This window comes from Pteropus medius, unplaced genomic scaffold (genome assembly GCF_902729225.1).
Source record: "Pteropus medius unplaced genomic scaffold, Ma_sr-lr_union100, whole genome shotgun sequence".
Lineage (NCBI taxonomy): Eukaryota > Metazoa > Chordata > Mammalia > Chiroptera > Pteropodidae > Pteropus > Pteropus medius.
In genome coordinates this window covers 3,118,610-3,175,890 of record NW_024354911.1, presented here as the reverse complement: position 1 = coordinate 3,175,890, position 57,281 = coordinate 3,118,610, and the positions used below count along the sequence as shown (strand labels likewise).

General features: G+C 45.9%; 2 protein-coding genes and 1 long non-coding RNA gene across 5 annotated transcripts; 1 reads left to right on the top strand and 2 right to left on the bottom strand.

The window, feature by feature from the left end:
* Nucleotides 1–10,760: 10,760 nt before the first annotated feature.
* On the bottom strand, nucleotides 10,761–14,053 carry LOC120597909 (uncharacterized). The gene is made up of 3 exons (XR_005651469.1): nucleotides 13,762–14,053; nucleotides 12,084–12,231; nucleotides 10,761–10,799 (listed from the first exon to the last, which is right to left on the bottom strand). It is a non-coding gene; the product is annotated as an uncharacterized LOC120597909 (long non-coding RNA).
* Nucleotides 14,054–18,237: 4,184 nt separating this feature from the next.
* Nucleotides 18,238–25,816, top strand: CCDC33 (coiled-coil domain containing 33). Its single transcript, XM_039856671.1, is given in 10 exon segments — nucleotides 18,238–18,310; nucleotides 21,883–22,048; nucleotides 22,320–22,408; nucleotides 22,620–22,751; nucleotides 22,846–22,936; nucleotides 23,865–24,031; nucleotides 24,415–24,513; nucleotides 25,155–25,241; nucleotides 25,623–25,788; nucleotides 25,791–25,816. Coding segments are annotated over 10 exon segments (1,053 nt in total). The 5' UTR covers nucleotides 18,238–18,280.
* Nucleotides 25,817–28,631: 2,815 nt separating this feature from the next.
* Nucleotides 28,632–40,568, bottom strand: CYP11A1 (cytochrome P450 family 11 subfamily A member 1). 3 transcript variants are annotated; one of them, XM_039856667.1, is made up of 9 exons: nucleotides 40,213–40,566; nucleotides 37,223–37,378; nucleotides 35,528–35,727; nucleotides 34,371–34,574; nucleotides 33,456–33,616; nucleotides 30,479–30,645; nucleotides 30,140–30,218; nucleotides 29,462–29,659; nucleotides 28,632–28,955 (listed from the first exon to the last, which is right to left on the bottom strand). In XM_039856667.1, the coding sequence occupies exons 1-9, from the start codon at nucleotides 40,479–40,481 to the stop codon at nucleotides 28,824–28,826; spliced, it is 1,566 nt and encodes a 521-aa protein (XP_039712601.1). In that variant the 5' UTR covers nucleotides 40,482–40,566; the 3' UTR covers nucleotides 28,632–28,823. The 3 variants fall into 3 exon arrangements, with proteins under 3 accessions (XP_039712601.1, XP_039712603.1, XP_039712602.1); XM_039856669.1 differs by lacking the exon at nucleotides 34,371–34,574 and having other exon boundaries at nucleotides 40,213–40,568; XM_039856668.1 differs by lacking the exon at nucleotides 29,462–29,659.
* Nucleotides 40,569–57,281: the final 16,713 nt, after the last annotated feature.

Genomic DNA, 57,281 nt, shown 5'->3' with positions numbered 1-57,281 from the left:
GAGAAAGAATGAATGAGGAAAAGAAAACCCCGTGGTTCTCATGACCACAGAGTTCTATTGTCACACTGTCCCAGGCAGGTGGGAAGGGAGCTGGGCTGGGTGGGTGGGCAGTAGCCTAGGGCAGAGGGGCCACAGATGCAGAGGTGTCAGCCTGGGTGTACCTGGGAGCAAGAGGCTTCTTAGCCATCATGAGCCCTGCCCCAGGAAGTAACATTCTCTTTAAGCAGATCTTCAGCACAACCTCTGTCCTCTCCCACACTTCCCTGAGACAGCTCTCCACCACACGGAATTGAGCTTTTGCTCAGAGCTCCGATCTCAGGAATTAAGGGAAGCCGGCACCAATTTGCACAAATTGAATGTTTTCATTTTAAAGAAATGTGGTTAATTCCTGCTAACGGTATTAGATCTAACTTATAGCCAAGAGGGGCCTCTTGGACATCCTGAAGGACCTGCAGGAACTGAGCCAAATGATGGCAAATCTGGCAGGAGCAGGGTTCTTGGTCACCAATCCTAGGGGTTCTGCTTGGCCCGACTTCCCCAACTCAGGACAACAACCAGAGGTTGCAGAGAGGAGAGGAGGCCCCTCCTTGCTGTCAGGATCTCTTGGGAGCTAGAGGGAAAGCTTGTAGGTGGTCCTCGGTGGGATAGGGAGTGCCAGGCTAGAGTGGCAGAGGTATAAGACAGAAGGCTGGCCCATGAGCGGAGTGACCAGAGCTAATTTCTGAAAGGGAGTTTAGCACTGGGACAGACCACCTTGAAATTCAGTTGAAACTTTATCATGAGGGCATGTAGGAGGGGCACTGAAGAGCTCTGAGAAGCCAGGGAGAATGCTCTAGTTATCTACTGCAACATGACAAATCGCCCTAAAACTTTTGACTCAGGGCAATCATTTTGTCATTTATTATTCCAGCTTATAATTCTGTGGGTCAGGAGCTCAGCTGAGGCACAGCAGGGAGATCTGGTCTCCATCTGCAACTGATGGACATCTGGGTCCTCAGCTTAGCTGACCCACCAGACAGGGGCTGGACCACCTGAGGCTTGGTGGACACGGTTATCTCCCACACCACTACTTTGGGCTTCCTCACAGCATGGCAGTCTCAGGGTAGCGGAGCTTCTTCCCAGGGGAATAGCAAGTGTTCCAGGAAGAAAGGCAGCAGCTTCAAGGTTTCTGATGACCTAGCCTCAGAAGTCCTAGAACATCATAGCACTGCATTCTGCAAGCCTTTAAGGCAGGTCAAATCACAAGGGGAGGGGAATTAGATCCCATTTCTCAGCAAGAGGAATAGCACAGCATTTTCAGCCATCTTTCATCTACCAGAGAAGAAAGTTGTGTTTTAAGGCAGCTCAAAGAAAGTCTAACCATAAGGGAGGCAGAGAACTAGGGGGCCTGCTTGAAGGAGGAGGCTATAGAGATCAGATCAGTTAGTCAGGAGCAGTGCAATGGGTCCACCCACCCTGGTGCCTGGGCACTTCCTGCAACCAGATGTCCCTGTGCAGAGGAGATACCAGGGGGAAGGTGGATACATTACATTATTAGTTGGTTTCTCAGGGGCAGAGGGGTGTCCTGAGTAGAATTGGCCCCTCTTAGCCTTAGGTAGAGATCAGGGGGCACCAGGAAACAGGCCTGGCCAGGCCCTGGGGGAATAGGAATCTTTCTATCTCTGACTCAGAAAGGCAGCCTCTTTGGGTCCCAAAAGCACCTCGCAGCTGGAAGGGTATTGGGTGGGCCTGGTTGATGTGTGCATCTCCTTTCCCCTAGCAGACACCTTGCCTAGGAGAAATAGTCCCAGTCCCTTGTGCATGGAGAAGGTCAAGGGCAGGTGGCAGCTTACTCTGTCCCCTTGGAGACCGTAGGTCCATGCCCCCACCCAAGGCTTGCCTGTGTTGGTTCTGTAGTAGCACACGCTCTCACCAATACTCTGAGAGACCCAAGTAGAACAGCTCTGCCCCTGGCAGTGGGGCAGCCTTCAACAAATCGCCAAGCCCTTCTGGCTCTGGGCCTTAGCTTCCTCCTCAGGAAACTGGGAATAAAAAGGCCCCCTTGCAGACTCATTGCTGGGATTAGGGACAAAGTATACAAAGGACCTGGCCAGTGGCAGGCATTCAACAAAGAAAGCTGCTGTCATTAGGCCCCGGGGGACCCCTACAGGTCCCACCTGGTTTGAGTGTCCATACCGTGTCTTTCAAAGTGGGTCAAAGAATCTTGTCTGACGTTCAAAGATTTAGACTTTGGTTGATGTGTGTGTCTGTGTGTGTGTGCGCGTTATACTTTCTAAATTACACCCCCCTCGTTATACTTTCTAAATTAAGTCCCTCTCAACTGTCCTGTGCACAAAGGTGAGCCTCAGATGTCTGCTCCTGTGCAGGTATTACTTCAGATAAGGTCACTTTGGTGCTTTGAGATAGATCTTGTCCTAAGCCCCTCCCCTCACCACTCAGCCCCATCATTTGCCCTGGCGCTGGCTCATGACAGAGGCCCCAGCTGAGGTTCAGAATTTGCTATGTGACCTCAGGCAAGTTACTGCACCTCTCTGGACTCCATAGGTGGTTCTCCTCAAAGGGCACCCATCAGAACCTCAGAGCTGGGAGTTTGGGGGAAGAAGGTATAAGGAGGCAGGTTGGACTGCCTGGAGGGGAGACATGTTCGCCTGGGGCTGGACAACAAGACAGTCCCCTATCCATGCCCCGCCACCCCCAGTCGTGATCTGTGTAGCTCCTAAGGCCAGCCTCATTCCCACTAAAGGCTGATGCTGGGGCATCTATGGGAGGCGACTGCCCTCTGCCGGCTGTGAAGGCAAACAACATGGCAGGTAGCCTGGGCCTGCCAGTAATTGACTGATCCTTGAGCCTGGGGACCCGCAGGTTAGATGGCTGCCCAGAAAAGGGCAAAGAAGGGAAGAGCGTGCACCTGGCCCGGTAAACCCATTGCCCTGGCTCAGCCTCCCCTCCCACCCACTCCACACCTGGAAAAGCCCTGACACCTATTCTGTCTGTGATCCAGATACCTGTTTGTACCTGCCCAGGGCCCCCAGCCTCCTTCCTTACCCTAGGAGAGGGATGCTTCTCCCCAACCCTCCCCACTGCTTCAGCCCTGCCCTCCCTATATACCCGTCCCTGCCAGTCTCCTCATTCTCCAGAAAATCCTCTCTCTCCCTCTCCTCCACCCTGTGTCCCCAGCTACCTCTGTCCCTTCACAACCTTACTGTTCCCCTCAGTCCTCACTTCCCTGCACTCTGGCATTCAGAGCACTGGCCAATCACTACAGGTCACATCCTTGAGGTCACACCCAGAGGTTCTTTCCAAAAATGTGAAAGCTATTAAAACTTTTCTCCCTTTTTCTTTTCTTTTTTCCTTAATTTTTTTTCAATTACAGTTGACATCCAATATTATACTTTGTTGTAAAAGTGCACAACATGGTGATTAGATATTTATATAACTTATAAAGCAATCACCCCAATAAGTCGAGTACTCATCTGATATCATACACAGTTATTGCAATATTATTGACTATATTCCTTATACTGTACTTTATATCCCCATGACTATTTTTATAATTGGCAGTTTGTACTACTTATTCCCTTCACCTTTTCACCCCTGCCCCCAAGCCCCGCCCATCTGGCAACCATCAATGAATGTACCTATGAATTTATTTCTGTTTTGTTCATTTATTTTTATTTTTAGATTTCACATATAAGTGAAGTCATATGGTATTTGTCTTTCTCTGTCTGACTTATTTCATTTAGCATAATACCCTCTAGACCCATCCATGTTGTCACAAATGGCAAAATTTCATTCTTCTTTATGACTGAGTAATATTCCATTGAGTATATGTACGACTTCTTCTTTATCCAGTCATCTATAGATGGACACTTAGGTTGCTTCCATATCTTGGCTATTGTAAATAATGTCACAATGAATATAGGGGTACAGATATCTTTTCAAATTAGTGTTTCAGATTTCTTCAGGTAAATACCCAGCAGTGGAGTTATTGGATCATATAGTACTTCTATTTTTGAATTTTTGAGGAAATTCCATGCTGTTTTCCACAGTGGCTGCACCAATTTGCAATCCCGCCAACAGTGCACAAGGGTTTCCTTTTCTCCACATCCTCAGCAACACTTGTTTGTTGATTTATTGATGACAGCCATTCTGACAGATGTGAGGTGATATCTCATTGTGGTTTTAATTTCTCTGATGATTAGTGATGTCGAGCATCTTTTCACGTGTCTATTGGTCATCTGTATGTCTTCTTTGGAGAAATGTCTTCAGATCCTCTGCCCATTTTTTAATCATATTGTTTGTTTGTTTGTTTGCTTTTTAGTGTTAAGTTGCATGAGTTCTTTATATATTTTGGATATTAACCCCTTGTCAAATGTATGCTTGGTGAATATTTTCTCCCATTCAATATGTTGTCTTCTCATTTTATTGATGGTGTCCTTTTCTGTGCAAAAGGATTTTAGTTTGATGTAGTCCAATTCATTTATTTTTTCTTTTGTTTCCTTTGCCCAAGGAGATATATCAGAAAAAAATATTACTAAGAGCAATGGCAAAGAGTTGACTGCTTTTGTTTTCTTATAGGAGTTTTATGGTTTTTAATTTATTTTGAGTTTATTATTGTATATGGTGTAAAGAAGTGATCCATTTTCACTCTTTTGTGTACTTCTGTCCAGTTTTCCCAACACCATTTATTGAAGAGACTGTCTTTACCCCATTGTATATTCTTGCCTCCTTTGTCATAGATTAATTGCCCATCTAGAGGTGGGTTTATTTCTGGGCTCTCTATTCTGTTTTATTAATCTATGTGTTTGTTTTTATGCCAGTACTATATTGTTTTGATTACTATACCCTTGTAGTATAGTTTGAAATTAGGTAGCGTGATAACTCCACCTTTGTTCTTTCTCAAGATCTCTTTCGCTATTCGGGGTCTGTGATTCTATATAAATTTTAAAGTTATTTGTCCTAGTTCTGTGAAAAATGCCATTGGTATATGATAAGGCTTGCACTGAATCTGTAGATTGCTTTGGGTAGTATGGACATTTTAATGATGTTAATTCTTCCTATCCATGAGCATGGTATAAGCTTCCATTTATTTGTATCTTCTTCAATTTCTGTCTTCAATGTATTATAGTTTTCTGAGTATAAGTCTTTTACCTTCTTGGTTAAATTTATTCCTAGGTATTTTATTATTTTTGATGCAATTGTAAATGGAATTGTTTTCTTAATTTCTTTTTCTGATGTTTTGTTATTGGTGTGCAAAAATGCAACCAATTTCTGAATATTATTTGGTATCCTGCTACTTTACTGAATTCATTTATTGGTTCAATACTTTTTTTGGTGAAATATTTAAGGTTCTCTATTATAGTATTATGCCATCTGCAAATAATAACAATTTTATTTCTTCCTTCTCAATTCAAATGTCTTTTATTTCTTTTTCTTGTCTCATTGCTATAGCTAGGACTTCTAATAAAAGTGGTAAAAGTCGACATCCTTGTCTTGCTCCTGATCTTAAAGAAAAAACTATCTTTCAGTTTTTCACCATTGAGTATAATGTTAACTGTGGGTTTGCCATAGATGGTCTTTATTATGTTGAGGTATGTTCCCTCTATCCCCACTTTGCTGAGAGTTTTTATCATAAGTGGATGCTGGATTTTGTCAAATGCTTTTTCTGCATCAATTAATATAATCATATGATTTTTATCCTTCATTTTGTTTATGTGGTGTATCACATTAATTGATTTGCTGATATTAAACCAAACTTGCATCCCAGGAATAAATCCCATTTGATCATGGTGTATGATCTTTTTAATGTATTGCTGAATTTGGTTTGCTAATATTTTGTTGAGGATTTTTGAGTCTATGTTCATTAGGAATATTGGCCTATAATTTTCTTTTTTGGTACTGTCTTCACCTGGTTTTGGTATCAGAGTAATGCTGGCCTTGTAAAATGAATTTGAGAGCTTTTCTTCCTCTTCAATCTTTTGGAATAGTTTTTAAGAAGGGTAGGTATTAATTTTTCTCTGAATATTTGGTAAAGTTCATCTGTGAATCCATCTGGTCCAGGGCTTTTGTTTGTTGGGAGTTTTTTGATTACTGATTCTTGTTAACAGTTATCTCTCTGTTCAGATTTTCTGTTTCTTCTTGATTCAGCCTTGGAAGATTGCATGTTTCTAGGAATTTATCCATTTCTCCCAGGTTGTCCAATTTATTGGCATATACTTGTTCATAGTATGCCCTTATAATCCTTTGTATTTCTGTGATGCTGATCGTCACTTCTCCACTTTCGTTTCTGATTTTCTTTATTTTCTTTTTTTCTTGATAAATCTGGCTAGAGGTTTATCAATTTGGTTTATATTTTCAAAGAACCAACTCTTGCTTTCATTGATCTTTTCTATTGTTTTTTAGACTCTATTAATTATTTTCTTCCTTCTCACTTTGGGCTGTTCTTATTCTAGTTCCTTTAGGTGTAAGTTTTAGATTGTTTGAGATTTTTCTGTTTCTTGAACTAAGCCTGTATTTCTTTCAATTTCCCTGTTAGAGTTGCTTTGACGGTGTTACATAGATTTAGGGTCATTGTGTTTTCATTTTCACTTGTCTCAAGGTAGCTTTTGATTTCTTTCTTGATGGTGTTGTTAATCCATTCATTGTTTATAGTAACATGTTACTGCTATACATGTTACTCCATATGTTTGTGTGTTTTTCGATTTTCTTCTTGTAATTGATCTCTCATTTCATACCATTGTGATCAAAGAAGATGCATGATATGATCTCAATCTTAAATTTATTGGGACTTGGTTTGTGGCCTAACATGTTGTCTATCCTGGAAAATGTTCCATGTGCACTTGAAAGAAATGCATATTCTGCTCCCTTGGGGTGAAATGTTCTAAAAGTATTTATTAAATTCATCTGATTTAGTGTGTCATTTAAGGCCTCAAGATTTTCTATCTGGATGATCTATTCATTGATGTTAATAGGATGTTAAAGTTCCCTACCATTACTGTATTACTGTGATCTCTCTCTCTCTCCTTATGTCTGTCAATATTTGCTTTATATATTGAGGTTCTCCTATGTTGGATGCATAGATGTTTACCAGAGTTATATCCTCTTGTTGGATTGAACCCTTTATCATTATGAAATGCCCTTCTTTGTCCCTTGTTATAGCTGAGTTTTAAAGTCTATTTTGTCTGATATAAGTATTGACACCCTGGCTTTTTTAAATTTCCATTTGCATGAAATATTGTTTTCCATCCCTTCGCTTTCAGTCTGAGTGTGATTTTCAATCTGAAGTGGGTCTCTTGTAGGCAGCATATGTACAGGTCCTGTTTTTGTTTGTTTGTTTGTTTGTCTGTCTGTCTTTTAATTCATTCAGCCACCCTATCTCTTTGAATTGGGCCATTTAATCCTTTTACATTTAAAGTAATTATTGATAGGTATATAGTTATTGCCATATAGTTTTCTGATTACTTTTGTAGTTCTCTGTTCCTTTCTTTTTCTCTTGCTCTCTTCTCTTGTATGTTGATTGTTTTCTATAGTGTTGTGTTTGGGTTTCTTTCTTTTTCTTTCTTTTCTATCTGTAGATTTTTGGTTTGTGGTTACCATGCACTTCATATACCAAGCTATATTTATACCAGTCTATTTTAAGTTGATGGTCACTTAAGTTTCAACACCTTCTAAAATCACTACAATTTTTACTCATTCCTCCAGATTTATGTTTTTGTCATTATCTTTTACTTGTGTGTGTGTGTGTGTGTGTATGTATCTCTTGTTTTGTTGTTGTACTTACACATTATCTTCCTACTTTTGCCTTTTAATCTTTGTACTAGCTTTATAGTTGGTCGATTCTCTAAGAGATTGCCTCTGTCAGTGAGAATTTTTTTCTTTCCTATATTTCCTCATTCATATTTTCAGACTCTTCTTTCCTACTTAAAGTAGTCCTATTAACATTTCTAGTAATACTTGTTTAGTAGTAATGAACTCCTTTAGCTCTTTCTTGTCTAGAAACTCTTTATGTCTGATTCTAAATGAGCCTTGCTGAGTAGAGTATATTTGTTGTAGGTCTCTGCTTTGCATCACTTTGAATATTTTATGCCAATCCCTTCTAGCCTGCAAAGTTTCTGTTGAGAAACAGCTCTCATGAGATCTCCGTTGTACATAACTGTATTTCTCTTGCTGCTTTAAGATTTTCTCTTTATTTTAACCTTTGGCATTTTAATTATGATGTATCTAGGCTGTCTGGGTTCATCTTGTTTGGGACCCTCTGCACTTTCTGGACTTGTATGTCTATTTCTTTCACCATGTTAGGAAAGTTTTCTGTCATTATTTCTTCAAATAGGTTTTCAATCCCTTGCTCTCTCTCTTCTCCTTCTGGTACCTATATGATGTGAATGCTGGTATGTTTCATGTCCCAGAGGTCCCTTAAACTATCCTTATTTTTTAGAATTTTCTCTTTCTGTTGTTCTGATTGGGTGTTTTCTACTACCTTTTCTTCTAGATCTCTGATTCAGTCCTCTGCTTCATCTACTCTGCTGTTGATTCCATCTAATGTACTTCATTTCAACTATTGTATTCTTCATTTCTTACTGTTTCTTTTTTATGGTGTCTGTCTCTTTGTGTAAGTTCTCAATGAGTTCATCTATTCTTTCCCTAAGTTCATTGAGCATTCTTATAACTACTGTATTGAACTCTATATCTGGTAGATCGCTCACCTCCATTTTGCTTAGTTCTCTTTCTGGAGTTTTGTCCTGTTCCTTCATTTGGGACATGGGGTTTTTGTTTGTTTGTTTGTTTTGTTTGTTTGTTTGTTGTTATTGTATTTTTTTAAATCTCCTCATTTTGGCTGCCTCCCTGTCTGTTTTTTTTTCTATGTATAGTTAGATCTGCCACATCTCCTGGTCTTGGCAGAGAGGCCTTATGTAGTAGGTGTCCTGTGGAATCCAGTGGTTCAGTCTCCTTGTTCAGCCAGGACAGGTGTTCCAGGGATGTCCCTTGTATGGGTTGTGTGTGCTCTCCTGTTGTAGTTGAGCCCTGATTTCTGTTGACGTTTCAGTGGGTGATATTGACCCTCTGGTTGACTAGCTATGAGGACTGGTCATGACTACAGCAGATGAGCTGTTGTGTGGGGGCTCATGCCACAGAGAAAGTCTCTCTAGTGGGGCCCTGGTGCCTGTTGAGTCCACGCTTTGGGTGTGTTGTTTATGGAGCTGGTTGGATGGTATTCTGCTGTGGTCTGAAGCCAGCTATCAGGTACGTTTGTTCTGGAGGGTCTTGGCTTCAGTGCAGGCCAAAGTCAGCCATCATTTGTTCCTGGCTTTGGGCCATGTGGTGGGAGTTACAAAGTGATCTGCAGTTTATTGCCACTTGTGCAGGGCTTGGAGGTGCTTGAAAGAAGCTATACTGTGAACTGAGGCTGGCTGCCACTAGTGTTGAGCTTGGGACCCTTTGGTGGGCACCACAATATGAGCTGAGGCTAGCCACCACTTGTGCTGTTGTAGCCACTAGCCCCCAATAGACACACGGACCACCAGAAACCAGTGAGTTATAGGAAACACACTCTTTATTCAGCCAGCTAGGTCTGCCCGGGGTACGCAGACCCCAAATTAAGCAGCCCGAAATGTAGAGGTACAGAGTTTTTAAGCCCTAAATCCCATTCCTCATTCTGTCTGAACATAAAAGTCTATTTTTCTTCTATTTACTATCAACCCACAGGTCAGTTGTGCAAGCGGGGGTACAGAAGCAGAAAGCTTAATGTTAGAATGTTATGTTCCCCTGGTTGATAACCTATGTTCCCATGGGCAATAGCCAAGCAGTAATTTTCCAGCCAGCACATTCCCCACTCGCCTTAGCAAAAAATCAAATCCTTGATTCTTCATGTGGAATTTGTTTATAGCCTCTATTTTGTAATACTAAAAGTTTAATACAATTAATTCTCTTCCTTATATATGCAAACAAGAAATTAAGGAAACATGGGCCAAAAATTAACAAGAGGAGGAGGATGATTAAAGGTCCAACTACAGCAGATAGGAGAGTTGTTAGCAATGGTGATCAATTGAATATCCTATGAAACCAGTTATTTGATTCTAATCTCTGTTTTTCCCTGGCATCTAAATTTCTCTGTACTAGTCGTAAGCTTTCTCTAATTATTCCAGAGTTATTGGCATAGAAGCAACAGGTTTCACCTAGAGCCATACATAATCAATCCATCTTGTTCCAAGAAAAATAAATCTAAACCTTTTCTATTTTGGAGGACTACTTCTACTAGTGAATCGACTTGAAGTTCTAGCCTGCTGAGCTCAGTTAAATTTAGGGGAGTTCCTACCCTGACATAGTAAGGGGGTTTTGGGTTTAGGCACAACCAGCAATCTTGTCCTATGTCTGGGGTGGTCTTATTTAAGACCTTGTTTATTGTCGTTAGCAAAGTTATTAATGCTCCTTCTGATTTTGGTTGTGGCTGGTCGAATGCCTGGACTAAAGAAATAAAAAGGAAGAAACAAAGGGTTATACTTATGTATGCTTGAGTCTTAGTCTTAAAGGCCCGTCTTCCTGAGCTGTCCACTCTCGTGCTGCCTTCACGTGGGAGTGATGAATCCATGATGGGATGCCGTCTACTTTAACTGCAGTGGGTGTCGTCAGGTAGACAGTGAAGGGTCCTTTCTATTTGGGTTTTAGTCCTTTGGAAGTGAACTTCCGGATTCACACAGAGTCCCCAGGCTGAAACTGATGGGAAGTCCGTCCCCAAGGGCTGAGTGGGCAGCACAAACCCGGGACTAAATCTCCTTCTGTACACTTTGAAGGGCCTGTAAAGACTTAAGTAAGACAAGGTTACATAGTTCTGCCTTTTTCTCATCTTCTATTCTAGGTACTGAAGGTGGGAGTTTTCCAAAGAAAATTTCAAATGGGGTGAATCCATTAATATACAGAGTACACCTGGCTCGGAGAATAGTGCAGGGGAGAAGTTCTACCCAGGTCCCATGAGTTTCTAATCCTAACTTGCCTAATGTCTCTTTTAGGGTCTGATTCATTTGCTCTACTTGGCCCGAACTTTGGGGCCGGTAGGCGCAGTGGAGATTCCATTGCAAATTTAGGTAGCTAGTCAATTGTTGTGATACCTTTGCTATGAAGGCTGTCCTGTCATCTGACCCTAAAGTTCTGGGGAGATCAAATCAAGGGAGAATTTCTTGTAGTAGTTTCTTAGTAACTACTAAGGCAGTCTCTTTTCTGGTAGGGAAGGCCTCTACCCATCCTGAAAAGGTGTCTATAAAAACAAGTAAATATTTGTAGCCCCCCACAGTCGGGGTTATCTCAGTGAAATCTACTTCCCAGTGGTCCCCCAGATAAGTTCCTCTTTCCCTATGCCTAGGTTCTTCTATCTACCCCTTCTTTGGAGTAACTTGAGCACAAGCCAAGCATTATAGGTCAATCTCCTCTGCAGTTATTCTCCCTTCTAACAAGTGAAAGTAGAAGTCTAAAGCTTGGAGCATCTTAGTTCACCCTAGGTGTGTGGTCTGGTGTAGTTGGTAGAGGAGAGTCCTTCCAAGGGCCGTGAGAGCCCGATTTTTCCATCTGGGGTCATCTGCCACCTCTGTTGGTTCCTAGTGGCTCCCTTATCTTGAAAATATATGTTCTCTTCCGCCATATAGGTCGGAGACGGAGGCAGTTCTGGGTAAGAGACAACAGTCAGTAGATGTAGTGGGGGCCCCACTGGCCTTGTGGCCGCTGTTCTTGTCTCTGCATTGGCTCCTCGGTTTCCCTCAGCCTCAGGACTATTCCCTTTTTGATGCCCTTTACAAAGAACAATAGCAAGAGCCTTAGGCATCTATATGGCTTCGAGTAAGGCTAAGATCTCCCCCTTGTTCTTGATGTCCTTCCCAGCTGAAGTCAGAAGCCCTCTTTCCTTGTAGATGGCTCTGTGTACATGTGCAATGACAAAGGCGTATCGGCTGTCAGTGTATATTGTGACTGCCTTATCCTTTCCCCATCTTAGTGCCTCAGTGAGGGCAATGAGTTCAGCCTTTTGAGCAGAAGTCCTATGGGGAAGAGCCTGTGACCAGATGGTGCCAGTTAGAGTTACGACCACTGCCCCAGCATACCTCCTTCCTTCCTGCATGAAGCTGCTCCCGTCGGTGAACAGAACTTCATCGGCCTCAGGCAGAGGGAAGTCTTTGAGGTCTGGCCGCGAGGAACATACAGCATCAGTAAAATCTGTGCAGTCATGAACGGGGGTCTCGGGGTCTGGGGCTGGGAACAGATTGGCTGGGTTGATGACAGTAGCTTTGGATTTTAGCCATACGTTTGGAGTCATCCGGTGCCTCCTTGTTGTTGAACACCTTCTGGGCTATCTCAGCAAGTTGGGACAGGTTCATCCCTGCAAAACCTTCTAATTTTTTGTAATTTACACTGGATATCAGGGGCTGCCTGAGTAGCAAAGGCTATATTAATTACTCGCTGGTTCTCAGGGCCCTCAGGATCAATGGGGGTGCATACCCGGTATGCCTCATTCAAGAAACGCTCTAGGAGATTCCTGAGGTCCCTCTCTGTATAACTTCAGTTACCTTAGAAAGGTTAGTTGGCTGACGAGCAGCCATCCTAATTCCCCCAATTAGAATCTGGTGGTACCGATCTAATGCCATTCTCCCTGCCTGAGAATTGTGTCCCCAGTCTGGGCGGGTGGAAGGAAATTCCTCCTCAATCTGTTCCCCTACTTCCTCAGCTCTCCTCCCTCCCGCAGCTATCTTTTGTATTTCAGTCCGAATGTGTCCCCATTCTTCGGAGGTCAAGGGCATAATTAAAAGCTGTTGGCAATCGTCCCAGATGGGGCAGTGAGTCTGAAAGACATTTTCTAAGAGTCCTATTAATGCCTGGCGTTTCTCAGAGAAAGGCAGATTCTGTGCCTTCCAGTTGTACAGGTCCCTAGTAGAGAAAGGCACATAAACCATAAAGAGCCTGTCTGTGTGATGTCCCTGGGGTGGTGCTTCTTGCAAGGGGAGGATGGCCAGGGTGGTGGTATTGGCTGGTGCCTCACCCGGAGCCAGAGCAGGAGGCCCATAGGGGTTACCTGCCCGCATCTGAGGAGGTGAGGCGGTGCTATTTGGCCTCTGTTGTCCTGGATTATAGGGTGGGGGAAGGTCACTGTCCCCTGGTGGAGATTGGAGGACTGAGGGACTGGGCCGTCTAGGAGATTCAGTTGCTGTATGTTTCGGGGTGCCCACAAGTAAGACTCATGCCCCTAGAGAAAGAGCACACCGGCAAAGCCAAGGAGCGGGGTTCTGAACAAGGTTTAACCATTGATCAATGTAGGGAAACTGATTGAGATGTCCTGGGTCTCCTGTGACAATCTTCCAAACATTCCTCACTAAACCCCTTTCAAAAGAACCCTCTGGAGACCAGTTTACATCAAAAGACAGCCACTCAACTTTATGCAATGTTCTTAGTCTGCCTGGGGAAAACTTTATGCCATATTCAGCTCCCTCTACAAATTCTTCTTTGAAATGTCACAGGAGACACCCCAAGGGTGTCTTCTGTGAACTCGGGCCTCCCCGCATCACTTGTGCAGAAAACACAAAACAGACACTCAGACGAGAACAATTACTGGGGTGTAGGTGGACCCAGAGAAGTCCGCCACCTACAACCTAGACAAGACAATAGACAGAACCTGATAACAGAGCACAGGAAGTGGCGTCCCGCGGCCTGGCCACAGTCCAGGAGATATGACTGTGTCCAGTTTCTCCACAAACCCCCAATGACCGGTAAACAGAAACAGAAAGGTACCTTTTATCCAGACGTCGAGGCCTCAGAGATTCCCGTCAGGACCAGGAACAAAGAGTGTGTCCTAAAGGTTGCGTCCTTGACGATTGCATTGACCCCATCACAGCATTCAAGGGCCCTGGAACATCTCAGGTTGGCCACCCCTTTGAATCCGTAACAAGGATAGCAACCGCTTTGAAGGCGGTCCGGTCTTAGATCCCAGGGCCACTCCCTGAGATCTCACTGGGGCCTCCAAATGTTGTAGCCGGCAGCCCCCGATAGACACACGGACCACCATAAACCAGTGAGTTATAGGAAACACACTCTTTATTCAGCCAGCTAGGTCTGCCAGGAGTACGCAGACCCCAAATTAAGCAGCTCCGAAATGTAGAGGTACAGTGTTTTTAAGCCCTAAACCCTATTCCTCATTCTTTCTGAACACAAAAGTCTATTTTTCTTCTATTTACTAACTGTCAACCCCCAGGTCCATTGGGCAAGCAGGGGTACAGAAACAGAAAACTTATTGTTAGAATGTTATGTTCTCATGGTTGATAACCTATGTTCCCATGGGCGATAGCCAAGCAGTAATTTTCAAGCCAGCACAGTGGTGACTTAGTTGTAGCTACCTTCCAAGCCAGAACTGGCTGCAACTCATGCCAGGCTTGGGGCCACCTGATAGGAGTTATAATGCAAGTTGAGCCTGGTTGCTGCTTGTTCCAGGGTTGGGACCACTTAGCGAGAAGTACAGGGCATGCTGAGGCAAGCCATTTCTTATTTCAGGTTTTGTGGACCTTGAGAGATTTTAGGAAAGTCTGCAGTGCAAGCCAAGTCCAGCCACTTGTGTGAAAAAGCCACTGCAAGTGGCTTGGGCTGGGCACACAAGTGGATTGGGACAAGGTATCGGGGAATCACCAGAGTGGGATGAACAGTGTTAGGTTAATGGAGACCTCAGATTTGGCGCCTGCCTGTGCCTGCCAGCTGAATGGGGAAGAGTTCAAAAAAGGAGCAATGGCACCTGCTAGTACTTCCATCCCTGGAAGGAGAAGCCCTGAACCCTGCCCCTCAAGCACTCACCCCAAAATAGTCAGTTCAGTTCCTCACTGTATGTCCCTAGTGCTTTTCAAGCTGTTTTCTCTGCAAACTTAGAGCAAGTGAGTTTGTGAGCCAGCAAGTCCATTTATGGGCTCTTCAAGAGGAACACCTGGGACCCCAGTAGTCCTTCATCTCACCCACCCCAAATCCCCACTGGTTTTCACAGCCAGAAGTTGTGGAGACTCCTTTTCCGGACACTGGTGCTCCATGGGGCACGGGCCTGGGACCACTCACTCCTCAGGGGAAACCTCCAAAACCAAGATATCCCTCCTGATTATTAATTACTACACTGTGGGTAGAGTGTGGGGCCAGCCCATTCAACATCTCCATCCCTCCTACCAGTCTCGATGTGACTTCTTCTTTATATTCTTAGTTATAGGAATTCTGTTCAGGAGGTTCTCAATGATGGTTCTATAATTTAGTTGTAATCAGGGGAAGATGTGAGCACAGCATTTACCTACTCTGCCATCTTGATTGGAAGTGAATCCTCTCCTTTTTTCAATAGCCTTTTTAATTGTGCAATGTAACCCACATAGAGAATATTGCATTGAACATAAAAATAAGACATAATCAAGTTATTACAAAACAAATGCCCAGAAAACCACTATTCACATCAAGAAACAGACCATCACCAGCACCCAGAAGCCCCTCATGCCCCTCTTCTCCTAGACATGACCACTTTGCCAGCCTATTGTCTTGCTTTGTTCTTTATACTGTCATCACCTAAGCGTGCCTCTGTAATCACTATGGCCTAATAGTTTCTGTTTTTAACTTGAAAGGACGTCACAGTATGTATGTTGTTTTGCATATGGCTCTTTTGCTCACGTTTTATGTGTGAGATTCATCTGTACAGTTGCTTGATGCTGTGGTTCTTCTTTTTAATTACTGTGTAGTATTCCACCACGTGGTCCCCACCTGTCCCTTATCTCTGTCCAATGATTTATTACTGTCTTGCCATCTCTTTAATACTTTTTAAAGGTAGTTTTTACTTTGTAACCAGGTTTTTAGGTTATCTCTGGGGTTGGGGTGGGGAGTAGGGGGAGCGGTCTACATTATCCAATGTGTCATTACATAAAGTGAAAGGCCATTGCCTCTCCATTCTGAAGTTCTGCTTTCCCAGCTTGCTCCAGCCCCTTTTCCTCCCACCTCTCTGGCAATTGCCCTGATCTTGAGGGCTCCTCTCCAACTACCACCCTCTTCCTTTGTCCTTGAAACCCAACCCCCCACTCTACTCTACACTTTCCCCAATCATGGAAAATCTTCCTTCCAAGGCTTCACTCACATCTCTGAGGGCTGTCCTCCCACTCCTCTATCTCCAGCTAGCTTGACCACCATCATTGTCTGTGGCCACCTCCACCTAGAGGCTGCACAGGCACCTCACGCATAATACGTCCCACCCCTCCCCAAGCCAGCACCTCCTCCCCCTCACTCCCTGCCTGCACCTCCTCCTGCACCAAAACACCAGATATTCCTCCTCATTCTCCCCACCTCCTCCTCACTTTTCTTCCTCCTGCCCTCATCTCCATGCTATCTACCTGGCACAGGTCTCATCATGTGTCACCTGACTCACTGCTCTTGCTTCCATTCTCCCAATTCATTCTCTGTGTTTAGCAACCAGAGAGGTCTTGTCACATGCACCCCTGTGCCCCAGCTTAGGCTCTCAGTGGCCTGCAGGACAGAGTCCAAGCTCCTGAGACAGGCCTTCAAGGCCCTTTTCTGTCTGCCCTACCTTCTCGCTAGCCATACCCCTACTTTCTCCTCCCTGTACCCTGTTCTCCAGAAACTTGCCTCCTTTGTTCCTCATCACACATTCCCTCACACCCCTGCCTGGAGAGACCTCCTTTCATCTCCAGGTAACACATGCTCATCTTCAAAGAGTCAGCTCAGATTATCACCTCCTCCAGGAAACCTTCCTGAACACCAGGCTGGTCAAAGGCACTTCCTGTCATCTCTTCAGTGTAGAGGGGAAACCACTGCAAGTAGGGTCAATCTGATCTCTTCTGTGCTCCGTGGCCCCAGAATGGCATAGACCTGGCACACATTGGTGCCCAGAAAGTGTGTTGACTGGGTGTTTACTGGCCTGCTTACTGGCCTGCCTAGGCTTTACAACTAGTTTCTGTGACCTTGAACATACTGCTGCTCCTCCTGGCCTTAGTTTCCCCATTTGTAAAATGAGAGTATAAGGTCCCTCTGGTCAACACAGTCGGTAGTGACCACAGGTGTATTTGAACTTCCCCACTTAGGTGAAATGCCTCATAATCCACCATAAGAATTTCTTGTTGGGGGCAGGGAGAGGGCTAACAATTGCCTTCTTCAGGGTTTTGTGAAAGATAACTACTGCCCCTCCTCCTTAATTAATGAGAGAGAGGGCGGGCAAGGAGGGCACTAGGCCTCAGTTTCTGTAAAATACAAATAGTCACAAAATCATACTTTCCATGCCCAGTACCTAGGGCTATTGCAAGAATAATTAATTTTTTTAAAAAGCACTCAAAAGTTGGCACAAGGACAGGCATTCATCTCCGGGTACCCTGTGTGCCAGGGCTCAGCATGCTCTCCTCACACCCTCTCACCCCACAGCTACCCCTTGAGGAGGGGCTATTTTCCATCCACAGATGAGGACACCGAGGCTCAGAGCACAGCTGCCACCCTTCTAGAGCCAGAGAGGAAGTATTGATGCGGCAAAAGCCACCAGCACTCAGTGACAGGGGGTTGATTCGAACCCAGGGCCACCTGATGCTTCTCGCCTTAGCAGACTAAAAGCTGGGGCCCTTGTGGGATGTCAAGGGGTTAGAGGGTACAGTGGGCACTCAGGATCAGACTCAGGTGGAATCAGTGCCCTTAGAGGATGTGCTAGCCCAAATAAGCTAGGAACTGGGGGAAGAAGCGGCAGGACCATAACAAGAATCTGGGACATGGTGTCCTGTGTGTTCTCAAGGCTGGGCTGTGACGCAGAGCATGGCCCTGAGTGGGGAGCTCAGCCCAGGCTTCAGGGATAAGTCAGACTGCAGACTCCCAGCCCAGCTATGCTGCCCAAGGTTGCTCAGCTGTAGGAGTAGGCAAAACTGAGAAAGGAGGGCAGGCCTACCAGACTGCCACCTCTCTGGGTCCCATGGACAGGGGGCACTGGCCAGAGTAGACACTGACGGGGACAAGCCAAGGCCAGAGTCCCCCTCCATCCGCCTGGGGAAACCTCACACTCAGAGACAGGCCAGGCTGGGGGTGGTGTAGGGGCCTGGGGAAGGTCTACAGGGCTAATCTCTAAGAAGTGGAGTCAGGAAGAAGCCATGACTCTTTCTCCAACAGGGGCCATCTGGCTGAGACAAGGACACCCACTTCATCCGGGCTTCAGCTTTCTTTGTCTGTCAAGGGGGGATGTTAAGAACAGAGCTTTGTTTACCCCTGGGACTGCTGAGATGAAGAACAATGGGATCCTAGAAAGAAAGAGCCCTGAATGAGACGAGGAAGTGATCAGACCCATGGGGTAGGCTGAGGGGCTGGCAGCCCCTTCCCCTGGGACTTTCTCCATGAATGTGCGCACACATGCACACACACACACACAGTCTTCATGGAGTGGACCATAAAAGGACAGATGAGGTCATGGGAATGGGGGAGGAGGGTTCTCTGCAGATAGTTCAACATGAGTGGAGGTATGTAGGGAGGAATAAGAGTGTGTGCTGGAAGGGAATGGTTGGGTCAGTGTGCATGAGGGAGTAGCTTGTAAGAGGCTTTACATGCCAGGCCTCAGACTTTGCATCTGGTCCAAACCTCAATACCTCACTCTGAATCACAGCCGTGATGATCTCAGCCCTCTGCCCACATACATATAGGCTAAGATGCCCAAACTCCAGCATCCAGCAGGGTCCTTCCTTGCCTGGGGCCCCTGCAGGAGAAGCTAGTGAGCTAGCAATGTGATCAGGCTGCCTCATTCAAATCTTCTGTATTCATACTGTGCTGAGCTAGGTGCAGATGAAGCTACACACCTACCTTTCCTGACTAAGGGAGGCCTGGGCATGTCCGGCTCCTTGGGAAGAGAGGGAAACCCCTTCTTCTACTTCCACCCCAAGGCAGCCTTGGTCTTAGGGGCAAAAGGCAGAATGGGGCCTCAGGATATCAAATGGACATTGGTACCTGTGCTGGCCACCTCCCCCATCAGTGCCCTTTAATTTCTATAGACAGATTCAGCTCAAAATCAAGTTATTCTTCCCTCTGGGTGAGGCCCCCAGCCTTCTTCAATCAAGTAAGCACAAAGAGCACAGGTTTTAGAGCAGAGTCTGGGTTCCAGTGCTATCTCTACATTTGTTGGCAGTGTGACCTTACGTCACTGAACCAGTCTGAGTCTCATTGTCAGAAGGCCCTGCAAGGAGGCATAGCTGAATCCGTCTGACTCTCCAGGATGGGAATAGAGAAGACCTCACAGGATACAGAGGCTGCAGTGAGGGCCTATGAGCAGGACCCACAGGAGCATCCACAGCTCACGGCTGGGAAGAACCCACTGTTGCTAAGAGCTGGGCGGGTCCTCAGAGAAGGGTAGCAGTGTGGAGGTTTTGTGTACTTAACCAAACCTGAGCCAAGATGTCATTTATTTTTTAATTCATTAAATTTTTTAATTTGTTTACATGAAGTACAGCACACATTCAGACAAATGCATAAAACATAAGTATATTCACTGTGATAGATTATTACAAAGTACATAGTAAAGGCTCAATGAAGGTCAAGAGGCACAGCATTGCCAACACCACTGGAGCTCCCTGGTGCCTCCCAATCACCCCTCACCTCCCTAAATAGACTTCATACCCTGACTTCTAACTTATCGCTTGAGTTTGTCTGTTTTTGAACCAGATCTATATGGCATCACAGAGTAGGTATTTGTGTTCGACTTCTTTTATGCATTTTGCTTGAGATTTCTTCGTGGCACTGGCTCATTTTTATTGCTATATAGTATTCCACTGTATGACTATCTCAACATTCTACTATGGTGGGCATTTGTGTTGTTTTCATTTTGGGATTATTAAAATAAGGCTGGTAGCAATGTTCTTATCCCTGCTTCTTGATGCATTCACATGTGCATATTTATTGGGTATATACTCAGGAGTACAATGGTTAGATAGATCATAGGCTCTGCATACATTCAACTTTAATAGTATCCAGTATCCAAGCAGTTCTCTGAAGTGATGAGTGATGGCAGCCAGGAGGAAGAGGGAAGCATCTGACCTCCTGATAAAGCAGCCACTGAACAGACAAGGAGTAGGATGAGAATGGCTTCCTCTAGGTCATACCCACCCTGGCAGGGCCTGTGCCAGCTGCCGCATATACACTGACTCTGAGCCCTGCGGCAACCTGTGCTTATCTCACGTAAGGAATTTGAGGCTCTGAACAGGGAAGGAGCCTGTCTGAGCTCGCTCAGCGAGTCAGTGGCCAAGCTGGGTTCTGACCAGGGTCTGACTACAAACCTTTGTGTGTGTGTGGTCTCTGGGCTGGCTCCTAGTTAATGGAGTTGTCTGAGGACACCAGATGGCAGATCTGAAGGAGCCAAGACCTGGAACTCTGCTGGGGCAGGTGCTAGGGAGATGAACCCAGCACTGGCACTGATTAGACAGAGTCCAGCAAGAAGGCTAGACAGCAGCAGGTGATAGGTGGTGTCTGTTTGGGAGCCCCTCCTCAAGAAGCCTGTGGCCCACCCTGCAGCAGGTTGTTGGCAGAGGCTGGGCATCAGGCTATATCCCCAGTCAGCATGGGGCCTAGGTAGGAGTTGGGGGCAGAGCTCTGCTTCCTGGAACTTGGGAGCCTGGCTGTTTTAGGATCCCCTGCCCCATGTGCAAGACCTCCACAGCCTCAGGAAGGCAAAGCACAGGGGCTTAGCAAACTCCCATTGGCCTCACTTCCCTCCTCCCACTCCTCCTGCACCTCCTCCCCTTCTATGGACCTTTCTAGTTTCACATTTTTAGTCCCTCTTTTATATCTTGCGCTGTTTAGATTTAAGAAACTCCCTTTACAAAACTTTTTCTAAATAACAGGAGGGAATTTCTGATTATGAAACAAATGCATGAAAATATAGCCTATTAATTCTCCTATGCATACATCAGGGCAGACATGAATTCCCTGGCCCCCCTCCCCCAAGACTGAGATCCCATTGATAATTATTTTTAGTGACCTGTTTTATCATTTCTCAACATATTGTGATGTTTCCAAGTAAAGGGGCATTGTGGCAGAATTGCACAGTACCTGGGGACACAGACTCAACCAGCAGGACGGATTTCAGACTCTGTCTCTGCCATTCAGTTTTGTGACTGAGCAAGTTACTCGCCTCTCTGGGCCATGGTTTCCTGGTTGGTAAGATGAGGGTGATCATAGCACTGACCCTCACAGGCTTGTGAGAACTGAGTGAGGGCAGTCCTCCTGCTCTGGAACATAGTAAATGCTCAGGGAACACCAAGTTTTAGGATGCCTGTTACTCTTAACCTAACGACAGAGCCCGACGTTCTGGCCTTACCTCACACCCCACATCTTGTAGCTGGATCCCAACCCTGAGTCTTTATTTGGGTCTCCTGGGTCTACTTAGTGTCCTTTCCTGACCCCTGGACCAGTTGGAAGCACTGGTGCCTGAGGTCATCTCCCAAGTGGCATTCAGTGAGATTTCTGAGAGGTTCTTCCCTGGGTTTTCAGTGATATGAGGAAGAAGAAGGATTAGAAAAGAGAAAAAGGAGCAAAGAGAAGACAGAGAAGTGGCTCTGGAAACCTGGATTCAGGTCCTTTTGAGTCTCCATCACTCGTGGGCTTATGCGTGATGGAGCCTCATGGTGTCTGAGTCCTGGGTCCCCACAGTTGGTATCTCAGGAAGAGACATGGCCCCCTGGGGAGAACCTTAGCTCAACTTCTTTCATAGGGTCAGGAAGTGTGCCAACCAAGTCATAACCACCCATCTGAGGTGTTGTTAAGACTTGAGGGCACAATTGTGGTTCACTCTGTTCGTTGGCCTTGGGGGTGACCCACTGACTTCCAAGTGTGGATGCAGATGTGGGCTGGAGGCTCAACTCTGAGTGCTGGAATCCACAGGAGATAAACAATTACCGCCGGGCCATGCAGAAGATGGCAGAGGATATCCTGTTGCTGCGGAAACAGGCCAGTGTCCTGGAAGCGGAGAACCGCATGCTGAGGAGCTACCTGAGCCAGGAGGAGATGGGAGAGGAGCAGGACAATGTGGACAAAACCCAGAAGCTGGGTGAGAGCGTGCAGACCACCAAGGGCGTTCTGGAGTCTGCCTGAGCCCTGGCTCTGGATTTCGGGACAGGGTGACAGGGAACTTTTCCCAAGTGGGCATGCTACTGGACATAGGCTGGTAGGAGCTGGCTAAGCCCTCTCCAGGATGGTAAACAGAGAATCCAATCCTGTCTCAAGCCCCAGGGCTGAAAGACATCTGCCCGCCCCCCAACTATTCTGATTTGAGCTGGGAGATGCCTCCTGCCTGAGCCAGCCACCTCCCCCACCCCCAGTGTTCATGAAGCAGAAACTGCTGTTGAGTGAACTGGACATGAAGAAACTGAGGGACAAGGTGCAGCATCTGCAGAATGAGCTGATTCGAGTGAGCTGGGGCTTGGGGGGCAGAGGGCATGAGGAGCCAAGTGGACGGGATCTAGGGTAGGAGTGTGTCTGGGAGCAGAAGGGAAAAGGGCCTAGAAGGGGGACAGCACAGTGGAGAACTCAGCAGAGGGGCGTGGGATGGACCCTTTAGGCCAAGAGTAACACTTAGGTACCCCTTCTTTCCCCCTTCCCCCTCTTTCCCCCACCTTCAGAAGAATGATCGAGAGAAGGAGCTGCTTCTCCTGTACCAGGCTCAGCAGCCACAAGCTGCACTGCTGAAGCGGTACCAGGACAAGCTGCAGAAGATGAAGGCACTGGAGGAGACTGTGAGGCACCAGGAGAAGGCAGGGACCGGAGGGGCCAGACTGCCAGGGGCCAGCCACAGAGGGATGATGTAGAGCCCCCAGACCAGACCAGCCTCTGCACTCTGCCCCGCAGGTGATCGAGAAGATGGAGCGGGTGCTAGAGGACAAGCTTCGGGAGAGGAACGAGCCCCTGCTGAACAGGCTGCAGGGAAAGCCCAGTGTGGGTGAGGCTGCTCCTTGGCTTTCATCCCATCCCTTGAGATCCTGCCTTCCCGGACTTCTCGGTTTCAGGAGCACCTTCCAACTGGGTCACAGGGGGGTACTCCCCTATTCATTCAAGCTCTGAGCACTTCCAGAGGTCCTCTGAGCTCCCTTCTCTTCCCAGGGAGCCCCACAGGACACATAGGGACACAGTGTATAAGCCAGGCTAGAAAGAGGTAGTGGGGCTACCTGGGAAGTTCCCAACTTAACTCCAGGACCCTTCAAATTATTTCCTCATTTCCCATATCTTCAAAGAGTCTGCTTCTACAAAACAAACAAAAAATATTTTGGTTTAATCAATGGTTTGTTTTCTCCATTGATGTTAACCAAAGCCATCTAGAACTGCCCTTCGGAGGTGACTCTGATGAGCAAGAGAGAACCAGGTCACACCATTTCAGGCCAGCCCCGGCAGAAGATTTCTCTGAGCCTGTTTGTGTAGCCTCACCAGGGACCCCTGCATGCCCAGCCTGTGTTCAGCTTTCACTGCATAGAGTTTGGACTGGGGGTGTTTCTGAAGACCTTTAGGAAAAGAAAGAAAGTAGGGCCCACATTTCAGGAGCCCTGAGGTTATCCAGGAGTGGGATGAGAGACAAGAAGGCAACCTCGGGAGGGGAATCAGCCAGGGCAAAGGCCTAGGGAATGACCGTGCCAGAAGCAGAAAAGGGAAGAAAGATAGACGAAGTGTTGCAATAAACCCAGGATAAATGGTAGGGCAGCGGTTAAGGAGAACATTGTGGTCAAAAGCCAAGATGGCCTGAAAGGTGTGGACCTGATTCCACTGGCAGTGGGGAGCCAGAGGAGAGGCAGAATGGAGCAAATGCTGGGGCAGATCAGGCTAGGGACATGGAGGCAGGAAAGCCAATCTCATAAACATTTGTGGCCATTTCACAGCCTTCCCCATGCTCTCAGCTTCTGGCCTTCCCCAGGGTCCTACAGGAGAGAACCAGCCTATTGACCTTTACTCAGCGCTGCTGGCAGAAAACTCGAGGCTGCGCGCAGAGCTGGAAAAGAGCCGCCAACAGTCGGCCCCCATCATTCTGCAGCAGCAGGCCCTGCCGGTAAGAGCTGCTGGCACAGATTTGGCCTGGGCCTGCCTGCACAGGTCACCAGGTGTCCAGCCACTGCTCGGCACAATCCAAGTTGAAGACCAAGACCAGGAGCTAGGCTTCCCAGAGTCTCCGACGTGCCTGGCATCTCCTGGAGTGCCAGTTCTCAGGCCTTGCTCGCTCTTTCTCCTGGGGAACACATGAGTCTGAAAGCTTCACCTCGACCCTTATCTAGCATTCTGGGGGGAAGCAAGCCCCTAACTTGCTCTTGACCCCTGACCCTTTTGGCCACCTGGCTGCCTTGCACTTAGACTCCACACAGGTGTCTCAAAACTCTGGTCTAGAGCACTTCCTGGGTTGGTACAGCCTTGGAGAGCCCTTTTCCCCCATCCCAGGTGGACCCCAGGGAGTTGGGAGCAGGAGACCTGGCAGAGAGGCTGCAAGAGACAGATGGCCCAGGCCATTCCAAGTGCACAGAAACCTTGCCCGCACAGGTGGGTGCTCCAAGCCCCAGACATGCCTTGCCCTTGCTCTACTTCTGAGGCTGCTACAGGTGCACCTGCTTTAAGCAAACCAAAGACAGGACATTTGGAATTACAGAAGAGGGGTGGTCCAAAGCACAGGAGAGTTTTTCTCTTTATCTCAGAACTCACAGAAGGTGAGTTCTTTTTGAAAGCACCCGTAATGTATGGGCATCCAGCTGTAGCCACCACCCAGCTCCTCAGTGCCTAAGATTGTCCCGTGAGCACGCCCTCAGCGGGCAACTACAATGCTGCAACTTAAAGTGCTGGCAGTGGGGGAGCCTTCGCTTCACAGATTCTTCACTTTGCAAAAAGACTCCTAGTTCAAGATTCCTATCTGTGTGCTCTTTCGTGCATTTTACATTTAAAAATTGATGTGCAAAAACTTTATATACCCAAAATCTGTGAGGAGAGCGGCTGTCATAAAAAGTGTGTGCTGTGTCAGGTCTGAACTTCAGCAGAGGGTTCAGCCCTGGGTCTGAGACTCTGCATTGGGGAGCTGAGGTTGGAACTTGGACCTGGCTGGTTCCTCCCTCATCATCTCCTGGCTACCTGAGCTCACTCAGCCACAGCCCCCAGCTGGGGCCATGTGAGAGTTTCTGCTTTGCCCACAGGATCTCCTTGCCACTACTTCAGACAAGTTTAACCTCCTGGCCAAGCTGGAACGAGCTCAGAGCCGGATCCTGTCCCTGGAAAGCCAGGTAGGTGAGGCACAGGAGTTGATCAGGCTAGAAAGGTTCACACTCGGCCTGTGATGAGGATCGGGTCTCTGTGTGTCTGTCTACAGGGTCAGGGCTCGGTCTATGACCAGAGTCAAGAATCAGTATGCACTCAGGGTCAGGGTTCAATATGTTGTTGGAACTCAAAGAAGGTCCACCTGTGTCTTAACAGACCAGGCTATCACTTGGTCCCTCCCTACCCAACCCTGCCACTCCTGAGGTTTCTTGGGAAGATAACAAGGTCACATTGCCCAGGGCTTTGCTTTCTGCCCAGAGAGTAGGCTGAAGCGCTGGTTGTCGCAGATCTCAGGGAGGGGCTCTGCTACCTAGCAGTTCTCCATCTGTCCCTCTCTATGTCGGCAGTTAGAAGACTCAGCTCGACGCTGGGGACGAGAGAAGCAGGACTTGGCCACAAGGCTGCAGGAGCAAGAATACGGCTTGGGGCACCCCTCAAACGCCATCATCACAGACCTGCCGGTGAGTGATCCCTCTGGAGGAGCTCCCTGGTGTTTGGGCAATGGAGCTGGCAACACCCACCCCGAGTCACTGGGCCTTGAGAAAACCTGTCCAGGTGGGCCATCTTCCCTGTTGGAAGTCAGAGGACCTAGGCTCAGCTTCTACCCTTTTACCAACTGAAGCCCTTGCCTTGTCTTAATTCCCCACTTGTCTGAGGGGAATAGAAAACCCTGCAAAAGCTACCCCCTCCCTGGCAGTGGTGGTAAGAATCAAAGAGGAGATGGCTGTGGATGAACTGTTGCCCACATGGGCACTTCTCAAAAGCTTTGACACTAGCTGTACTTTAGGACTGGATTTGTTCGTGGTCAGAGTAGCTGTGGCTGCCATTCATCTCCATAGTGCCTAAGATTGTTCCATGAGCACACCTTTCTTGGGCAACTGCAATGCTGCAGACCTGCCAGGGAAGGGAGCATGTTACCTGAAACATTGCCAACTTCCCAAGATCAGATAGACTTACTCACAATCTGCCCCTCAAGCTCAGCCTGGACCACCCAGCCCCCAAAGTACTGAGCTATCAGTACTCAGCTCACTTCCAGGTTCCCAGCAAGGCCTGAAAAAATGGGGGACTGGCAGAGAACACAGGGCTACTTTTGAAACTTACCTGCTGAACCTTGTGGACTTGAAGAAATTGGATATGACCTGCTGTGGCTAAATTTGTTTGGAAATCTTTGAGAAATCATGGCCCTCTGAGACATGACTTGCTAGGCGAAATGCACTTAATGGGTAACCCCCACCCAGGGAGACAAGGACAGACTCACCTTACCTTGCTTTGCACAACGCAGAACCCCTCAACCCACTCCAAGGACCACAGGAGACCCTCGAAGCTGGACCCCTTGATGCCCAGTTCGGAGACTAAGCTCAACAAGTCCTCAAACTCGCAGCAGACCTAAGTCCCAGTGGACCTGGATACTGAAGCAGCCTCCCTCTCTGTGTGCTAGGGTGTCTCATCCCCATCCCCTAGAAATGACTTCATTAAATGCTGTGAATCACTGAGCATTTGCATCTTTTCTGGAGCAGGGCAGCCTAGGGGCCCCAGCTTCCTCCTCCCTGACCCCATTCTGGGCCTGGGCCCTCTGCTACAGCACTATAACGTTCTGTTTGTTCTAGAAGCAACCATTGTTGGAGAACCAAAGGCCATAGTGGACCTAGGAGGGTGGGGAGAAAAGTCCTTCCAAAGCAGGAGCCAGGGAGACAAACTCCTTCCAGACCTCTGGAAGAAGTGAGACCACCAGAGGCCAACTCTATTGTGAGATGTAAGAGAGGCTGAAACTTTCCACCTGCCCCCAAACATCTATTGTACTTGAAATGTCTTCTTTCAAGTTTGTTTTTCTGTTTCTAGGGAAGAAAAAGACTTGAAGCCTGCCTGTGGGGATCAGTTACATGTTAGTGTGACATACCCTTATCATCCAGAGCTAGGCTTGTTAAGGGTGTGGTTCTGGGCAAAGATATGCTAACAGCCAACTTCAGCTTCTGTAATCTGCTTGCTCGTTTGATGTTAACTAGGGTGTGGTTAATCTGTTTGTTTGATGTTAAACCAGGGTGTGGTTCTAGGCTTTATGAGCTGCCTCTTTTGGGAGCTCAGGACTGATCTCCTCTAACCCTGTATGGTAGAGAGTTAGTCGGGGGGCCGGCTAATAAAGGCTCATAATTAATCTCAATTGGCTCCGTGGGTCTTAGAATCGTTCGCGCCATAACAGGCTGAGCCTGCCATGTTGTATTCAATGTAGCCGGGGACAGGAAAGCCGATGGGACTAGGGGAAGGAGTCTTTCACAGAGAGTCAGAAGCCCTGGGTCCTAGCTACAAGCATTCTGTATGACCTTGGATGACTCGAGCAACCTCTCTAAGCTTCAGTTTCCTCATATATTCCATGTAGAGCTTGACCTCTTTGATGCTAAGTCCCTTTTCAGTTCTAACATGTCTGAGTCAAATATGACTCAGGCCAGGAGATGAGAAAGGAGAGAGAAAGCAGGAAAGAGAGAGAAAGACAGCAAGGAAGAAGACTGTGATGGGGAAGAGCAGAAAGTCTCCAAGAGTGGACTCAGGACCTGCAGATCCTGATAGAAGACTTCAAGCTATCTGGACTGCTGTCCGGAACAGGACTAGCTCCCCTGTATGCCTGCAGGACTCAGACTCAGGTAATCGAGGGCCAGGAAGGATCAGGTGCCTGGTCAGTTCAGAAGTTATAGAACTCATAGGGAGTGAAGGGGACCAAAATTGGGACCAGACTCAGGCAGTTCAAATAATGGACCAAAGAATCTTCTGCAGTCTCCTTGCCTACTGCCCAGAGCTTAGACAAATGAGCATGTCCCCCTCGAGCAGGAAGCCGAGGCCTGGGGAAACCCAGAGAAGGGTCAGGTCGGGTAGAGGAAGCATACTGGCCTTTTTCCCCCAGGGTTGGCCACCTCACACCAGCCCCTCACACACAAACCTCAGCTCTGGCTGTGCCCGAGACTCTAGCTGGACCTTGGCATTCCCACTCAGGGTTCAGCCAAGCAGACCCCCGCACGAGCCTCACCCTTGATAGGTGGGCCTGCTCCAGAAGCCATGATTGGCCCACACCTCTCAGATCTCCCTGTTCTCTCAGCAGAGCTCCACCAGGTCCTCTGTCCCAACACCGCTGGCTCCAGCAAAGTAGCAAGAGCCTTCCATCCCCTCTGCCTTGCCCGCAGCCCCAGGAAGCATGGGGCTTGATCCCGCTGGCTCCTGAGCTGCCATTGGTGGGTGGAACCCAGCAGAAATGGCTTCGCGTGTGGCTACCTCGGGTCTCCCACTCATGCTCAGATCCAACTGTGGACCCAGGTCAGAAAGCATCTTCACAGGAGTGATGGATACCATAGGGGCAAGAGGGACATTAAAACACTACACATAGTTCAGCTCTTTATTGCCTTCATGGGTGGGTGAAGAGAGGCAAGAGGTGGGTGAAAGAGTAGTGCCTCAGCTGAGCTGGGTCAGAAGGGAGCAGGGGTAGGGGGTTACTGAGGAATAAGGATGCAGACACTTACATGGGCCCCACCCCTCGGGCCTCCCTCCCACACCACCTTCTCTGATCATGCTGGGGGTGGGTCCTGGGTAAAAGGTCGGAAGGTGAAGAAAATGGGCTGGTCAGGCATCAGGATGAGGTTGAACATTGTGCCCACGTCATTGAGATGCTGGATTTCAACTCTGAAATTCTCCAGAATCTGAGAAAGAGGGGTGGTGGACTTAGGGGAAAAGTGGGGAGGGCCTGTCTCCCCTGAGCCAGGCTCATTCACCTGTTGAGCAGTGCCTGTTGAGTGTGATTTGAGGAGCTCTAAGAGGTCAGTTCAGAAGTTATAGAACTCATAGGGAGTGAAGGGGACCAAAATTGGGACCAGACTCAGGCAGTTCAAATAATGGACCAAAGAATCTAAGAGGTCCATGCCAGCTCCTACTTAACCCTGCAGAGCGCCTGAAAACACACCACTAGTACTGTTCCCTTGATTCAGGCTTTCACTTCACTTTCTACAAAACTTTATCCCACTCTACCCTCATCACATCACCCCTGTAGAGGAACAGATGGCTGGAGACACCAATAGGTGATAAGTGGATTAGCCTAAAAAAGGAGGCAGCAGGGAATATTGGGGGAGGGCTCTGGACAGTGATGGCCCATGCCTTGATCAAGGCCGGGGCCACCCAGGGTTCTCGGATGCTCCCAGGCTAGACTCACATGGATGAGGAAGAGGGTCATCTCAACCTCTGCGATCCTCCGGCCCAGGCACTGCCGAATTCCCCAGCCGAAGCCCAGGTGGCGGAAGTGGGTGAGGTCTTTGTTTTTACCCAGCCATCGAGTGGGGTCAAATTTGCTGGGATTGAGGAAGAAGTTGGGGTCTCGGCCCAAGGTATAAGTAGACACCTGTACCAATGTCTGGGGACAAGGTCAGCAGAGGTCTGAGTAGACCTCATTTCTTCAAGTCTAGAGCATAACCCAGCTTCCCCACTCCCGCTCCCCAGCTTGGCTGCTCAGCTCTCCAGCACAGACACTGCCCACTGTGTGACCTTGAACAAGACCCCACCCCTCCCTGAGCCTCACTCAACAAGCATTACTGAAGCCATTAGGGCAGGGATGGCCTAAGGGATTGTCCTGCCCTTTCCTCAGCACCAAAGGGTCCTGAGACCCAGGTAGCCTGTAGGGTCTCCCTAGGAACCCTGGGATCCAGCAACAGTCCAGAGGTCATCACCCACTGTGACTACTACCTTTGCCCTTCATTCAAACTTTGCTGCTGCCAAGGACTCACCAGCCAGCTCCAGGAAGAGAGGCGGTACAGAAGCTCCATCGCCACCATCTGCAGTCTGCCCCCAACCTCTGTTTGACTGACGGAGCCTGCAGCCCTCCTGCCACACTTACCTTGGCGGGAATCATATAATCTTGTAGAACCAAGTCATTTACTAGGTATCTCTGCAGGGTCACGGAGATGGGGTGGAGTCTGTCAGAGGAAGGCATTCAGAAGTTAATGCCCAGAGGCCAGGACAAAGCGCCCCAACCCCCACATCATCTCAGCCCCAGCTGCAGCAAGGGCAGAGCGGATCTGGAGGCAGGACCCTGACTCTATCCCTCCTCCCCATTCTGAGCTGTCTTTCCAGGATTCTCACTTCCTGCTACCAATCTCCTCCTTGTAACCCTGTCCCCAGGCACCACGCTGGCCCTGCCCAGGATTTGGGCAGGCATAGGTGGGTGCAGGCTTGCCTCAATGTCTCCTTGATGCTAGCTTTTAGGAGTGGGACCAACTGCAGCATCCTGTTCATGTCTTCCCCGGCCTGGCGCCGGGCAGCCAGAACCTCCTCCCGCAGCATCTCCTGCACCGTCAGGCTGCGTGCCATCTCGTACAAGTGCCACTGCAATGTCATGGATGTCTGGCAGAGAGTATCGGGGTGCAAAAGACCAGAAGGGCCTGTCACTCCTGAGGCACTTAGACCCATGCTAAATTTTCATTTCCAAGAACCTCTCCCCACTCTTGTCCTAGTATCATCAGCAAAAGCAACTGTCCAAGAAGCCTTTCTCCCACCCAGGTGGGAATGTTTGGGACAGCACATGTCCCAGCCCTCATCCCTCATATCACCAGAGTCCACCATCTCCCCAGCCAGTAGAGGGCACCCATACAGCCAATGCCTTCTTCTAAAGGACTGCAGAGGCCTTCGTAGATCAAAGCCCACTTCTGTAAATTGTCCTCTGACTGAGTGACATTCCTTTTGTTTTTGTTTTCGTTTTGTTTTGTTTTTTAAAAATACAGCACCTGGTATTCCTAGGTGGTACTAACCAGGCCTGACTCTGCTTAGCTTCTGAGATCAGACAGACATTCCTTTAGAAATGCCAGTTGAACAAGCAACCCTGTCCCTAACAGAACGTTCCCAAGCCATAACATTTTATCTATAACAGCAAAGCAAAAAGGAAGGCTCACAGGTACAAAATGAGAACAATCAGACCTGGTTCCTGTCCATGTTGTAGTTAGCATGTGGTATATACTGATTAACCAGCTAATCTCAATATTAGCAGGGTGTTGTGACTGTTAGCCCTTCATCAAGCCTCACTGTCCCAGATTCCTCCATGGCAGGACCCCAGGCTGGCACAGCCCTCCTTCCTAGGGCTAGTACACAGGTTGTCGCATATTATCTTACCAAGGATCACATTTTTGTCCAAGAGGTTAAGACATTCTCCTTGTTCCTTCCAGAAGGAGCAATTATGAAAAAGTGCTACTCAGTCACTTCCCAGTTTGAAATCCTTGCCTGGCTTCGCATATCCTCCAGATCAAATCCAGAGGCTCTGGCCTGACCTATGGAAACCCCCAACACCTGCCTGCTACTCCCAGCTCCATCACCACCTGTCTCCAACATGCACCTAATGCTCTAGCTGCAGTGAGCCACATGCAGCTTCTGAAGCCCAGAAATTCTTCCTCACGGTTTCCTCTTCCCAGAATTCCCTTCCCAGCCTAGGAAGCCAATCAAGACTCAGATCAAACGTATGTATTTGTTTCACTACCTACAAGCCCAACAGAGTGGCTACTCAGGAAATACTTATTTATTAAAGTAGTCAAATAAGTTACCAGCTGTGTGATCTTAACTAAGTTATTTAACCTCCTGTTCCCCAGTTTTCTCATCTGAAAAAGGAGGATAATAGTAACATACCTCATAGTTTTGTTTGTGAATACTAAATGCATTAATACATGTGAAAAGCTTAGAACTTTGCCTGCCATATAGTATGTGCTCAATAAATGTTACCTAACAATAAGAGCTGCTTTGGTGCAGGTGAACATTTTTTGGAGATTTACGCAGAACTGGCAATGAACTATGTTTGAAATACGCTCAACGCCTCCATCTGCAGCCTGTCACAGGGACTGAAAGTCCTTCGTCAGAGCACAACATAAATGAGATACCTAGGAAATAGAGTTATTCACCCAGGAGACTTTGACATAAGCTTCTCCCTAGTCCTGAAATGCTATTCCTCTTCTCTCCTCCTGGCGACAGTATTCAAGACACAGGTTGAATTTTCGCTCCTCTATAGAGCACTCTTCCTGTCCTGCAAGGTCATATTAGTCTCTTCCAGTATTGTCAGTGCCCGGTGCAGACCTGCTTACCCTGCCCCATAGCACGGTGTGGCGGTCATCGGTGCACATGCTGCCTGCGTGTTATGGGCTGAATTGTTTCCCCAAAATTCATGTTGAATTCCTAACCCCCAGTACCTCACCATGTGCCTATATTTGGAGATAAGGTGTTTAAAGAGGTAATAAGGTAAAATGAGGTCACTAGGGTGGGCCCTAATCTAATAGGACAGATATCCTTATAGGAAGAGGAGATTAGGACACAGACACACACAGAGGGAAGACCCTGTAAAGACTTAGGAAGAAGACGGCATCTACACACCAAGGAGAGGGGCCTCAGAAGGAACCAGCCCTGTTGACACCTTCATCTTGGACTTCCAGCTCCATAATTGTTGAGAAAATTAAATGTCTATCTATTGTTTAAGCTACCCCATGTGTGGTACTTTGTTATGGCAGCCCTAGCAAACTAATATACTACTCTTCTCTGAGCCATTTGAAATATTTGGGGTCTACTGTGTGCATCTTTATTGTCTCAGTTCCTGAAATCATAACCAATAATCAATAAACACTAAATAAATAACCCTCCCTATCACATTAGCATGAGAAAGAGAAAGGGATGGTACACAGAAAGATAGGTTTTGACGTTCAAGAGAACTTTCTGTGGTATTGTGCTGCCTGCGGACAGGGCCTGAGGCTCCGGAGACACCACAGAAGATGCCCATCTGCTCTGCTCTCAGGAGCACCATGGGGGAGGATGAAAGACATAAAAAGATCCTAGAAGAGAGAATGCAGGGTAAATTCCACTGACTCCCAGCTTTTCTGAGTTCCTGCCAGCCTTCCTAAATCCAGTGAGCTGTGTCCCCTACCGGTGACTGAAAGGCTTCTCCTTTAAAGACTCCACACAGAACCAGGGCCCACGACACCCATGCCTAGTCACCCTCTTCTCAAAGGCAAGGAAAAAATGGTGGACCAGCCACAAGGCATGCTCCACGGGCAACTGACTTGACCTTACCCTCCCAGGAGATGAATATTTAGGAAATGAAGTCCACAGAGGGAGATCTACCCCATGTGGGCAAGGTTTCCGATGAGGCAAGCTGGCGGGGGAAGGGGCACAAGAGCACACCTCACCGTGTCCACACCCCCAGCCAACAACTCCGTAATATTGGCCTTGATGTCCTCGAAGAGCAGCTTGTTGTTTTCCAGGAGGCGGTAGAGGATGCCCGGGTAAATGTCGTTGAAGTCTTTTTTCTGTCTGAGGTCCAAAGAGAAGTTCTGGATATATTTTTCAGCTGTGTGGCAGGAAAGAGGAAAGAAAACAATAGTCTCTCTAGGTGGGAAGGAAGGAACAGGCTCTTAGCGAGAGATAGACTTGGGGATTCTGGATCCCTGTGCTTTCTAGGCTGCCATTTTATTGAACACATACTGTCTGCTAAGCCTTTCTTATCTGATTCTTCATTTAATTCTTGACCACAGCTCTATGGGGTAAGTGATATCCCCATTTTACAGGTAAGGAAACAGAAGTCCACAGAGTAGTGACTTGCCCAAGGTCAGGTGGGTGTTGGGCAGAGGTGGGATTTGACTCCAGGTCTGGCATCCCCAATCAGCTTTCTCTATGCTACTTTACTAATCTCTCTTGCCCAAGTCCCAATCTGTCACCAAGCACAGCCAGGTCTGAAAGGCTAGTCCTTAACTCATGTTGGGGATCATGGGTACCTTGAAAGAATATGATGGACACCTTTGATCTTATTCTTCATAAAAATTTAATCACCAACAGCTGGCCTTCAACTCACCATCTCGGAGCTTCCGGGCCCTTCCTGATGCCCATCCCTGCCCATCAGAGGGTGGGTTTCCTACATGGCAACTCAGTTGTCCATGGACATAACTTGGAACAAAGAGGCAGGCTTCTTTTTTGTTTCCAGCTGTGTCTTTCTTGCTCTCTCTCTCTCTGCCCACCCAAGCCTGGGTTTCCTACCCACTAAGGTAGACAGGGCTCTCCGGGCCCCCAGACTGAGCTGCCTAGGATACAGCCAGAGAAATCCTCACCTCTACTGAAAATCACGTCCCATGCGGCCGCATGATCCCGCCACGTCTTGGTCTTGAACAGACGGAACAGGTCTGCGGGGAGCATGAGCATGGGGACGCTGGTGTGGAACATCTGGTAAACGGCGTCAATGAACTGCTGGGACTCAGGGTCCACTATCTCCTCCAGCATCCCTAAACGCTCTCCAAATATGACATTGGTGATAGCTGCAGGGATAGGCACAGGCTGAAGAGTCCTTTATAATCTGAACATCCGAGAACCTAAGCTCCCAGGAACTCCACATCCACCTCCACCAACACATAGGATCTCATGCACCTGACTTCAGTCTCCTTCAGTAAAAAAACTGAGGCCTGAGGTCCATGGCGCTGAAACTGCAACCATTCAGGTCCTTCAGAGTGCCAAGTGGAAGATCCTCAAAAGGGATCATTTGGGTTGGGAATCGGTCTCCAGCAGAGCTGGAAGCGGGTCCAGGCGGAGATGAAACTGTTCTACCCACCCTTCCACCAGCACCCCAAGCATCCAGGCTTTTCTCCTGGGAAGAGAGATTTCTCATCTATAATTGACCTAATTGGCTAAATACTTCCTGAAACAGGCCAAATGGGAGACTTGGAGACATAAAGCCCTGGTAATTGGCCATCCAGGACCCACTCTGCCTGGACCTAAGAAGTCACAACAACCCCAACTTTTTCCCACCTGTGGGGTTGGGAATTTGAATGCTGATTTCATACCAAACTCTCATACCAGATCTCCTGCAGTGATCACATGATCTCCATCAAGCCATAGATCTTTTGCATGTGCTGTTTCCTCTGCCTCTACTGCCTGACCTCTTTGCCCTACCTGAATAACTCCTACCCATCCTTGAACATCCAATTCAAATTAGCCACCCAGCCTGCAAAGATCTATGACCCAGGAGAGATTTGCAGAGTGGAGGACTGAACCACACTCTGGGTTTTGGATAGTGGCAATGGAGACCTACATTTTGGAGACTCTTGCCTCCATAGCATGAATGCCAGATGAGAGTGTGCAGCTCCCCCGGGTAGCTGATGGCACAGGGTGTGTTCAACAGCTCATCCCAAAAGCCAGTCCCAACTCTTCTTCAGATGGGACTCTGGGTTCTCCCACCCCCAAGACCATTGCCAGGTAGGTACAAGCCTCTTACACTCAAAGGCAAAGCGAAACAAGTCATTACTGAAGTCCCCTGAGAACTTTCCAGAGCCCTGCTGCTCGATGCGCCTGTGCAGGATGCTGACGAAGTCCCGGGACACTGGGTCCAGCAGGGAGACGAAGTTCTTCACGGCTTCTGGAGCCATCACCTCCGGGTTTAGGGCCAGCCGGTCTTTTTTCCAGGCTCCTGACTTCCTGAGGAAACACAGGCCCTCGGGCCCTCATGGTCAAAAATTCCAGCCTCCGCAAACACAGAGGGAGCTGACTGGGCTCTCCCAGGAGGTTGAGCCAGGTTCAGAGTCCAGCACTCACATCTACCTGCCCTCACCTCCTCCCAACACTCTCTTTCTCACACCAGCTCCCTGCTGCTGTGGGGCCTGAGGGAGGAGACAGGAAGAAAGCGATGAAGGAAAACAAAACCTGACCACCCACCCCTGCTGCCGCAAGCCAAGAACTCGGTCTTAGAAACTTTAAGTCTCTTTCAAGGCCCCTAGTCTTTGCCTGAGTTGCAAGTATTCCTTCCTCTCACTTCCCCTTCCTCCTGGCCAATGCTTACCTCCTGCCATTTGAAGACCCCATATGTTACCTTCTCTGATCCCTGCACAGACACAACTGACCAACCTCTCCACTGCACCCCTGGTGTATCCCATTATTCATGTTGGTGGAGAATCTCAGGTACCCAGAATTGGATTAATGATAAACCTCAGTTCTTACTATGCCCACCTGGTACTCCCTGGCTAAGGGGACTGTCAACCCAATTCCTTTGTTTGCTTTTGTATATATTTTTATCTGATTGACATATATTTCTAAAACATACTTCTTAAAATGTATGCTTATTTTCAGCTTCTTAAAAGAAGCTGTCATGCCTTGGGGGATTTGCTTTTTTCACTCAATTTTATCTAAATATGATCTGTATTGTGAGTCACTCAGTTTGTTCATTTGGAGTGGTATATGCCACCACTCACCCATTCATGCTCCTGTTGAGCATTAAGTTGTTTCTGGGTTTTTGCGCTTTTGAATGGCACTGTTGCCAACATTCCAGTACCTTCCTCCTCAGGCGGGCTGTTTTATGGAGTATATCCCTGAAAAACAGAACTACTGCATCATAGGTATGTGAGTATTCAACTAGGAGGTAGTGTTCAACCATTTTCTAACGTGATAGCACCAGTTTTCACTCCCACTCACAATCTATGAGAGTTCTAGTTGATCCATATCCTCACCAACACTTGATAGGCTCACATTTTAAAGTTGTGATGAGCAATTTAGTGGAAACCAGTATCCCCTACATCTAAATATGCCAATTTATCTTATGTTTTACTGTCCCTTTAGACTGTGAGGAACTCGCGGTGGCAGGGCCCTGCCCTACTTGTCATTAGTCCTTGTACTTAGTACAAGGCCTGGCACATAGTAGGTGCTCAATAAGATGGGACTTAATGAATGAACCAATGAGAACTTTGCAAAGTCTTTACTCATTCAGATCTTCAGCCTAACCATGTCCCTGATGGTTGGCACAGCTGTTTACGATCATCATCATCTGTTTTAGGGAGGCAGAAAGATGGTAGGGATTTTCCTAAAGGCCCCAGATAGAAAAGGCAGGGTAAATGTGGCTCCAGCTCCTCACCCCAGCCTTTGTCTTCACCACAGCTGCCTATCATCTCTCTCTGCCCCTGAGAAATGACCCAGTACTCACTTGAATAAGACTCCGATGGGTCTCTGGTAATGCTGGTGATAGGCAACCCAGGGCGGGATGGAATATCGTTCTGGTGTGGAACCCTCATACTTAAAAAGAATGGCTACGTCCTCAGGGTCAACGATAAAAACCGACTCCATGGTGCCAAGCTTCTCCCTGGAGGGAAGAAGAAGAGGGCCTATGATGTAAGGGTTCAAGGAGAGCCGTGCAGACCCTGTGCAATCAGGACAGGAGTCTCGACTCGTTTGTAACCACCTCATGGCTGAGAGCGCAGAGCAGATGGGCCTAGAAGTGGATCTTGTTTCTACAGCCTTCTCACTGGCTCTCACTCCCTCTGAGTCTCATTCCTCTTTCATAAAACTGAGAAAAATACAATGCCTATTTCACGGGGTTGCCAAAGGATAAGATGATCTCAAGTCTATGGATATGACTCCTATGAGGCATTCTATAAGTGACAGATTTACGCTCCTCATATTATCACATTGGCTGCTGCTGCACCACAGCATGTCCCCTAGGACCAGCCCCGCCCCCACCCCAGCCTTCCATGGACTATCAAGTCCTCCATCCCATGCCACTCCCATGCTCACTCTTCCTGTGTGTTCATACCCTCGGCACTCTCTCAACCACTACGTAGCTCAGAAATAGCACCTTCATGTCAGGAGTGACCCTGTACTGGAATGACGGCATGTAGCTTGCTAGGCAGGTCATACCCTGGGCCAGTCAATCCTTCCTAGACTCCAGGATTAAAATTCTGGGAGTGGCCACCTTGTCTCCGAGAGTCAAAGGTCTGACAAAGCACTTTGTCTCTATTAAAATAACACTGCCCCAGGTACAGATTGTTGAAGTAAGAAATGTCCAAACCTGTAGAGAATTTTTATAAGAGTTTATTTGAGCCCAGACTGAGGACAGTTGCTAGGAAATAAGATCTAAAATGCTCCGGATAACAAGTTTTGCAGTTTTTTTTATGCATTTGAAATTATAGAGGGAATCTCCCCATTCTCCCTCCCCCTCCCATCTCCTCCTTACCCCTTTCCTCCCTCCCCGCTTTCCTCCCTCTCTGAAAGATGAGGGGGGAGAAAAGAGAAGGGAGGAGGAGGAGAAGGGAGGAGCACTGCTCAACCACTGACCTATAAACCCTGGGCCTACTTTCCCAAATCTCCCAGAAAATCCTCTCATTGTTTTTCTAGTTACCACATGTCCTCGCACCACTAGCTCCATAACCCTACCCTGGAGCAAAGTCCTTGAACTGCTATTATTATTATCAATTCCACTTCTGGGAATCTAGCCCAAGGTAATGATCTGACAGGGGACAATGATGCCTAATAGATGAGGAGGTTCATTATGGTGTCAGGTCTAATAGCAAGAAAACCCAGAGTGGGCTAAATGTCCACTTTAAAGAACTGGCTAAAAAAAATATGGTTTATCCATGTTACCAACTTCAATGCTGCTTTTTAAAACTATACTAAAGAGAGAAAAGAGGAAAGAAGTCCTCAATATATGCCGTGAGACAATACCAAACAGTATATATAATATATTCACATTCCTAACTGTACATAAATATTACCAAAATTGAGATTGTATCTAGTTTCAGTTTTCATTTGTGTTGTCTGTATTCTCCAAATTGCTCTATAAATATGAACAGTAACAGCCTTTGTATTAAAAAAAAAAACTATGAAAGTTATATTCTAAATTCTTTGCATTTATTCAGAATTTTATCATTTCCAGGTTATATGTTAGAATATAATGATGACACGTTGAACTAGAAGTCAGACAGTCGGAGTTCCAGCCCTGCCTTTGCCCTGAGGAGCTGTATGACCTTGGCAAGATTCTTCTCTCTGGGCCTTAATTTTCCCATCTATAAACAAGGATTATAACACCAACTTTGAGAGCATGCTACAAAGCTCAAATGAAAGTGATTCAGAAAACAGAAAGCAGGGGACTAGGAAGCAGGGACTAGCGAGAGATCACTGAAGTGAGGTTGGGGACAGAGGCACTGACAAGCCTAGGGGCCAGGGAGAGAGAGAGAAGAAAGAGGAGAGACTGGGAACAACCTTCCTCCAAGCATGCTCAGCCTGCGGCCTCCCGGCCTCCAACCAGCTGTGAAAAGGCACTTGAGACTTCAAAAGGAGTTGTGGGAGGAAGTGAGCAGCTGGACCCCTACACAAACAAGCCAGCCCTCCTGCCCCTACCCAACCCAGCCAGTCAGCCAACACGTACAAAGACGCCCTTTTCCCATCTTGATCATTTCATTCAAAGTAAAATGCACTGTTCCTCCTGATATTCTGGCCCTGCCCCCAACTACCACCTTCTATACCTCCCACCCTCCTCAACTATGTTCTCAGAAAAAGAACCCAGGTGTGCCACCCACCATAGAAACTGCTAAACCAGAACAAGCAAGGCCTACCACCGAGGGCAGCCCGCAGATACCTGTGCCTATTCCCCACTGCAAGGGAGTGGCAGTGCTCGGAGGCTAAAAGACTAAAGCCCCTTCTTCCTGGCAGGAAGCAAAGGCAGATGCTTGGGGAAGAAAAGCTCTAGCCACCCGAGTGAAAGAGACAAAATCAGCTGCTCCAGAGCTGCACAGGGCTGAAGGGTAAGGCCAGCACTCTAGGAAGACAGGGCTCTAGCTGGGTGACCAGGGCAAGAATTCTAGCCTCTCTGAGCTTGAGTATCTTCTAATGATGGGGATGATAAATGTACCTTCCAAGAGGTCCTGAAGATAATGGATGTAGGGAGGCAGTTAACAGGGCTTGTTCTCTTATCGACCTCCCACTACCCCCCATAAAGTTTCAGAGGGTGTGGGAACTGAACCCACTGTTTGGAAGCCTTATCTCCTGCCACCATCCTCAGGCAAGGAATAGATAAAGTCAGAATGTGGACAACAGCCTGCAGTGGGCAAACAGACCATTTGGGGAGCAGGAAGCACAGCAGGGCTGCTCAGGCCCTTCTACCTCCCTATCCTACCAGCTCCCACTCTCTGCCAGGCTTACCTGTAAATAGGGCCGTATTTCTGGAAGTTCTGGAATTGGTGGTAGTGGAAATTCTGTGAACCCTTCTCTCTCCAGAAACGGTACAGATTTAGCCAGCCGTTGTCACCAGGAGAGGGTATCTCACTGAAAGGGCGAGGGACTCGAGTGGAAATGCGGGCTCCCTCTCTAGTGGGCACCCTGAGATGCCATGGGCCCTCCTGTGGGGCACTCAAGAGGGGCTGGCAGCCTTTGACCAAGACTGAGCGCAAAGGAAGCCCCCGGGCCAGCATTCTGTCCGCACGACACCCACTGCAGCAAAGCCTGACAGGGGACTCTGGCCCTGAGCTCCTGCAGCCAGATTATAACTGCCAGCTCAAGGTTAAGGGAGAAGTTGACACAGCGGTCAACTGCCCTCCCTCTTCTGTTGGCTCCCGTCCCCACACAACCCCTCCCAGACTAGGGTACCAAGGCTCAGTCTGGAATTTCTGCAACCAGAGAGGCTTTCCAAAGCACAAGGAGGACCCTCTGTCTCTGTCCTCAGTGCCAGCCCCAGCAGATCCCTGAGATGATACAGAAATGGTACAGATTTGTGCTTTTCTTTTACTGGGGCGTCCTGATGACCCCTTCAGTGGGACCCAGCTGCTGGCAAACATCCATCAGGATGTACCAACACCTTGGGTTTGGGGTTCATAAGGAGGGGACTGAGAAGAGGTTGGAGTCACCTTGCAGCTTTGGGACAGCATATATCTTAATTACAACCCTATTATTTATATATAACTGTTTTTGTATAATTCCCTGATTTTTAAAGTTCTACTTTTTCTGCTAGCAGAAAAAAAAATCCTATATTTTCTGAAATGTTATAATAGGCAGTTGCTATTATTACTTTTAAAGATACTACTAACTATAAAAATAAACTAAATTACAGTCATATTTGCTCATTGTAGAACACTGAGGAAAAGGACAAACAGGAAAAATTATGGCCTCTTGCATCTTAAATATTGAGTGAAAGAAGCCAGACACACAAGAGTACGTGCTGATTATGAATGAAAGAGGAGTCTGTGGAAAGTAATCTCACTGAGCGATCTGATCATAAATTCCTAAGTGGGCAGGTCATGGTGAGTAGTCATCGCCTCACATAATTTCCTTAATAAAAAGTTTATCTTTGCCTTAAGTAAGCCCTGCACATTGTTTCCGTGCATCTACGTTAACACACATTCAAAATGCCTCTTTTCAGAAGAGAGCACATAATCTCACTATCTATAATCCAATGCCTGCCTTGCTTTCTCCCACCTTCCTATAATCTTCCTAACGGTCCCTCCTTAATTCCAAATGCATAAAAGAAGCTGCAAACTAACACTCTGAGAAGCATTTTTCTCAGTTTGTTGAGATCTTGCTTCCAGACATATCCTGTTTGCCAAAATAAATTTTCATAAAAATTCTCTACAGGTTTGGACGTTCTTACGTCAACATGTTGGATTTCACTTTAATGAAGTTCAAGAATCAGTAAAATGAATTTACAGTGTTAGAAGTGGTTCTCGTAGGGAAATGACTGGGAGAGGGCATGAAAGAGCTTTCTAGGGCACTGGGAATGCTTTCTGTCTTGATCTGTGTGTTTACACATGTAAAAAATCACCTGAGGTATAAACCTTTGCTATTTGCATTTTATGAAATGTTACCACAGTAAGAATGCAAAAAAAAAAAAAAATCATCTTTTCTAACAGATAAGTTTTCAAATTCACCTTCTCAGTGGATGACTTGGGCTTCACCAATAAGACAACCCCCAGTGACATTCTGGATGAGAAGGTAGTCACATGAGGAAGCAGGCACCATGTGAAACCATTTCTGGCATATGTGGTGGCAGAGATCTCCAGCCTGGGATAGCTGCAGCATGCGAGCCTTGTGGGGGTCGATGAGTTGCCACCGAGGCAGCCCTGAGATGTAATTTGGTTGGTATTCCTGACACCTTGGCATCCAAGCCTGATCATCTTCCCTCCTGGAGATCTTGTGGAACTGTATAGTATCCCTTGGTAAATCCCTTCCCCGTAAAACATTAACTGAAGTGCATTCCGTTCTTGACAACCAAAAACTCAGTGATACAATGGTAATGTTAACCTAAAAATAAAAGGCCTTTCAAAGTGAAAGACAACAAACATTTCTTGAGATCAATAAGAATAACTATTGAGGACACACGGATTTCAGGCAGGAGCCAACATAGTGTTGCAATTAGGAGACAAAGGTAATGGGTATCTTTGAGAAAGGGAAGGGGAACTTTACATCAATAGAAGAAAGGAATTGATGCAGATAACATAACCTAAACAGTGATATTAATTTTAAACAGTGTTGTTAATTTTCAGCCCAATAGTCATCAGTCTGGTAGTCAACTGCTTTCTTATCTTCACAAACAGTTCTTTAGGACAAAATGTTGACCTAGGCCCTGTCCAAAGGTTATTTTGCTCTGTTTTTAACATTCCAAGGTTTGAGGCATAAGACATGCAAGGCAGTCCCTCTGGGATGGCAACTCCGGCTTCGTTTTAAAGTGGGCCCATTTATACATCGTTTATAGTAAACACTAATTATATTGCTTAATTCTATCACACTCCTATATGTCAAACATTGTTCGCACCTAAATTAATACAACTAAGTTGGATCCTTTTGTATCGCTCTATTTTTAATTTATACTCCATAAGGTTCGACTCATTAAGGGAACATTCTAAGATCCAGAGAGAAAGTCTCATGACAGGTAGTATTTGATGGAAAGAGTAGGGCAAAAAGGTTTATAATGGAGACTGCCACTGTAATACCTGTGGTTTCACCCTGAGGTAAACATAAACCCTGTTAAAAAAACATTTGCTTCTAGTCCTTTTCTAATTTATTCTTTTCTGTTTTCTTTTTTCTTCTTCTGAGTGGTTGAAATTTTATTTATTTATTTATTTATTTTTACTACGATGGATAGCTTTGTCCAAATAATTTATACAGATAATTTCAGAATCCAAAACATATCAGCCAGAGAAGCAGAACCACCCAGATTGGAAATAATTTTCCATCCTTTGAAAATAATGTTTGAAAGCGTAGCTGCATTGTCTTGCACTTCCTAGAACTGCTGTTGAAAAGTCCAAAGCCATTCTGATTCCTGAAACCTTGCATTGGTCCTCCTTATTCCCCTCTAGTCACTCCTAGGGACTCCTCTTTATTTTGGCTGCTTCAAATTTCCCAATTCATCTTGTCACATCAGTCCTTGGGCTAGATATTTGGTAAGCCCTTTTAATCTAGAAACTCATGTCCTCAAATTTCTGGACATTTTTTTGTATAATTTATTTCATAATTTCTCCCTTCTACATCTCTTTTCTTTGTTTCTGGAACTCCTATTATTCATATGTGAACTTCCTGGATTTATCTTTTATTTACTTTTTCTTTTCTCTCCTATATTACATTTGTCTTTCATTCCAGCTAATGAGAGATTCCCTACTTCAGCTTCTAATCTCTCTATTGCGATTTTTATTTCCGCTATCTGTTTTTAATTTCCTATGGACTTCACCTATATCTGGGTGTAGACATAATACAAACATGATAGTTTCTCAAAACTTTCTGAAGATATAAATTATAAGATTGTTTTCTAATTGTCGGGTTTTATGTTTTTATTTTTTGGCTTTTGTTCTCTGTATTGTCCCTGTTTCCTCTGTTTCTTTTTCTGTTTGTTTTGATCCCTGTCTTTGATGATAGAAGTTCCCTCAAATGTCTACTGATTTTTGGCAGTCCATTGGGAGTCTTGCCTAGACTCCAAGGTTAAGAGTCAGGACCCCAAATCCTGGCCGGTTTGGAGCATGTAAGCAGGACTTGTCCAGTCCAGCAGTGGCTTTGGGACAAGGCCCAGTGTCAGTGACTATATGACTATTCAGTTAAATGAATCATTTTTGCTAAGGGAGACTGTTTTACATTTTCAGTGCAGGACTTCTCCCTTATCTCACTGGCCCAGAGCCATCTTGGTTCAATGAATCCTGAACCTCACCACGTTGATCCAGAAGCCCTCCACATGTTCTGTACACACAGCTATGATCATCGTGTTCACAACAGTTTTTGTGTGCTGCTGTGTTTTCACCCAAATGTTGTAAGCATTTGCTATTTATTATTAAATGCTCCTTAACTATCTCTTGGAAAAGTTGCCTCACATTCTCTGAGTGAGGTTATCTGTGCCTTATTCTTTTAAGTTCAAAACTCTGAGGTTTAGAAGTTACCTTGGGTGGGTAGGTGGGGCCAGAGCATGTTGAGTAACAACCATGGGGAATAGGTGCATGTATTTATTCTCACACATGCAGCATTCCACACCTCTGTTCTAGACACTAGGTTAGGTGTTAGCAGACAGAGGAGGTCCAAGGGACACATGACCCTTGCCCTCAGGGAGTGCGGGGGAAGCTGTGAGAATGCCAAGAGATTCAGAGGAGGCTAGAAGGATTCTGGCCTCCATGGAAAGGGAGGAAGTAGGATTTGTGAGCTGAGTCTTGGTGACCCCCAATGTAGGAGGGGGAGAAGATGAGAATCTTGCCCAGAGAACAAAGGAAAAGCACTTGAAGAAGGCAGGAGAGAACCAAGAAAAAGCCAAGAAGCCCGGGTTTCAAGAGAGAGAAGGTGAGGTTGTCAAACCCAACTGAAGCCGAGGCGTGGGTCTAGGTCAGTCAGTGTGGGTATTTTTCATTCCTGTGCATTTGTGCCCTGCATACTGACTGAACTGCTTTTTGGAGGGCTAGATCAGGGCAGGATTTGCCTAAGTTAAGAATGACCATCCACAGCCTGCTGATTTCCCCCCTCACCAAGGCAACAGGTGAAGGATCAATTCCAGAAAATAAGTGAGAGGGGAATGGGAGACAATGAAATGGAGGAGTTTAGTCACAGTTTAGAATCAAACCAACCAGGTGTGGGTACGGCTCTGCCTCTTACCAGCTGGTAACCTTGAGAAATGTTCCCATCTTCTGAGAGTGAATGTCCACCTCTGTCAAATAAGTTACCCGACAGGACCCCCAGGAATCGGAGAACAGTCTTCGGAACTCTCCTCACAGGCCTTGCACTTTATGCATCATGATGTGGACCTTCCCTTGGAGGAGCACAGTGATGGCGGGAGGAGCCTGGATTACCAGGATAGGGCAGACAGATTGAGTCGGGGTGCCTTTTACTTTCCTTCTTTTGGGCTAAATAAGGGAACCTATGCAGGTAGAGGGCAGCCAAGGGAAAAGGAGAAGCCAGGTAGGAGGCAAGTCCCCAAGACCAGGTAGAGGGGGACTGAGGGAGCTGGGGCAAGGCCAGCAGGGACAGCAAGGAGATCAGCTCCAGAGAAAGTTACTTCTGGGTAACACCATGTCAGGCAATGAAGAGCAGGGCTCTGGATGAGGGAGAGGGGAAACATACTGCAAGACAGAAAATGATTCCCTAGGCACTTTGTCTCTGCTTGAGGCCCTGCCCTCACCTCACTGCACCCCTCCAAGAGTGAAGAACTTGGCCTCCAGTGAGCAAGACACGGCCTTGTCCAGCTGCCTAAAGCTCACCCCACAGGCCACCTGTGTCCCTATATCATGCTGGCCTCCTCGCTCAAGATTCCAGAATCCTCCATAGCCCCTTGAACATGTTGTCATTTGGGAGCAAACCAGACCAGCATTCTGTGGAAGTAGGGAGGTGTGCTCCCAGGCTGAGGTGTAGTCGTGGGAGGCCCAGGTTGGAGAGCCTGGGCCCACTTCCCAAGCACTTGAATTTTGGAACATTGAGGAGATCCTGCTTCTCACCTTCCACACCTGGGAGAGGTGGCACAGTATGGTAGAAAGAGTACTTTTTTACTACACTGTAACTTGGCAAGACCCCTAACTTCCTATGTCTATAGCAATAGAATATACGGAATGTTACTATGTGCAGGGCACTTTAATGCATGATTCCACTTAATCTTCATGTCCCCCTTTTGAGGTAGGTTCTAATATTTTCTCTATTTTACAAATGAGGAAACTAAGGCATAGACAGGTTGGATATTTGCCCGATGTCAGAGTACTAACCAGTGACAGAGCTGGGGGATTCAAACCCAGGTGGACCTTCTCCCAAGCCTGAGCTCTTGGCCCCCTAAACATGCTGCTGAGAAATGGGCCTGACAACGCTATGAAACACCCTGAAGACTATAAAGTGATGACTGAACTAGGTGTCACGGGCTGGCTGGGAGACCTGGAAAGGCCCTAAAGTATTATTTATTTGGTTTTCCTATAAATAAATGGGAAGACTAAGGTCCAGATAGGAGCAGAGGCCTACACTGGGTCACTAGAGCAAAGCAGGAGCAGAGGTAGGCCTAAGCCAGGCCTCAAGTCCCGCAAAGAGCCAGAGGGGCTCAAGTCGAGAGTGACTGTCTGGAGGTGTGGCAGGCTGCCCCTCAAAGCCTGCCCTGTGCAAGGCCAGGCAGGCAATCACTGCAGACTTCCATAGAGTAGGTGCCTGGCCGATGACAGAAGCAAAGGCCAAAGTAGGAAGTGGAGGTGATGAGAAGGCCTTCATCCTCCAGGCCTTGGAAAAACTTGAAGAAACAGGAATTTCACCCTGAACCCCAGTCTTCGTCATCCTTCACCAGCCGGCCCTGATCTGGGGCCAGGATTCAGTATGGCCAACTCAGAAGGAGGAACCTTGGGTCCCTTGAACTGAGGTCTGTAGTCAGACCATTCTGGACTCACTCCAAGATCTTGACAAATCAGGTCACCACCAACCCAGGATGTCAACTGTTCCGTGCCTACACAATGGCTCTCTGATTTGCCTCCCACCACACCACACCCCCAGACCCAACCCAGCTGAGGTCACTCCCCATAAAAAACTCTCCTTGCACCCACCACCTTCCCATAAAACAGGGTCCATCATAATAGTTTCAACAAAACTACAGCCCACTTGATAAAAGTATGTACATCAGAAAACATACACGTGCCATGTAGAACATTTCATGACAACAATCTATACTATACTTTATGTTTTACTTTGGACAATATGACTTCCTAATTTTTTTTTTCAAAATCTTATCTGCTGGCAAATAAAGGATATATTTAAAACACATGTAGAAAGAAAGTAGAGCGGCAGTTACTTTGGGCTGAGGTGATGATATTTAAAGGATATGGAGTTTCTTTTCTGGAGTGATGGACATAAAAATGTTCAAAAATTGATTGTAGTGATTATTATACAATTCTGTGAATACACTAAAAACCATTGAATTGTATATTTTAAATGAATAAATTGTTTGGCATGTGAATTATATCTCAATAAAGCCACTACCCACATACACATAAACACACACATGCATGCACAATTGCACCCAATGATATCCTCCTGACCCCTTCTGTTATGTTTATCAGCCAATAGATCACCCATAACAATAGAAACTGAGCCAGGATTCCAATAGTGTTGAACCACTTCCAATACAAATTTAGAGCAGCAGGTTTTTAGCAAAATAAAATAAATATTTGCCCTTATCAAGAGTGGTTACTTTTCTCCCTAGGACATGGAGTTTCTGATAAAGAGAGTTTGAAGGGAGCCTGTTTGGCCTCACTGGTGACCTTGAGTGCAGAATGACATCAGCCAGGGAAGGCCATGTCTCACAGGCAACACTGAGGCAATGAGCTTCCACAAAGAAAAGCAGTCAACTTGTTTTTCTTTATAGAATCTTAGAACCCAGGTGAAATTTGTACATTCCTAATTTAAAGCCCATCTCTTTGTTTTAAGTGGCTCCACATTACTTCCTGGAAGGAACCCTGATTTGTACGGCATGGAAGACCTGTGGTCCTCTTCTTGGCAGCACCCCAACTTTAGTCATGCCACCATGCCTCCCCCTTAGCCCATGTGTCTAGTGGCCAAGGAGGAAGGTTATTGGCCTCAATCTACCCACTGGCCAGTCATTGGCTGAAGGATAGGCCTGTGATTAGTCTGAGCCAATGAAATGTGAGGAAGGGTTTGCTGAAGACTTCTAGGAAAGAAACTACTTCACTTTTCTGAAAGAGCTTCTAGTAGCACATAGTTCTCCCTGAAAGAGGCTGAATATGTTATCTATTGTTGTTTAACAAATTACCCTAAAACTTAGTGGCTTAAAACAACAAATGTTGTTACCTCACGGTTTCTGTGGGCCAGGAATCCAGGAGCAGCTTTGCCGAGTGGCTCTAACTCAAGATTTCTCATGAGGGACTGCTGTCACCTGACATTTGGCCAGGGCTGAGGATCAGCTTCCAATCTCACTGGATTAAGCATGCCCTACTTCAAGATCTTTCAGCTGCTATTGTAGGGGACTCAGTTCTCCCTGGCTACTGGTTGGAGGCCTCAGTTTTCTACCTCATGGACCTCTCAAGGGCTGCTGAGTGTCCTCACAAATGGCAGTTGGCTTTCACCAAAGCAAGTGATCTGAGCAAGAACAAGCAGAAAGCTTTATTCTCTTCTGTGCCCCTAATCACTTCCACTTTTTCCAGCCTACACTCTAAGGAAAAGGGAATTGGGCTCTACTTTTTAAAAGAAGTACCAAGGGATTCATGAACATATTTTAATCTGCACTGGTGAAGCTTTGCAGCCTCAGAGATTTCTGGCAGCCATTTTGTAATTACTAATGGAAGCCAGTTTTAGAAAGATATAAAGAAACTTGGCCCTTGATGCCACTGGAAAGATGCTAGACTAAAACCATCCCTAAACCAGGCCTTCTTTGAGACTTTCCAGTTACATGAGCCAATGAGTCTTCTTTATAGTTTCAGCCAGTTTGAGTTGGGATTTCTACTGCTTGGAATCAAATGTATCCTGACACTCTTGTAGGAATGAAGAAGACAGCACAGAGTCACATGGTCCAATCACCATGGCATATTACAAAGGCAATTCCACCTACTGCCGCTCTGTGCAGAAGGGCCAGTTGGCTCTTACCTAAGCAATAATCAGCCTAAGAGTGCCCTCCATCTGATGAGGAGACTCAGTTTAAAAGAAACTCCAGGACAGTCACAGATCTGACATTTTCTCATTTTGTTTCCCAGACAGAATGCTCATACACTAGATTTTTTTCAATCAAATCCAAACGCAGGGAGACCCATTAGTGGGGGTCTCAGCAATAAGACCAGGTCCACGCACTCAGGTTTTGATGGGTCCTAAACCGTCCTAACTCCATAAGGTCATTCCAGATATGCCTGTCTATGGCTTTGACCTCCAACTCAGACAGTTAAACAACTGTGTGTGGTAGGAAAATCGTACAGTTTAAAGAGTCTGATGAATATATGGTTGAGTTTCATATCCACTCTTTATCAGCTGTGAGGCCTTTGGCAAATGCTCAGTTTCCTCATCCGCTCATAGAAAAATTATTACCCACCTTACCAGACTATTACAGGAAATAATGAAAATATGTATGTATTTCTTATATATGTTATATATACATATGTATGTCATATAATTTTTTCCTCTCTTTCTCTCTGTTCCTGCCATGGAACTGCACCCAAACTGGAACTTTCACCCTCTTAAAAATGATCGAAAGTTAGGGTCTATCCTCACCAAACTCTTCGTGATGGGACAGTGAATTCTCTGATAGGTGAGGCTGGACTAGTGAGCAGGCATGCTGAACCCTTCTTGGCTCTCTTGAGAAGGTTGGCCAGTGCTGACAAAGCCCGTGCTCACTTCCCCACTCCTGCCTCCTGCATTCCGTAACTACCCTGCAATTCTCAGGCTGGAGGTGGTACACCTTTAGATCCATCTAAAATGTTGCCTAATACCAAGGAGGTGATATATTGACTGGGATCACATTTGGATGGATAATTAGAAAATCCAAGTCACAAGCCTACACAAAATAATAGCCTTTTCTCTCTCATATAAAGGGAGCCAGAACTGGGCAGACTGGAACTACTGAGCCAGTCCCATGGAAAACCCAGGCTCTGTCTTCCTGCTCCATGTATGCTAAGCACTGACCACATCCCCAAGATGCTTCTGGAGCCCTAAACATGCTGCTGGCCAAAAGAAAGAGGAAGAGCTAAAGAAGACAAAAAGGGCCTTCCTGCTGAGCCAGCTCTGTTAAAGCAGCCTTCCTCTAGGTCCCACACAAGTTCAACTACATCTATCTCATTGGCCAGAATGTAACAGCATGATTGCAGCTAGCTACAGGGAGACTGGGAAATGTGGTTTTTATTCTGTGGCAACATGTCCAGCTAGCTGTCTTGGCTGCAGTAAGTTAGGACAAGTAAGGAGAAAAGGAGAATGAAGCCTAGTTCTTCCACCCAAGAATAAAGCTGAGAATCTCACCCTGTCTGACATCTGGATCTATTGTTCACATCATCGCAGAATTTATAAGGGGAAGAAATGTGCTTGGGACCTCAGAAGCCCCCAGCATCTAGCACAGTGCGTGGCACAGAATAGATGACCAGAACTTCTATTTCTGTGGTAGACACATCGTGGGGTAATTTCCTGTCTCACAATAAATCCCTCTTCTCTGTGAAAGACCCCAAAACACAGAAATGGGTCCCAAGTAACCCTTCTCTCTGGCCATAGATAACAATTCTGTTTGAGTGTCAGGAGACCCAGGCTGGGCTACTTGTGGTCCCTTCCAATTCTTCTAAAGTTTATGTGAGGAAAAAGCAAGATTCCTTCTCTGGTGGTCAAATGGTAAAGTGTCAGGCTGTGTCCTGTCCACCTAGAAAGAGAAAGCCGATGGAGAGAAGGAAGCCAGAGAAACTCAAAGAAGAGTTCTGAGCACAAGGTCATGGCCAGGCCCTTGTTCTTGTTCTCAGAGTCCCAGAGTCCCAGCTACAACTTCGTCCTTCTGGTAAACCCCCCATTTGTGTCACCCAACTCCAGCTAGGTTTCTGTCACTTGCCATCAAGAAGTACGATTACTCCAGTTACTTGTACTTCTCCAATATTAAAGAGCTTCTATGTTTATGGCATATTTAATTAGAGAATAGTATTCATCAAAATTCTTTCAGTATAAGTGGCAGAAATCCAGCTCAGATTAGCTTAAACAAAAATAAATACATAAATAAATAAAAATTTATTGACATAAATTTGAAAAGTCAGGGTAGAAGCTAGTGATCCAATGGTGTTTCAGGGCTCATATGCTCTCTCTGCAACTCTCTCCCTGTCATTGATTCTTGTTTCTCCCATGTTGGCCATGGCCTCCTGCAGCCACTTGAACATGGCAAGAAAGAAGCCAGGGTAGCTTCAGACTCAGTGTTACTGGCAGCTCACCCTCCCAGAGGTAGAGGGACCCCCTCTCCAATATCCACAGAGATCTCATTAGCCAGCCTGAGTCATATGCCCATCCCTTAGTCCACTCACAGTGGAGAGGGCCACTATGCTAGGCCTGATAAGCAGGCCTGTGTCACTATCCAGCCTTGCAGCCAGGGACAAGCAGCTTCTGTGAATGATGGGACCACACATGGTGGGGAAAAAAACAATCTCCAAATACAGGAAGGCAATGGTCAGACCACAGACATATGATACAGTTTTGCCTTGTGAAACACGCAAAGGCTTTGGAGCCAGATGAACATGGGTTCAAATTCTGGGTTAACCACTGAGTGGTGTGTGAGTGAGTGACTTGGGCCTTAATTTTTTTCATCTTTAAAATGAGGATAATCATACCTGCTTTTCAGGGTTGTTGCAAATATTAAGTGAGATAATAAAGCACTTAGAAAATTTCTAGATTCTCAAAGTAGCACATCTAACTTCAATGCATTCAATACTATCCTATAACCTTGTTGTGGCTTAGCTTAAGGTATGGATACCATACATGAAAATTATGTTCCTTTTCTTGTTTTTTTTTCACATACACAACTCCAGGCTGTGTCATATTGTCACTAAGTCACACTATACCTCTGCCTCTGCACTATTTCTTCTTCAGTGTGGGTTTCTTCTATGTTCTCATCCCACACAATTCTTAATAGTTTAAAAAGTCTGGGTTGGGAGGTGGGAAGGACCTAGAGACGTTTGGAGAGAAACTAGCCCTCATCTTCACTCAGCTACCCTGTGGGCCTCTCCTTACTCCCATGACCCCACGATCCCCTGTTGAAGTAAGAAACAGAGAATTTTTATAAGAGTTTATTTGAGTCAAATTGCCAACATATGCTGCAGAGCAACATCTCAAATGCTCCAGAGAACAACAGTTTTGCAGTTTCTTTGATGCATTTAGAATTAAGGAGGGAATGTAAGGAGGATTACAAGGAGGTGGGAGATAGCAAGGTGAGGACTAAATTACAAGACAGTTACGATTATGTGCTCTCTGGACGTCAGAGCATGGTGGAGGAAGAGAAGTCCCCAGATCTCTCCCCTTGAAACAACTATAAACTGAACATCTAAAATTCAACAAAAAACACTCTGCACACAAGCACATCTGAGCGAAGGATCTGCAAATAAAAGCTATACCATAGGTCAGAACTGCAGGCGTCGGGCAGTAGACTGGGAGAAACAAAGAAGCTGCCTCTTGCAGCTGGAGCTCCCTGCAGGAAGAGGGGGAGGAGAGAAGGTGCACTGGGTTGCCTAATAGTTCTGCCTGAGAGAGCTGTGAGATACATGCAGCGGCAGTGCCCAGGGATCAGGGCAGAAAGCAGAGAAGTGGGATGGCAGAGAAGCAACTGCTCATTAGTACCAGCCACGGTTGCAAAGTGTGAGGCTAAGCCTCAGACCTCATACTCCAAACAAGAGGGCACCTCCCCCGCCCCCATATTCTCCAAGACTGAACCTGCGGAGCCCTAGGGGAATCTGAGCAAATGCTACTGAAACTGTCATTAACACTAACAGGGACTGAGACTGAGGGTAGCTGTGGGTCCCAGGCCTGGATGGTCACAGGTCTGGCTGTGATCCATGGCATGGCTAGGAATAGGACCCAAGATTTAGAATGTTACATTAGTGCAGTGGGGCACCTGCGCCTAACATATGTAAACATAATTCATAATTCATAATATATCCAGCCAAGCTGGAATGCCACTATTGTACTCTGATATATGTGAAGCCCATGCAGTCCCCTAACGGAGCAGAAGCAGAAACACATTCCTCACGATAGAAGCTCATTCCCTGCAATAAAAGCACACTCCCCACAATAAAGTTGGTGCCTGCCATTTCATTCTCATGGCAGCCCCTTGTGAATTATTTCAACTGGGCATCACACCACTGAAACCTTCCCTTCTCGATCACCTTGACACTGATAGTAGAGACCATGATTAAATATTTATAAGAAAAAAAAGGCATTATTAAGACTTTATATGAAGCAAGGATCCAAGAGGTTTAGACACTACCTACTGGAAACCAAAAGAAAAACTTATATATCTTCATTCTGTCTGGCGAGAGAAGTGGGGACAGAGTAGAATACACTTTCATTAATGCCCAGGCAGAAAAGTAGTCCATTAAACACCATGAACAACCAAAGTGACAAGGCAGCTCAGAAAGAAAAAGAAAAATCACCAGAAAATAAACTTAAAGACATAGAAATATGCGACTTAAATGACAGAGAACTCAGAATGGTACTTCTGAAAAAGTTCAATGAAATAAAAAATAATTTGTAACAATAATTTCAGGATATGAAAAAAAAAGGAAAACAACTAAATTAACAGAATGAGTCTTTAGCAAGGAGATTAAAATCTTAAAAAAGAACCAAATAGAACTTCTGGAGATGAAGAACACACTAAAAGAGATGAAGAATGAAATAACAAGCTTGAGAAATAGAGTCAATCAAATGGAGAAAAGAATCAGTGACATCGAAGACATAAATCTAGAAACAAATCAGAATAATATATCCAGCCAAGCTCTCTTTTAGATATGAAGGAGAAATAAAGACCTTTCCGGACATACAAAAATTGAGAGAATTCTCCACTACAAGGCCTATACTACAGGAAATAATGAAAGGGGTCAGCTCACCTACAACAAAATGACACAAAAAATACATAACTACAGGTAAGGCAACTAACAGTCAGATAGAAGCAGAGGAGTCCAACCCTTATTAAGAATGAGACTTTATAAGCTTAAACAATAAGAAGAGATTTGCCATTGCAAGAAAGTAATGAATGTTCAGCATACATAGGGACAAACTGAGACAAAAATGACTGAAAAGGGGAGGATTCAAAGATCTAAATTTGCAAAGCAGAATGGAGATAAGGCATGAGCAGAAGAAAATGGATGACTGTATGTTTGTGTGTGTGTGTGTGTGTGTGTGTGTATACACATACATATTGTATATATAACTATATTTTACATATTTGTAATGGTAACCACACACCAAAGATTCAGAACTGAAGTATAGAACATAAAACAAGAAGGACCAAAAAGGAAACTAATAAAACCCCATTAAACACCGCCACAGGTGAAAGACGCCACAAGACACACTCACACGCACACACACACACACACACAAAGACAAGGAAGCAATGGAAACACTGAGCTACCAGAAAGCAGAAGATAAAATGGCTATAAGAAAACCTCATATTTCAATAATCACCCTAAATGTAAATGGACTGAAATCACCAATAAAAAGGCACAGAGTTACGGAATGGATCAAAAAACAAAACCCAACCACATGCTGCCTCCAGGAGACACATCTCAGCTCCCAAGACAAATATAGACTCAAAGTGAAAGGGTGGAAAATGATGTTTCAAGCAAATGGCATTCAGAGAAAAGTGGGAGTAGCGGTACTAATATCGGATGAAACGGACTTCAAAATAAAAAAGGTAAAGAAAGATACTGAGGGACACTTCATATGATAAAGAGAATCATGCATCAAGAAGATATAACACTTATTAATATCTATGCTCCCAATCAGGGAGCCCCAAAATATTTAAAGCAATTACTAACAGAACTAAAGGGAGAAACAGACCAAAACACTATCGTAGTAGGGGCCCTAAATACCCCACTGTCGGGTATGGACAGATCATCCAAACAGATCACCAATAAGGAAATAACATCCTTAAATGACACATTAGGCCAAAGGGACATAATGGACATTTACAGAGCCTTTCATCCCAAAACAGCTCTTTTACATTCTTCTCTAGAATGGAACATTCTCAAGAATCAACCACATGCTAGGACACAGAGATAGCCTCAGCATATATAAGAGGGTGAAACCATACCAACCATATTCTCTGATCATAATGCTCTGAAACTAGTCATCAAGGGCAAAAAGAAATTAGGAAGAACCATAAATACATGGAGATTGAACAACATGCTACTGAAGAATAACTGGGTCAGGGAAGAAATAAAAAGAAAAATCAAGAGATGCATAGAAATGAATGATAATAATAGTACAACATATTCAAAACTTTTGGGACACGGCAAAAGGGATCACAAGAGAAAAGTTCATATCATTATAGGCCTACCTCCAAAAACAAGAGCGAGCCCAGATAAACAACCTAACGCTTCATCTTAAAAAACTAGAAAAGGAAGAACAAATGAAGCCTAAAGTCAGCAGAAGGAAAGAAATAATCAAAATAAGAGCAGAAATAAATGAAATTGAAAACAAACAAACAAACAAACAAAAACAGAAAAATAAATGCAACGAAGAGCTGGTTCTTTGAGAAGGTTAATAAAATTGACAAACCCCTGGCTAGACTCACTACAGAAAAAAGAGAAAGGATACAAATAAACAAAATCAGGATGAAAGAGGGGAAATGACGACCGACATCGCAGAAATACAAAGGATCATACAAGAATACTATGAAAAAGTATATAACACCAAATTTAATAACCTAGAAGAAATGGACCAGTACTTAGAAAGATACAACCTTCCTAGACTGATTCGAGAAGAACTGGAAAATCTAAATAGACCCATCAGCACTATGGAAATTGAAACGAGCATCAAAAACCTACCAAAAAGTAAAAGTCCAGAGCCAGATGGCTTCACCAGTGAATTCTACCGAACATTCAAAGAAGATTTAATACCTATTTTCCTCAAACTCTTCCAAAAAACCGAAGAGGAGGCAATACTTCCCAACTCATTTTATGAGGCCAGTATCACTCTGATACCAAAACCTGGTAAAGATAACACAAACAAAGAAAACTACAGACCAAGATCTCTCATGAACACAGATGCAAAAATCTTAAAGAAGATACTAGCGAACCGTATACAGCAACATATTAAAAAGATTATATGTCACAATCAAGTGGGTTTCATCCCAGGGGCACGGGGATGGTTCAACATACACAAATCGATTAATGTAAATCACCACATAAACAAATTAAAAAATAAGAATCATGTGATCATATCAAAATATGCAGAAAAAGCCTTTGACAAGATACAGCATCCATTTATGATCAAAACACTTAACAAAATCAATATACAAGGAAAGTAACTTAACATAATAAAGGTCATATATGACAAACTCTCAGCAAATATACTTAATGGTGAGAAACTAAAAACCTTCCCTCTCAGATCAGGAACAAGGCAAGGCTGTTCACTACTGCCACTGTTATTCAATATAAAATTGGAGGTCTTAGTGCGTGCAATCAGGCAAGAGAAAGATATAAAAGGCATCCAAATAGATAACAAAGAAGTCAGACTGTCACTATTTGCAGATGACATGATTCTATATATAAGACTCCACAAGAACATGACTAGAATAAGACTCCACAAGAACATGATAGAAACAATAAGCAGTGGGGTATTTAGGGCCCCTACTACGATAGTGTTTTGGTCTGTTTCTCCCTTTAGTTCTGTTAGTAATTGCTTTAAATATTTTGGGGCTCCCTGATTGGGAGCATAGATATTAATAAGTGTTATATCTTCTTGATGCATGATTCCCTTTATCATATGAAGTGTCCCTCAGTATCTTTCTTTACCTTTTTTATTTTGAAGTCCGTTTCATCCGATATTAGTACCGCTACTCCCACTTTTCTCTGAATGCCATTTGCTTGAAACATCATTTTCCACCCTTTCACTTTGAGTCTATATTTGTCTTGGGAGCTGAGATGTGTCTCCTGGAGGCAGCATGTGGTTGGGTTTTGTTTTTTGATCCATTCCGTAACTCTGTGCCTTTTTATTGGTGATTTCAGTCCATTTACATTTAGGGTGATTATTGAAATATGAGGTTTTCTTATAGCCATTTTATCTTCTGCTTTCTGGTAGCTCAGTGTTTCCATTGCTTCCTTGTCTTTGTGTGTGTGTGT

What these genes read in the sequence shown, in the direction of transcription:
- CYP11A1 (XM_039856667.1), bottom strand. Translation starts at nt 40,481, where the DNA reads ATGCTGGCCCGGGGGCTTCCTTTGCGCTCAGTCTTGGTCAAAGGCTGC. An exon ending in GGACGTGATTTTCAGTAGAG is followed by an intron (nt 33,617 to 34,370) that starts GTGAGGATTTCT and finishes CCTGCCACACAG; the next exon opens with CTGAAAAATATATCCAGAAC. An exon ending in TGACCCTCTTCCTCATCCAT is followed by an intron (nt 28,956 to 29,461) that starts GTGAGTCTAGCC and finishes CCTCTTTCTCAG; the next exon opens with ATTCTGGAGAATTTCAGAGT.